The sequence below is a fragment of the Nicrophorus vespilloides genome, unplaced genomic scaffold (genome assembly GCF_001412225.1).
Source record: "Nicrophorus vespilloides isolate i.1.1-1 unplaced genomic scaffold, Nicve_v1.0, whole genome shotgun sequence".
NCBI lineage: Eukaryota > Metazoa > Arthropoda > Insecta > Coleoptera > Silphidae > Nicrophorus > Nicrophorus vespilloides.
Window position 1 is genome coordinate 80,806 of NW_017099949.1, and position 63,740 is coordinate 144,545.

General features: G+C 31.3%; 6 protein-coding genes across 12 annotated transcripts; 3 read left to right on the forward strand and 3 right to left on the reverse strand.

Annotated features, from left to right (window-relative positions):
* The first annotated feature begins 14,984 nt into the window (after window positions 1-14,984).
* On the forward strand, window positions 14,985-30,796 carry LOC108566269 (putative mediator of RNA polymerase II transcription subunit 12). Its single transcript, XM_017926072.1, has 3 exons — window positions 14,985-15,154; window positions 29,165-29,848; window positions 29,904-30,796. Exons 1-3 carry the CDS (start codon window positions 15,137-15,139, stop codon window positions 30,744-30,746), a joined length of 1,545 nt encoding a protein of 514 aa, XP_017781561.1. The 5' UTR covers window positions 14,985-15,136; the 3' UTR covers window positions 30,747-30,796.
* Window positions 30,797-33,652: 2,856 nt separating this feature from the next.
* On the reverse strand, window positions 33,653-34,279 carry LOC108566278 (protamine-like). The gene is made up of 2 exons (XM_017926086.1): window positions 34,184-34,279; window positions 33,653-34,125 (listed from the first exon to the last, which is right to left on the reverse strand). Exon 2 carries the CDS (start codon window positions 34,094-34,096, stop codon window positions 33,785-33,787), a length of 312 nt encoding a protein of 103 aa, XP_017781575.1. The 5' UTR covers window positions 34,097-34,125; window positions 34,184-34,279; the 3' UTR covers window positions 33,653-33,784.
* Window positions 34,280-34,520: 241 nt separating this feature from the next.
* Window positions 34,521-38,194, forward strand: LOC108566277 (sialin-like). Its single transcript, XM_017926085.1, has 10 exons — window positions 34,521-34,790; window positions 34,863-35,095; window positions 35,148-35,372; window positions 35,425-35,509; window positions 36,422-36,588; window positions 36,652-36,804; window positions 37,353-37,485; window positions 37,549-37,704; window positions 37,777-37,862; window positions 37,923-38,194. The coding sequence occupies exons 1-10, from the start codon at window positions 34,718-34,720 to the stop codon at window positions 38,097-38,099; spliced, it is 1,488 nt and encodes a 495-aa protein (XP_017781574.1). The 5' UTR covers window positions 34,521-34,717; the 3' UTR covers window positions 38,100-38,194.
* Window positions 38,195-38,537: 343 nt separating this feature from the next.
* On the reverse strand, window positions 38,538-40,908 carry LOC108566276. The gene is made up of 2 exons (XM_017926084.1): window positions 40,733-40,908; window positions 38,538-40,396 (listed from the first exon to the last, which is right to left on the reverse strand). The coding sequence occupies exons 1-2, from the start codon at window positions 40,754-40,756 to the stop codon at window positions 38,759-38,761; spliced, it is 1,662 nt and encodes a 553-aa protein (XP_017781573.1). The 5' UTR covers window positions 40,757-40,908; the 3' UTR covers window positions 38,538-38,758.
* Window positions 40,909-50,737: 9,829 nt separating this feature from the next.
* LOC108566273 (microsomal triglyceride transfer protein large subunit) lies at window positions 50,738-56,250 on the forward strand. Of its 7 annotated transcripts, XM_017926079.1 has the most exons (9): window positions 50,738-50,886; window positions 50,957-51,040; window positions 52,332-52,717; window positions 53,163-53,333; window positions 53,400-53,998; window positions 54,051-54,975; window positions 55,089-55,289; window positions 55,352-55,506; window positions 55,845-56,250. In XM_017926079.1, exons 3-9 carry the CDS (start codon window positions 52,460-52,462, stop codon window positions 56,152-56,154), a joined length of 2,619 nt encoding a protein of 872 aa, XP_017781568.1. In that variant the 5' UTR covers window positions 50,738-50,886; window positions 50,957-51,040; window positions 52,332-52,459; the 3' UTR covers window positions 56,155-56,250. The 7 variants fall into 7 exon arrangements, with proteins under 7 accessions (XP_017781568.1, XP_017781565.1, XP_017781566.1 ...); XM_017926076.1 differs by having other exon boundaries at window positions 50,738-51,040; XM_017926077.1 differs by having other exon boundaries at window positions 50,738-51,040; window positions 52,358-52,717.
* A 2,659-nt stretch (window positions 56,251-58,909) lies between these two features.
* Window positions 58,910-59,692, reverse strand: LOC108566268 (putative protein TPRXL). Its single transcript, XM_017926071.1, has one exon. It carries the CDS (start codon window positions 59,690-59,692, stop codon window positions 58,910-58,912), a length of 783 nt encoding a protein of 260 aa, XP_017781560.1.
* Between the last annotated feature and the right edge of the window lie 4,048 nt (window positions 59,693-63,740).

A 63,740-nucleotide genomic window follows, 5' to 3' on the forward strand; every position in this document is an offset into this window, starting at 1 on the left:
TTCATTCACTTGTGCCAAATACCTCTTAGGAAATCGCATAACTTACTCGGTTTCCCTAATTTATGGAAATAAATATTAAGATGCACAATTTTTTTGCAATTACCTTAACAAATACCATATGGTTTGCAAGTTATTTTTTTATTATATATGTGTTTTTAACATTACATACTAGTTTCACTCTTTTAGAGAGGAAATTACAGTAACATCAATCACATCATATTTATGTTAAAACTATTGATTATTATCATCCCTTATTTAGTGCATTCATAAACATGCGTTTATATTGCGGCAATAATATAGCTTTTATAGCAATAGTAATCTTTATTGTCATCCACTTCGATTCAAAAGTCTGTCGAACCTTATACATGTGTTATTACCCAATAAAATGTTCGATTCTAACCCTCAAACAAAGACTTACATACAATTTATCATAGTTTACAATAATTTATTAAATAAAAATAATATTAATTGAAATAATATGTAAATTGAAAATAATTTAATTTTTTAACATAGATAAAAGATATATAATTTTAGGAATGATAGATATTAAAAATGTAATTAAAAACAGTAATTAACCGGTTCAAATAAAGTATTTTATTAATTAAGAAACTTATTATATATTAACGCTTAATATTTTATGTAATTATAAATACTATTACAAGGTGATACGTTAATACTTTTAAACCATCCTGCAGTATAGAAATGTTGCGGTGTATCTCGTATTTATTTATTGACTACTAAAAACATCATCTTATTAAATATTGTTACTATCATTTTGACATTGATGCTAGTGCCATAAACTGATTTATAAAGTTAGAGAATGAATATAAGTAGTATTTATTTTTGTCTGAAATACGCAACTGTCCGGTCCGTAACTTAAACAGGTTGCTGGCTTTAAGTACGTTTTTTTCTTCCTCTTAGGATTTTTCCAAGTGTAACGATGATTTCATCAGATTGTGGTAAAATGCAGTGTGACGGTTGAGCATGATACTATGGTGAAAGTTACATGCGTAGATTTCAATGTGTTATCTCTAATTTTTAATAAATATATCAAAATTAGAATGTGCATTACCCTTAGAACTTAGTATATAATGATTTTTTGTTTCTTGAAAACTTTCCAGGGAATTCATGAAAAGGAATGTTGTAAGTTGTAAATTCGTATAATCAGCCAAAATTACCAGAATAATAAGTATAGTAAAAAATCCGAAATTAAATTAAAAATACATAAATCACTTTTAGAAAACAAAATTTATTGACCTGATATATATATAGCATACACCTATGTTAATTAAATTTATTTAAATATCTATATTAACACAAATATTTTTTGCATAAAAATACTGAATATAAATATATGTAGGATATGAAATATTACTTTATAAATGTTCATTTACGATTTCGAAATATTCCAAGGACCAAAGTTGAGAAATTAAAATAATAAAATTAAACGTGTGGCAATTCTTTATTTTAATTAATTAATTAATTAGGAGTATATTTTTTTCTAAATGATGAAAATATTTATTAACACAAAGTAATGTAAAAAAATGACTTTTATGGAACATTAACATGTAAATTACAATTAAAGTATTGTAATTAAAAAAAATAATACTTTGTTTAATTGTCAAACGATTCTGAATTTTATAGATAATAAAGTTCTGCTTAATTTTAACTTAACAAAACAATATTTAAATTTTAAGAGATTATATCAATAATTAATTTATTAATATCTAGTCATCTCTATATTTACAAGCATAAAACTATGCATGAATATTGTAAGAACGTTCGAAGGAAAATGAATTAATTTATTGCGCAGTGCTTTAATTGCGTGTTCTTTAACATAATTTCTTTAGGAGTTACAAATACATGTCTATGAACAAAATATTATAATATGTAACATCTAGTGTAATAATAATGTTTACTAGTTAAGAAACATAATATATTATAACTTACCTTATGTGTATGTTGACAATCGTTACTTTATATCAGAAGTATAAATCCATTTAACTTTTTTTTTTTAAAGAAAAACTAATTTTTATTTGGACAGTTATATTTTTTATTAACCTTGTAATAAGTTAGAGCTTTTAGAATTTTGTTCGTAAGTCCGGGAGTTCTTAAGTCGGGGAATACCTGTATTAGTAAATTTTTTTATGTTTTAAGAATAGTTTCATACTAAATATTTCAATATTTTCCTATTTGCTGATCAGCCACAATCTATTTTTTAATACATAAATGATCTTTTTTTTACTTTCTAAATCGCGTTATTTTCTTGCAGTTTTAAAGTCATCGATTAGTCCGGTTTGAAACAATCCGGGATATTAATGGAAACAATTGTGGGAGTTTTTATTGTACATAATTATTAATTTGTTTTATTTATTAGATCAACATATATAGAATTTTACGTAATTTCATATGAAACTACATATAGAAATTTAATTTATAATTTATGCACAATCAAAAATTACCATCACAAACCTTCCAAAAGATTATCCAATTGATTATTTACTTAACAAAAAGGAAATTGTTTGAACGTTGAATCATGGTTTGAGTAATTATGGTAATAATTGGGTTTAATTATACTTTTAGTTATATCTAAAAAAAAATAAATGAAATATGCGTAATGAAATAGACTTTCAAAGTGGTCTTAAATCTGGGAGTAAAAGTACTCCGAGCGATAAACTATGGATGGAGGTAGCTCAAGGCAATTGAAGCAACTTCGATTTATATCATCAGTTGTAATTTAATTAACTGATAATCATTTAATTGCTCAAAGAAAATACCGAAATAATATGATGTAACCTCGAAACTATAAGCAAAAGTTTTGCAAATATTTTCTCACACTTATGCAAATGAAAGAAATATTTTGAAATTATAGCGAGATTTCCAAATTGAAATGTAATATAAAATTTATATACTAAAAAAACTCCATAAATTCAACTTTGTATTTCAAAGACCGGGATATGAACTTCCCGTTGTTAACATTGACATTTGCACGACAGAAAGCTAAATTAATTTAAAGGAAGTTTAGTTTCACAATTCGTTAATATGCATTCCGTGTACAGTTTGTAATAATAGGATCATATTAAAGTTTCATTCAGCCTTCAAACGGTTATTCATAAGAATAATGACTTTTCTTTTCTACGGTAAGATTATTAATGTTTCAAAGATGTATATTTTTATATAATTCCGAGATATAATAAGCTTAATATTGTGTGCAATTTGTGGAGGTACTTATATATTTCAATTCAAATAGGAATAGTTCGACCTTGCTGGATATTCATTTTTTGCACCACATTCCCTAACATAAAGAGTGCTAACATTTATTGTTATACATAGGCATTATATGTAAATTTAATATGCATGCATCGGTTAACCCAAATAAATAAATATAGCCTTTTGATAATAACAGAATTTAAAATTTACTTTCATTGATCTTATATCTTCCACTGCATCTATAATAATTAATAACATATCTATGTGATGATAATTATAGAAAAGTAGTAAAGTAACAAAGAAAGGGCGAATCGATTTGAAGAACATTGTACAGATTTACTCAAACCTGTTTCAAACATGAGTATTTTGGATGAGATACAACAATTAATTAATAATTATTACATGCCCAAAAAAGTCATTTTACTTTTGATCATTATAATAAATTCCATTCAAATAATACGATATTTTCCCTGTCAATGAAATATTAAATTGTTTATAGTTAAACCAACGAAGTAACATCAGCTTGCTGCTTGTGATGTCAAAAGTGTTTGAGCAGTTGTTGCTCCAGAGCTTACGTCCTTTTTGAATTCCGTCGAAATTATTCTACCATTGAACAATCCATCGAGTGACTAGCAAAATAAGACAATCTCTTGAAGAGATGTTTCTGGATATAACTCAGATATTCGACAAAGTTTGCTGTATACAATTCAATGCACGTTTTCTCACATATCTTATAATATATATAAGTATTATTTATACGATAGATACTAAAGATAGAAAACGAGGTAACACGAGGTAATTGAATCAGGTGTACCTCAGGGAAGTATACTGGGACTAATACTATATATATGCATCTATACATCTGATCTACTAACATCCATGGAAACCACAGTTGCCACTTATGTTGATAACATCATCCAATGTAGATCTGGTGTTGCGGCACAATAACTGCAAACCAACTTGAATTAATTTCAGAAGTAGTTAAAGAAATGGCAAATTAAAACAAATGAAAATGAGTCTAGTCATGTCACATTCACCCTAAAAAAGGAATCTGCTCACCAGTCAATTTAAACAATAGAATGATTCCAGAAGCTGATGATGCTAAATAGTTAGATACGTTTTCGGCGTTCTAAAAACGTACCTAAATATTCATATTGAAAAAAAAACTATCAATTCGCATAATTATACTTTGCTTGGGAAAAAATCGTAGTTATGGCTGGTAAATAAAGTATTAATATATAATGCAGTATTGAAACCGGTGTGGACCTACGGCATCCAGCTTTGGAGAATAGCCAGCAAGTCAAACATTGACATTCTTTAACGTTTTCAATAGAAGTATCTAGTGCATGCTGCCAAACGACATTATACAAAATAACCTCCAAATGAACACATGTAAATGTGAATTCTTAACATATATAGTACCCAATAAAAAAACATATTGGAAAATTACCCCAATGTTCTTGCTATAAACTTTGCCCATTTATATTCTAAAACAAAATATTTTTTAGTTAATTATTATTATGGTTAAAGTTAATATTTATTTATATTATATTTTGTTATTTGGAAGGGTTCCATTTCCAATAGAAAATTATTCCGATCATTGTTAATAATAATAATGTATTGACCAAACATCAATACATACATTCTATATATAAATAAATTCTAACATAAAATAAAAAAAAAATATTAATAGGCTGGCCAAAGGGTTAACGATCGAGGTCTTTCCGCCCTTCATTGTTATTTTTCTGTTCGTTGCCAAAACTATTTACTTACTAAATAAACCAGTCTATGGTAGATTGTAAATAATAAATTTAATTAAAAAAATATTTGCATACTATTGTTAATTAGTTTCCAAACAATATTTAACAATATACTTTAAGTCCGTAGCAAATAAGTATGTATTTTAAATTAGAGGAGTAGATGCACTAAATTTAATTCTAATAAAATTTGAAATTTTGATTTAAAATCTCTTTATATAATATGTTCGTTTGTTTTGAGCATTGTCCAATCTATTTCAAAATTATATAACAGTTTGAGGCAATAAAATTTGATTATTAGAAACAGATTAATAATAAAACAAAGCCCACATATTTAATGTGGGCGTGGGAAATATCAATACGACTATAAAAAAATGTCTTCATCGAACATATTAACAATTCTTATTGTTTAACACTGTGTGGTCCTGGATTAAATAATGGAGTTTGGGAAAGGTGACGAATAATTTTTGCGGAGAAATCCGTGCCTCAATTGCATTTCAAATTGATTTCTATCGAGGAATTCTTCAGGCACATTCGTATTATTTCTATTTTTTTTTGTTAGGAACTAAAAGAAAGTGGTCGAACGCTCACGTTCAATTTCACCGAAACTTCACCGCTCCAAATATACAAATTTTATACATACATGCACATAAGTAATATGAATTAAATTACGTTTAAATATTGCGAAATGCGACGACGTTGCGTAAGGCGCGCATGAGATCACAAGTAGGAAAGAAATTATGGACAAATATTACCACGTTAGGAATGATCTCGATGAAACTTCTTAACGCATGCCGTGCGTGTAAAAATAGAAATGAGAGATTCGGTTATGCAAGGCGTTAAGCATTTTTCAAATATTTTGATCTCTTTTTCATATTTTGCTATTTCCGACATGTTCATTTATTTATATTTTCTGTTTTCTGCAATAATTTACGTACAAGTCCGTTTGGTAAATAGTACGTGACAAATTGGATGGAATTACGGAAATAATTCAATTACTAGGAATGCGATAAAATGATGAATAATACGAAGTTAAAAACTATTTCTTTGGAAAAAATCTCAGTAAAAATACAAAAGCTTACATAATTTAATAGATATTAGTTTATTTTAAGAACTTTACTACCGGTTCCAACATTCACTATCTCGCCTCCTTTCAATAAACGCCAAAATTTATAAATTCCTTTTAATAAATAAAAAGATAAAATATTTTAATGAGGAATGGCTTATTCAAAATTAATTTTGGTATTTGTTAGTAGCACCTAGGATAAATGCTATAAGCAATGCTTTGGAGGCTTTTAATAAATATATAAAGGACAAAGGACATTTAGACAGAAATATTGACCGATATTTCTTTTGGCAACGAGATGAAGAAAGAAAAAAAATATTAACAAAAAATATGATGAAGATTAAAAAAAACTAAATGCTTTTTTACATTATATAAGAAAAAAATGACGCACAAAATATGGTATATCAAATATATCGGGAAAGGTGATAAGATAATGGTATAAAAATTTCTCTTTCTTTACACCGTTCTCCCGATTCTAAGAATGATCCGTTTGTTTTAAATATACCATTTTTTTTGAATTACTATATCCTGAAGAACAAGATATAATAATTCTATTGTCAAAAAATCAAATATAGTACAGATCGATTCAACATATAAAGTAATTTGACAAGGATATCCATTAACACGGCGAAAAACCAGTTTGCCTGCTGCTAGAACATTTTCGTGAACGTCTATTGACTGAGTGAAAAGTAAAATATCTTACAATTATAAACTGTTGTTATACATTTTTGAATAATTTTTAAAGAGTTCCATAAATTATGTCACAATATCACGTATTATTCTAAATTGCTTCAAGAATTATTTAAATATGTATAAGAAATGTTTTGACGTTTAAACTTAGTAATTGATATAAGATATTTCAGTCAAAATCAGTAGCGTACATAGCGACAAAACTATTATATATAATTTATGATCCATGATGATTCCATGATGCAAATATATAAACATGACGGAACATTTATGAATTCGGGAAATTTGTTTTTAGAAAGATGTGCTAAGGTAGACAATGGCCAAATTTACTGATTATTTTTTGACATGGTACGAAGGAATCGCTATCGGCTATCCTAAAACAAATAATGCGCTAGAAGCAGCAAATTCCGTTATAAAAAGGGAACATATGTTACGGGAAAGGTGAAAACCTTTCCCTTGACCTATTCTTGGCTAATTTTTAAATAATGTATTAGATTTAATAATCGAATGTTCTAAAAATAGGGATCACCAAATTGCAAAGAATTTTATACATATCCGTTAACATTGTTGAAACAATGACAAGATAATAATAATTGATTAATGTACCCGATGAAGCAAAACTGATACCATTAGGATAAAAACGCAAGCATGTGCAGCAAAAAAGCTGCTATTAGAATTGTTCCTTCTTAAGTTATTTGTTTATTTTTATTTATAAATGAAAGGGTTCCAGAAAATATATCAAACCACATAAAAACAAGACAAATGCACTCAACATCAAAATCTCGGTGAGAGATATTCAGGAATACAATGAACAAATATAATTTGAATAATATGAACAATAAAAAAGAAGTGAATTTGGAAATATTTTTCATTATTTATAAATATAAATACTATCATTAGTGTATGATTCACAGACCGCTATTCACAAACGCTTTTGATATGCAAACTTCATAATTTCTTTAGATTAGCTTTTTAATTCAATCATATATTTTTTTCTATCAATGGATATTTGCTGGTTTATAATGATACTAAAAAGTGTTTTAATTTATAAATTATATATAATTATTTTGCAGAACATTTCCTGCGAGCAGATTATTATGACTATTTTTTAACGAAATAAACGTATTATGGCATGGTAAATGTGAAATAGTTACAAGAAATAGAAATAAAATGCATAATTGTAAATAATAGTGCATTCGTGCAGATTGTATCAATGCGTCTGGTGAATGTCATGGAACTATCAAAAACGACTGCAAGGTCTTTGATAATTGGTACATTTCATGTTCGAGAACAATTGCTCTGCTTAGGTATTCGTATATGAAGGCGTTTCGAATATGCGATTTGGCATGCACAAAACGCAAGAGTGAAAATGAAAATAAAACAAGATTTATTCAAGCTTATTGAAAATAATTTATATTACATGATCACAATAGAATTGTACTACATAATTTTTAAATATATGGATCTTTATATTAAAATTTACATTTCTGTTACTCTCTCAATAATTAATTGAACAAAAACTTTAACAAATTGATTTATTAATTATTGATTATAGCGAACCAAGTGATTTAAATACATTTAAAAATTATGTAATACAAAAAAAATATTTGTAAGAGATTTGGGGAAAGTTAAAATGTCTATAATAATTGACCTAAAAATAAAGGCTCAATTAAAAATGTATATGCGAAGAAACGTAATCGAAGATGAACTTTAAAAATAAACAAGTTTGGATGTAGACCATCTTCAAAATTTACATAACACAATGTAAACCGGTTAACCGAACGACGAAAAAACTGCAAACAAAAAATTTGTCGTTAGAACTACCCATTGTTTGTATCAATTAAGCGCCACTCCAGCTGTAAGTGAATAACTCCATAATCTAGATTATGGTAGCGCTTACAATGCATAATAATTGGAGAATGTACTTCCTTATCGACGTAGATTTTATTTTAGTAGCCAATTTGGTTGCTGGAAATAGAACATCAGTCATTCAAAAACCTACAACATGTATTGCCCAAATGATCTAGAAAAATCATACACAAGGATGAAAGCAGAAGTTTTGAAAATCCGACAAAGCACAGATTACATTTGAAATAAGGCTATTGCAAGGTTCTGGACAAGGAAACACTGAGTGACCACAAATACATAATCTGAAGCAGTGATTCTTAAAGTGAATAATATTTGGGGGTCGCAAACAAATTGATAACAGATCAATCCGGGATGTTTTTCTACACATACCATTTTTTCATTCCAAAAGGGGGTTGCGAACTAAAAAGTTTGAGAAACGCTGATCTAAAGTAGAAAAGGCAATACCAAGAAGTCATATAAGAAAACTTTAAAAACAAACTACATAAATTTCCTCGCCGATACACTTGTAGAAAGACCAACAGCGGTAGAGCTCATGGAGTCGATAAAAGAACGTAGCAATGCTATGAAAAAAAAACGAACGACCACAATTCAACACAGGTCTACTGGGGAGCAAATGAGATAGCCGAGTTAAGGAAACACTGCCACTCTGCTAGAAGACAACACTAAACTACCAATCAACGGCCGAAGCAAACTTTCGTAGCAAACTGCTGATGTATAAAACCATTATCAGATCGGCACTGCTGTATGCTTTCCCTGCACATCAACCAGGTTCAAATAACATAAAACAAACTTCTGTTTAATGCGGAGAATTTTTTGCTGCAGAAAAAACCATGTAAACCCGTTCGGCCTTCTAAGACCACCGTTGCAGAAGGCTCTCTTATGGATTACATTAATAATAATCCAAGCCATCTGGCTGAATGAAACCATTCGCTCACATCAATGGTGCGAATGATATGTTGGAGGATTGATGAAAGTTTCCAAATCTATAAAAACATGAATGATAATTACAAAAAATACGACATAAAGAAAACTTAAAATTCATCTAGATCAAGATTGAAAATTTAAAAAAATATTGGAAGAGTGTCATCGGCCAGCCAGCCAAGGATGAATGAATCCAGCTGACGTGCCCGAAAAATGTGTTAACTTCAACGGAATCACTCGGCTAACTCCACCCGACCTTCAGCAACAGAACCACCGACACAGAACACTCCATCTCCTGAACATACGCAGAACACTTCGATAGATGTAAGCAAGCTTACAGCGGAAAAACTCCCTTATCTCTGCTTCATGTTGAAATCCAGCCTGGAAGCTAGATTAAGACCTCAATCATCTAAGATTTATTTAAATTCGGAGTTGTCTTTTAAACTATTAAGTCAATTCATAGGAAAGAAAATGCCAAAATGAGGGTCTATGCAAATTTATAAATAAAATATTCTAACAAAAAGATAAATAATATTGTTTTTGAAATCTTAGTATATTGTCAAATTTATTACACACAAAAACATAATTGGCACGACATTGTTTCTAGTTATATTATTGTACATTTTAGTGTGTTCGCATTAATGCTTATGGTTTTACGTTTATTATATTGTGAAATGTGTATTATATTCTAAAAAAAATGATGGTAATTAATATAAATTGTAGAAATCTGTATGTAGTCATATAATTATTATTTGCTATCCGTTATGAAAAAAAAAATATAAAAATGAAGAAAAGCAAATGAAATTCATTCTCTATGGATAAAAGTCGAGATAGCCAAGAAGATAATTGCATGCGATTTCTTTAATTAAAAAAGTGATACGAAAATAATGTATGTAGAATTGCAATAATGAAATCTGAATGAAATTTCTCCTCGGCAGCGGCACTAAATTGTCGGTTGAAAAGTGGAGAGAAACAGTAATAGGTTTCGTGATGCAGTCAATTAGAAACGTTTTGTGCATTTATTTTGTAGACAAATCTGTCTGCGCCGCGAAATTGCCACACGAGTATATCCTTCTCCTTCATTTGTATATTATTATTCATAAATAAACAATGCATGAGAGATGTTCAACAATTTACTCTATGCAAAAAAAAAAGAAGAGAAATACATATATTTTGTGGAAAAGTCTTTGCTTGCAGCACAATGGCCTTCTTTCCCTCTTTCTTCCTCCAACAAGGATCGAATGCAGATTGTCGAGTGAGATACTATAAGGCAGCAATTACGACGTACAAACGCCTCTCTCGTTCCTTTTAATATTACTTTTTTTCTTCTTCTTCTACTGGACAACAATATGTGGGACTTTTTTTTCATAATTTCGTTTACGAATCCCGGTATGAAATCATATCGGCTCGAATGGATGGCCCAACACCTATGTTGTATGTGCTTCGGGTCTCAAGAGTTTTGCAACGAACAGAAAACAGTTTTATTTTTATATTTCTTCGGTTCGTGTAAATCATACGCAAATATCCTTGATCGCTCTCTTGCCGTATAAATAAACCAAGTTTTCGTGTAATTGCTTCGTGCACAACTAAATCGTTTCGATTGCGCAATCGGTTTTTAGCTGGGTGGAAAGGTTTCGGGGAATAATGCGTGCATGACCTTGTCAGCCTTTCAACATTGGAATACAGATTAATGTATGCTTTTTGTTTAGAATAAATCAAGTTGAGAGTTCCACTTTCTTTTGTAACACACTCCAAGCTGATCAATGTTTCTATTCTTTAATTAACTTCACATTCTAAATTACTTGACCGAAAAAATAGAAATTCGAATTAATTTGCTTTATTGAAATGTATGCAACGCCGTTCGGGTTTTATAAACCATTGTATAAATTCGATTGACGTAATTTATTCACGGCATAAAAGGGAAATTTCGATCGGATTTTGAATGACTTTTCAATGAACTACTTCACATACTCGATACTTAAAAGTAAACAAAAAAAAAGTCAAAATAAAATATTCAAAATATTGCATCTGAATCTTAAACAGGCTGTGTTCTATTTTTTTAATAACTTGAAAAATGAAGCCTAGTTTTTAAAAAATAATTGCTACATTTTTTCCATTTATAATAACAATTAGCTGGAAACCTATAGAAATATATGTTTTAATTTAATTGATAAAACAACAGCTGCAGATAATTGATTAGAAAAATGAGGATTTTTAATAATATTCTGAAAAAATATCTAGATATCTTGATATGATTTTTGTTTTTATATTTTGTCATTAAATTAATAAAACTTCATAAAAACTGTTTACAATTAGATCTATGTACATTTTATAAGAAACTTTGTCATCAGTAATAGTAATATTTCTTATCACCATAATTTAAAACATGTAACTTTCTAGCCTGAATTGCACATCACATCAGTAACTTATAGAAATAGTTTAGGCATTGCCAGTTTTATTTCATTCGTTATTTCCATATATAAAATTTCCTAATAAAAAATTCAAATATTTGGTATTAATATTTTGAATTTAAATTTATTTTTCATACAATATTTTTATTCCTTTTATAAAATTTAACGGAATTTATCTATAGAAATATTTATCTCTTAAACATTAAAAAAAATAGTTATTTTTAGTTACAATAAAAACTAATGAAATTTAACGCATTTCAATTTACTAGTAATTATACCTAATTATCATAATGATAAAAATGTAGATGTAATTATTCTAATTGGAAAATACGTCTTTAACTGTTTCAAACAACGTGAAATGCATTTTGAAACCAAACTAGCATTAAAACATAATTCATTCTCCCAGTTTTCACGGTTAATTAGTTACGAAAATACGTTGCATAAATTAAAACCGATCTGAGAAATACGAACTATTTATGCAAAGCGGAATTCGATTTCGAAACACAAACGAGAATGCCATTCTTGCTTTCTGCATTTCAATATTCATTCGTATAAATAATTTATTCGCAACTTGTTTAACATCAATTATTTTTTTTAGTTGACTTCAATTATTATGTACAACAGATCTACTTTCCGTATACAATTATTTGCAATTTGTTACAATTTACTATTTTTTTCTCTGAAATTGCTGACTAGAAATTAATTCAATTATATTATTACTGCGAAATTTACTTTCATTTTTCACTTTGATGTATGTAATTGAACCTTTTTTATAATATCCAATGATTTTTTCTTATTTAAAAACTAATTCTATTAAATATTTGTAAAGCTTAAAATACTTTTTTTCACAATTTATGATTCTATTGAAAATCGTTTAAACAATTTATTATTTGAAGGGAAACGAATTGACAATACCAAAAAAAAATATTATTTTTTTTGATAAAAGTTTATTTTCTTACTTTCAGAAATAATTTGTAATATAATAATATAGAAAGTTTATTCATCATATCAATTATTCAAATATTTTGTTGTACTTATTATTGTCTTGTCTAATGATTAATCGGACTGCTTTAGAAATGATTTAAATAGAATTTATGTATTTACCCTCAATTGAGAAATTTGAGTAAAATCCGATTTCAAATTTTCAATTATATTTTGAATATTGAAAATTTTAAAACGTTTATTGTATAACTTAAAAAATGTTTTATTAATTCAAATATATTTAAGTTTTTTTTATTAATGTTCAAAAAATAACAATTTTGAAGTAACATAAAAAATATTTCATTTCATTCAAATAATTTGTTCAAGTGTAATTTACTTTATGTTTTTCATTGCATAAAAGAAAGTATGAAAAGAATGTGTTACATATTATATTTATTTGAAAAAAACGTTGAAATAGCGGAACATTTCATATTGATATAATCTTGCATATTTCAACTAGGTGTTTGTACTTTTGCTCTCTATAACAGACGGCTTTAGAAAATGAAAGTTCTGAATGGCATTTCGCTAACATTATGATTTCGATGAACCAAATGGGGAGGAAGCAATAATATTAGCCAGTTCCGGTAAGCGAATCAAGGAAGCATTAATATTCTTCTAAGCAAAGTTTCTATCATTAAATCTTTTGTATTAATTAAGAAAAATCTATATTTTATAAAAGAAATAATTTCCATATTCAGTGAAAAAAAAGTCACTTATCTTTATAACTAGTATCTTATTAGTAATAATTTGTATATTAATATAATATTCATAATTTTTGTTTCTTTTATCTAAGCTTTTTTATCTGAAGTATTGATATAAAATATACCATAATCTATAGCCTATAATATATATAATAAAGCCTTCTTTTACAAATTTAGAAAAAATCCAACGACTTCCAATAATTTCAGAATAATATTAAGGAAGTAGAAGCAGGAAACACCTAAATTTATTATTAGGATTTAAAAATCAGTATTAGTATTTAATAACTAAGAAACTATATTGTATTGAATAAATATATTATTAGAATTGTAGAAATTAAATAATGTTCTTTTTACGAGAAAAACATTGCAATTATTTACTGAATCAATTTAGTACCGACTATAAAAAATCAACGGTTTTTTTTCATAACATAACTCTTGTAATTAATCACATAAAAGACTGTTGAAACAAAAAAATATTGATGCAATTTAGATTATTAATTCTTTATAATTTATTGAAAAAACAACATATCATGAGATTATTATTATATGAAAATAAAACTGAGTTCAGTTAAATAAATCGATGTGAAGGTTGATTATTGGACTAATTCTTCAACACAAGGTCTAGGTAATTATTATTTTAAATAAAGATTTATATATTGTCCAATTTTTTTAGTATTTTTAGTGAATATTTAAATATAATACATTGTAATTTTAATTATATAAATAAATAATATGCAGGTAATTCTTTAACCGGAAAAGGAAGCAACCTAAGCTTCAATTAATCTCCTGAATAATTAGAATGTATTACGTAATAAAATGAGTCAGGGAATCTGTAGCACCTTCGAAAACAATATCGCAAAATGAGGTAGTTAATATAAAAAAACTTGCATCCTGTTAGCATTTTCACTCCAAAAAATGTGAACCATTTATAAATTATGTTTTTCGTGGCAGTAATATGCAAATCTCTTTTTATTGCAATAATTTATGTTGTTCTTTCTGCTGATCTTGTATGTTATTGTATTGTTGCGTTGATGCAATCGCTGAAAAGTTAAATTGCTTAATCGAATGAAATCGCCGTTCGAATTAGGCGCTGCGATATGATCGAAAGACAATGGGATTCTGGGCCAGATTGGCAAACTTTTCGAATTGATATTCAATGCCGGGTCGAATCCGTTTTACAACTCCAAATATATAAATATGTGTGTGCGTGTATGAGTATGGATATGATTGTGTGCGTGTATATATACACACATATTGTTTGGTGAGGTACGCCAGAAGTGAATTCATATAGGGCCCCACTCTGCAGTGTCGACAGGAGTTTGGAAAGTTATAAATGCAGGTGCTCGACTAACTCTGCAGACATTCACGTTAACACGACTGAAGACCCCTCGACGCCGGTTGTCCACATACAAAACAATAAGAACAAATATAAGAGAACGAGAACAGAAACTGAGACTAATCGAGTTCATTTACCAAAAAAAATAAACAAAATAGTGTGGCTTTTGTTTCCTCTTATTGGATAACTTCAAGATGCGTCTTCAAAATTCGGTAAGAATTTTTATATTTACTTCATCAATGTTAATTTTTAGTTATTTTTTTTGAAATGCTGTAATACGATTTTCAAAGTTAATATTTTATATAAAAATAATGCAACTATCAAACATTATAAAATATTTTAAATCAATAATTACATTCTATTAATATTTTTGATAACATTTGTTTATATTTGCATATTTTCATTGATTTTTGTTTCTTATATTTATTCAATATTAGATTAATAATTAATAATTTGGTTATTTATATGATGTATATAGTTTTGTCATTAGATTTGAATATTCATATTTTAATTAGAATATTACATAAGCAGAGAAAAAGGTTATATATTTTTTTAATTAAATATAATATGATGAAAACAGAATGAAATTTGTTCCCCAATAAACAATCTAAGAACATATGACTATTTAAATTAATTATCTTAAGAACACAATAATATAGAAACTGACACAGTATTCAAATATATTTAAAAAAAAAACACAATTTACACATATTAGCACTAATTATTTAGTGAAAGTAATTTATATTATAAATATTATTTCATATAAAATTTAAAAAAATAAATTTTTGAATTATAGTTTTACAAGAGAATTTTTTAATCTACTTGATAGAAAATATCTTGATGAAATCTTAATTTAAAAACAACAGTGATAATTAAAATAATATTAAAAATATTTTTATTTTAATCTGTTATGTTGATAAAAGTATTAAGAGATTTAAAGGATTGTATTTGTCTTATTAATGATGGTTTACTGCCTCGTGATATGTCAACTACTTCAGCAGATACGTTTATGGAAAGCACAATTACCAACAAATACATATAACTTGTCTGAGAATTTTCTAAATATAATTTCTTTATTAATTCATACATTACATTAAATTAATAAAAAATATGCAAAGTAGATTTTATAATTATAATTTCATTATTTATTTATTTATTCCATAAGAAAAAAATATAAATATAATAGTAATTGGTCAAAAATAAATTGAAAAAAACTAAGTACAAATAAGTAATTTATTAAAGCTGTTAAATTAAATTAATTTGAAACCATAAAGTTACAAAATAAAATATTTTAATTATTTGTTCAAGAACATTTTAATTTTATGTATGGTTTGTCGAAACTTAATTACAAAATGAAATTAACCTGAATATGTCTACGTTCGAAAAAAAAATCATTAACATGGAGTGGCATGAACGGATATTTGAGAGCTGACGAAAGTAACTAGCAGTAAATTCAAATAGTGAAGTAATATATTAGTTAATAACAGAATCATAGATTTCAATATATTCTAACTAATGTAATTAGAAAGTAAGATGTAAGTAAAATTGTATCAAATAAAGTCACGTTTCGCGATGATCTTATCAGAAGATTTGTCAAGGGCATTTAGAAAGTAAAAATCAGTAAGTCTGTCAAACGCGGACGCGGAAAATCATTAAAATTTTTGCAATTCCCAACGCGAAAAAATGAATCTTAATTAAATTTTCGAACGGCGTCAGACTCAGATGCAATGAAAAGGATAATCGGTGCGCGCCACTTTCACATCTATTTATTTCTCGCAAAGACCTATTTTCCGTTTTCTGCATTTCCTATATAAAGCAAAAATGCCATTGAGGACCGTTGCGCAACGGCAAATAATCGAGTCTTAGAGATGGAGACGGAAGAAAAAAAAATCGAATGCAGCAATTGTTGCTGATTTATAACGTGTTTCATATTCCATAATATTTGTTATATGTTTATTTGCTATTGATTTTACTGGAACGGGAACGAGATCGTAGCCTTCGGGTAAGTCGTGCTCCTCGAAATTCGGTGCGAAACGAGTTGCGGAAATCGCCCGTTGATAAATCGAATTTACGATTGATCTATGCATAACAATGATTGTACATAATTATAGTAATTCGACCTTAAATCTGTGACTTTTTTTTCTGAGCACTCGTTGAGTAACAATTACGCCGTGTCGGCCCATTTTTTGTCGTTGTTGTTGTTAATGCTGCCGTTGATTCACTCTTGTTTTCTTTGTGATTCATTTAATGATCTATTGTATTTGATGTAAGATTTAATTTCTTTCTACTCTTTTTCTTTCACAAATGCTACTACATCATAATGCAATAATTATCTAACTTACAACTGTTATAATTCCTATTCAACAGTAAATATATAGTATAAAAATTCAAATCTCTATAATCTATAAATATTTCAAGAAAATAATCTCATTTTACTGTATTAATCATAGATAAAATCATAATAAAAACTTATATAATAACCAGCTATATTATGTCAGGCCAAACCAAAGAATATATTGTAAATACAAAATTGAATTAGATTAAACGAAAGTTGTGCAAGAGCATGTATTAACCTTAATTATAGTTACAGATATGCAACAAATTGTAACACCATTGTAAATATATGACTATACTTGCAATATTTTTTTTTGCAATTCATGGAACAAATTGCCGCTTCTGTCTGTAAACGTGAACATTATACTATTACTTTTTTTCTATTTACATAATAATAGACATTTGTTGTTGTTGTATTTTTCTCCGCTTCTCGCTCTCTTTCGCTCTCAAATAATTAAATACATGTAAATAAAATAAGAACTTACTTCATAAGCTCTTACAAAAGACCTTTGTGTAAAGGTCACTAAGGTAATTTTAAATAAAAATTATGTCCAATTTGTTTATCTAATTGGATGCCTACATTAAAAAGGCAAAACAACGCAATTGATTACGTTTCATTAATTCACATAATAGTATGCTTTTAGCAATTTAGTAAATATTCAACTAATACATTTTTACTACAATAAATGGGTGACCAGGTTATCGACCTAAAATTGTGTCTTTCTAAAAACTTTTTTACGTTACCTCACTTAAAAGTTCGGCGTCAATTTAAATGTACTTTAAATAATTTTGCAATCACCTCATGTAGATAGTAGGTTAGATTATAGAACACACGTTCAATATTCTCGGTTCAAATGCAATGATAAAAATACTAGCAAATGACTTTCCAATTCCTACAGTTACAAATGAAAACAGCGTTGAAAATGTTATGTATATATTTAAGTTACTTCGTATAAAAGTTAAGTACTTTGCAATAATTCAAAATAAATGTGTATATCCTATATACATGTTATTGTAATAATAATAATAATTTTTATATATTATGTTTATAATGATTAAAAACAAACATCTGAAACAAATTAGTTCCATGAATTATAATAGTGTTATATTGTTAAAATGTAAAAGAAATTTTTAATTAAAAACTTGACATTAAGTCACCCATTGAGGGTACGGTAAATGAACCTCCTCGGTCTATTCATGAGTTAGTGTAAATCATCGAATAATCAAAATAGGCCTAAGTTTTATTCAATTGCAGACTATTGTTTAAATAATTGTTATTGCATACAATTTCGCGATAATCTTGCCTATGGCAAACGATTTACATTGTTTCATTTAATTCGTTGAAAGGCTATTAATAAATGATAGAAACCTTAGAAGTTTTGATTGAAATTGAATGAACTTTTTTCACCTAAATAGAAAGCAAGAGTAAATTAGGTAACCGTTATGATATAGTATTGAAAGACCATTAATTATTTTTAATAGACAATTTTAAAGGACTTAATTTATTGAATCAATAAGAATATGAAGCAAAAACAACATTTGACGCTTTAATTGTATGTGTTATATTTCATACGCATCTCACAGACTTTCATTTAGTTGAAACCAATCCCATAGTGAAACATATATGTGTCACTGCAACATATTCCATTTTCTCATAAAATAATTACTAAATGAATAGCAGAGGCCTCTTATATAATCAATATTTTCACTTTCATCTGATTTTCGAATTTACGAGTTTACCTATGATGCAAGTGATGTGATATGTTGCTGATATCAATATACGCTTTTTTCTTTAAGCCTATTATAAATTGTATTAACTATTACTATCATGATTGCTTGGATTGGTTACGATCCACTGATTCTGCACAATAGTAATTAACATCATCATAATAAATTGCGTTTAATATAAGTAGTAAGTTGATGAATGAAAAAGTGCAAATAATAATGATTAACGAAAGTGAAATGGATATTGATCTATATAACTGTTCTTCCGGGAAACACACTCTTTCACTCTACAGAACACATATCGCTCTAATTAGAAATATTTGAATTAATCATATGCACAGCTTTTACCACATATTGCATATGTGCATTTCACCTGTCTTTTTTTACTTATAAATATATAATTATTTAATTGAGGATAATGCAACATTCTATTTTTATACAATTATTAATAATAATGGCAATAATTGGCGGTAATGTTTAGTGACCCTTGGATAACCAGTTTTCACATGTTGTCACCTTTCGAAACCGGGACACGGCCTTTCCCGTCTAGTCTAAAAGGGAGGTTAAAGAGTTCTTGACTTGTCAAAATAATATCATTTTCATTGAAAATACAATTTGGAAACTACATTTTATATTTTTTATTTATTTCAAAACAATCACTGAATTTATATTATTAAATTCATTTACAGTAATTATTGTTGTACAACATGATATATGAATAAATCTATAAATATTTGATAATTGGAATCAAATTTAAACATAGATATTAAAAACACACTAATAAATTAAGTTTAATCTATTTGATAATTTAAGAAGAATCTAACAACAATTCTCACAAACATCTTTGAATAAAAATATAAATTTTACACCTTTATATAACTTCAAAAATAACAATAAATTAACTAATTATAGATCATCATATTTATAAATTTATCCACTAAGACTTAATTACTTAATTTTCAATTGATAAGTTTGACCGGAAATATTGTTCTCCTAGCGGTTTTGTAATTACGAAATAAAGTGAATAGAACATATGGTAAATGACCTAAAGCAATTCGAAATGCAGTTATTCGTTAACAAATTACTTCCACTAAATTACATATTTCTTATTTATTTTCTCTAAATCGAATATAAACAACTGTAGTATTTTTTTAATTAATTATTTTTCCTTATAATTAAAAATAAGATGTTGTTTAAAAGTACAGGTCACTACAAATAAACTTGAAATAAACAATAAAACATTTTAGATAGATTTAATTATATTTATTTTGTAATTTTTCATTTAATTATTATTTTCTATATTAATCAAGTATTTATATTTAATGTACTTCTTAGCAAATACGAGAATATGATTTTTTTTTTTAATTTTAAGAATATACTTATGTAATTAAGAAAATCGTAATTATAGAATAGATAAGTGATATGAAATAGCAATTAATAATGAAATATGTTACAAATATGTCGCAATGTTGGACGTGCCAGTGCATATATCAAAAATACAACGACCCTATCGGTATACAATTTTGGTTGTGGAGAAAGTAAAAATTGCGCACGATCATTAGATTTTCTTTTGCTAATAGGCGACTCGCTTTTTATTGTTTCCATTGCGTTCGTTCACTTTCCTCTTCTTGTTAGCAGACAACGAATTCGTTTTAGTAATCCGAAGAAATTGTTGTTCCACTTTTCATTTCCATACGATTTGAATATGTAAACGCTTTGCAGGATCTGATTTACCATTGAAACCGATCAACCATGTCGCGCCATCATAAATTTAAAATTATTTACTTTCCAACATCATGTTTCTCACGTAAACATACATATTGCAAATATTTATATTGTTTAATGAATAACTAAATCTTAGAATTTGTAATCTTATAAAGTGATATTAATAATTATAATTATGAATGTTAATAAAATTATTAATTAATCTAAAACAAAATATTTTTATTTTCAATATAACAAAAATTCACACATTCTTGAAAGTAATTTACTATTATAGTTGATTTTAAATGGAAAAATGCTTTTCTAGTAGTTAGTGTTTTGCAATAATTGCATCTGAAGATGCAACTAACAACATATTTGCTAAATTGAACATGACAAAATTTAATAAACACAGACACCATTACGGAAAATTTCAAAGCGTGTGTAGAGACTTTCTAGAATTGGAAATATATTGTCGCTCTCGTTGCAATCTCCATCCATTTTAAGAACTCATTTTGTACGAAATTCTGAAAGCTACGAGTTTGCTTGTATACATTTAGTTTTGTAGCACGAAAAAAAACGCCTTTTATTTTGTTGTCCGACATTTATTACTATTCTCGTATACGTTCTCTATATGCTGTTTTTCATTAAGTAATACACCTGAATATAATTTATCAAATCATATCAAGCATAATGATAATAATTGGATTAAAATTGAAATTAAGTTTTTTTTCAAATCGTATTATAGTGCATTATTATTGAACATAGATTATAAATAAAAATAGTTATAATAGCAAAATATTATAATAATAATAAAAAAAATAAAATTATTAATAGTCAAATAACACTCAAAAATAACTAATTAATGAATACATTATTTTTTAATTAAACAATGAATCTGCAATAACTGTAAATTGATTACACAATGCAGCTGCAATTTATTGCGTTTAAATTAAGAACATAATTTAATAAACATTTCCACTTTCACATTGTTGAATGACTGCATGTTTACAATGCACATAAAAATGTTGAAATGAAAATGAGCAATTGTGTAGGTAAAATCACGAGCTCAGTCGATACATTTTAATTTGCGCTTGTTATATTTTCCACTCAATTAAATGTCCGTTAAAATAGAAATACAACAAGAAAATAAAAATGCAATAACAAAAATTGAAAATCATATACACCAAGAACCAATGCTGCATTTTCTAATTTAATTAATGCATTTATGATGATTAAGTCAAGTACGTTCGTGTCGATGGCCTTGTCGATTATTTTGCATCAGATGAAATTGCACGTTCGAGATATTAATAGTTCCTTATCGTGCTGCAATTAGCTTATAAATATAAATTATTGTACGCAGGGTGCTTAGTTTTTTGAAATTCATTATTCAAGTTTCTCTTGATTTGTAATAGTTAATATGATTTATTATACACCATATAATTTATCTATTTAATTTGTATCTCCAGTGAATATTTCAATGCAAATATATTAAATATTGGAAAAATGAATATGAAAAATTTAGCAGTGAATTAAGTATGCATCATTTAAAGGATAATTAAACTAAAATCAGTTTATTACGATAATATATAATATATAAAAACGTAATTAATCCCAAGTGCGAAATAATAAAGAATGAGTCATTGAATTTAATGCAAATAAATTCTCCAATTCAGCGTCATGTCAAGCAGTATCCGCACAATTGCTGAGTTTCCTACTTATTAACGTTTTCTTATTCGATTTTCTGCAACTTTTTCCACGTACGTTAATGAAGTCTATTCTTGGCCTAGTTCCTTACCACTCACAAAGGAGCATTTTATGCACAGCAATTTAACGCATTTCAGAGAATGGGCAGAGAAAATTCATTACAATTTCGCTTGAAACTAAAAAAAAAAAGAGAATTATCGTATTTAGAATCAGTTTCCCTACATTTTTAACCATTGTTTTAATTTAGAAATTGCTTGAAAATGGCGACTATATTTACTGACAATAGAAAACGTTCATGACTGCTTAAGTTTACAAATATTCCAATTAATTAAACGACATGCTGCTATGTTCTTACTTTGAGCCAATTATGTTACGTAACACATATTATATTACGAAATCTCGCACGCGACAAGATTCAGTCAACGATAGCTAATAATAGAAATTAGACAAGAAACTTATTACAAATTGTATTTAACAATTAACAATTTGTGTAAACGATAATTTTGTTAAATTTATTTCTGTTTTATTGATAAAAATATCTAGTTTCACGTCCTTTTATACGGGCATTTTTTAATACATTTACTTAAATATAAAAATAAATTCTGAGTGAAATATAGTTATCGCTGATATTTTTAAAAATAACTATATATGCAGTCGAATTAAATTATTTTTTTACAAAACAAAAATATATATATTTCATAGTGAAAATACGTGTATCAATAAATATTTAGTTTCCATTATAGAAATCCGCTAGAAAATATTAATATCTAACTCATTATTTAAAACAGCAGATGTTTCGTGAAGTTATTATAGAATGTAATTGGTCATTGTTGAATATTTAAACACTTCATAGGATTGTATAATTATATTTAATTTTCTAATCAAACACAATCTTCATAATTATCGCCTTTCTACCAAATAGCGTTTTCTTATTTCAACTTTCAGTACTTCCTTCAAACAAGGAAAACATTATTATAGCATGTAATTGATAAATTACATCTTAATAATAATAATTTATAAAGAATCACAAAAAATATATAATAAATAATAATTCTAAATTATAAATTTATTAAGTTTATTAACTTTACAGTTTATTGAAAATAAAAAACTTAATTCAAATTATTTCAGAAAAATGTTAATATTAATTGATGTTCTATGCAACACACATACTAATGAGATAATATATTATGCTGCAATAATCAATAAATATTGATAATTCATGCAATAAATCACATTATCTATTACAAAAGGGAAATGTAATAATTACTATGTATTTTCGCTTTATAAAGATCATCAACCTGCGCTTCCTTATGAATAATCATAATAAATCTAGCGAGAATTGCGATACACAGAAGCAGATACATCATGTAAAATTGTAAAAAGTTGTATTGGTTAATTATTAAAGGTCAACGATTAATTGATTATCAGCTTTGTAACACATTTGTGTAACATTTTAATTACCACGCAAAATCTGATTAACATGTAGTTAATAATAATTCTATTATCTAAGCATTTCCAAAAAATAAACAAGTATGTAGTAAGAAACAACATTTTCTTAAATATAAACACAAAAAATAAATATAATCGATCAGTTGTTTCTATAAATTAAATAATTCTAATGTTGAAATTATTTACTTTCATTTTTCTAAAGTGATTATAGTTAATAATTATTGTGGGTGAAATATTTCAAAAGCTTTGTTGAAACATTATTAATATTGAACATATGCTCAGCTGTCCGAAAAAGGCAATGTACCAGATATATTTTGTCGAATGTTTTAGCTTGCATTACTCTTATGGTATTTTACGATTAAAACCTTGTCTTCGTGATTGAATTATTGATGTAAATATTGATCCAGAACTGCAATAGTCTGAACCGATTTGGCACAGATCTGAAAAATTTATTAATGCAATCGCAGTACCATAAGTTGGTTCCATCTAGAAATGATTGCATTTTTTGGAAGACGAATTAAACTTGATTTTTAATCATCAAAAATAATTTCAATAAAAAAAATACTTACAAATTTTTTGTTATTTTAAATATTCTTCCTATATTTGCATGCAAAACTGACAAGTTACGAAGACGGAAACGTTTTTCTTCACGCCATTGTCTTTGTTTTGCGATAATTTCGATGATAATAAATATATAATAAATGAGAAAACCAGCTAGTGTATCATTAAATATAATAAAGAAAAGTTCTCGTCTTTCTCTTGTTTGCTATAAAACAGTCAATCATAGTGTAGTGCTGTTAATTATTGAAATCTCCATAATGTGAATGGAAGGATCATATAATAGTTTGGTTATTACTAATTACTAAATAAATTGACTTCTTAGAAATTGTGAAAATCAGATGTAAATTTATAATATTTTTTTAAAATTAAAATATTAGGAACACAAAGTTATTAATGTTAGTTACAAATCCGTACTATGTTATGTTTATCAGATGTTCTTCAAAGTTTTATAAATTATTGATGCGGTTGAAATACAATCAATAACAAATCTATGAAAAAATGTAAAAACTAGAAGTAAATATTATGCGTGTGTATATTGAATCGAAAACCTTTGACATATTTATTATGGATTTCGTTCTGGGAAAGATCAACATTTCCAAGTATTCTTTGCCGCCTAAGTATGCTAATGTCCAAATGGAATGAACAACTGATTCGCCTATCCATTTTGCGTAAATCTCGTTCAGATTTGAATGGCAGACGCCCGCACGTGCACCATGTATGTGTGCATACACATATATATATATATCTGTATGTATGTATATGGATCTCTGTAGTGTGTATTTTCGTATTGCGGAATATCCGTGCGGCGGCAGAGCGTGGAATCGTGAGAACATGTGCCATTAGTCGGTGTGCTCTGGGTATTGTGTGCGCTCGTGCACCCGGGAATCGAACTACTGACCTTTCAGTTGCGCAACCGAATCAAATGCGGACTATTTACGTTATGCAACGCGTCCACACACAACGGAGCTGCGACTTTACTACTACTACAACTACTCCTTTGCTCCATTATCCTGAAGTCGTGTAATGTTACATTTTCGGCGCACATAGCATCCAAATTTAATGGATCGGGTCAATGTTGAGGGAATTTAGGTGGAAGCCAAGGCCTCCGCCGTCCGTCGGACGTGTGCCAAAGAGCCCATCGAGCAATCGGAGATTGTGACCACACCAGATGCGAGCAAGGTCACAATCAACAACAGTTGGGTATATCGGATTTCAAGAACAGGATCCGCTGCGCTCCTCCGCAACCTTGACGCAATCTCTAAAGTCGCAATTCTTTCTACCATTCCGAACTGCGTTTCTTCATAACGTCTCTTGATAATCAATGCTTCCGTGTGAGAGAGGCCCCAGTAATTACCCTTTTGTTGGCACCTCGAAAACGTTGCGTAACAACTCTTATATATTTTTTTCTTCTTTCATTCTTTTCTGCAACAATCCTCGCCCACCCGAGTGTTCTGGGAACCCGGGCGAGTTATGAAATTCATATTCCGAGCGAATTCGGTGCAGAATTTCACCTAGGAAGGAAACCGAAATCGATTTCGCTTTTGCCATACTCGATTTGCATATTTCTTTGTACAGGTATGCAAGTATCTAAAACACCGACCGACGAGGCGAACGCAATCCAATGAAGTAATAACGAGCATAAACACTTTCATTCTCCGCCGCAAGGTTACACAAACACACACATACGTACCAATTAACTGTGCTAACTGTAAATTAAGAGAAACAGATTTTCCAAAGCTATTAATAAACCTCATTTATTCAATCACCATCGATTTTCCATCATCTGCACCACAAAAAAAGCAAATCTCTCTCTCAATTCAAAAAGCTTTCCATTACCTCTGTGTGCATGCATTCTATTAATATTTTTTTTTCATTGTCTAATCCTTTTCATAAAACTAACCTCGGGCCACACCTTTCTAACCAATGCGAGGTACATATGACCTCTCTACGACCCACAGCAGCCCAATTCAATTTAATAACGAGCAGGAAAGATTACAACCAACAATGACTCAATTCCCTTCAAGGAAACGCAATTGTGACTAAGCTCGGTTTAATCGGAATTAAAATAAAGACAATTAGACGAGTGAAACGTTCGTACTTGATCGCACGCGCTCTGATCCTGACCTGAACGTATCGATATTAGCATTTGAAAATTGCTGGAGATATATTGAAAGCGGTTTCGCGCTCAGCGTGATTTTCATCTCATTCAATTTGAAATAATTGAAAAAACACGAGCTTATTACAATTTTAGAACGTATTTGCGATTTAATTCGTAATTATCAGCGTAAAGCTCTGGTCAATTGAGACATTCTCTGATTAAAATTAATTAAAACCGGTTAATTGCTGTATTTTTTCTTCTTTTGTATTTAATGATTTCAAAGTGTATAATCAATAAAATGATGTACACTTAATATCTAGTTGAATTTATTTATGCTACTCAAGTAAATGTTTTTTTACTTAACTAAATATTTTCTATATCTTATAGTTTTTTATTTAAAAATGATAATGTATTTTAAAAAGAGAAACGTGTATTTCTTACCATTTCAGATCTAGTGTGTACACACCTTTAGAATGCCGATTGATCGATTTAGTTTTAAACATAAGGATACAGGAGAATTGCATTCTAGTTACGCATATTATTAGATAGTAAGGTGATCGAAATAATAATTATATATTAAATTATTTTTAAATATTATAAAATTAATCTTTCCAATAATATCACCAAAAAAAATGTAGAATGGAGAAAATATATATAAAACGCACAATCAAAATGTGTTTTACTGTATACTATACATTATACAATATAGATTAAATAAGCCTGAAATAGTTTATCGTTTATCAATTTATAACTTCCTTTTTTTAAATTTTATTTTAAATAGGAAAGTGCTACATTTTTTTAACTCATAACAGATTATTGAAACCGTTTATAAAAAAAAACTATGTTCCACATGATGTAACAATGGGAATTTCCATTATATAAATTTGAATAGTAGATTTATTAGAGATTTCCAAGCATTATGTTCAATAACTATCGAATAATCTAGTTTACATAAGCATACAGTTACATAATATATAAAATGAACGAAGTGCGCTGATGAGACTTGATATGAAGTATATTATATAGTCATTTATTTAATTCATTTTCTTAATCATACTTTTCGAATATTATTTTTTGTCATTCGCTACAATATGCAGCTTGCAGAAATTCTCTTCAGTGCAGAGATAACAGTTTTTGATTTCCTTCTACTATAATTTATTTACGTAAAGAATCGTTCGAATGACTACGTAGAATGTACTGTTTACGTAACAGATTGTTATTTGTGCGCATGAAAAGATTCTTACTGGATCGCCTACAGATCATTAAATTGCTGTTATTTTAATTAAAATGCACTGCATTCCGATACGTTAATACACCTAAAAGGAATTTTCTCGGTATTTTCCTCTATTGAAAGACAGCATATATCAAATTTCTCTTCTACAATAGGTACAGTGATTCAGTACCTGTAATTAATCCTGTTTCAGTTTAACTATAATAGTAAGTGTGTTTATTTACAGAGTATTTTAGTTATTTAAATAATCATTTCCTTGAATACTTTTACAGCAAATATATCAAAAAGTAGTTTCTAGAATGAGTAACATCAAAAGCATGTTATTACAATTTGAATTAATTCTTGAGTAAATAGTAGTATGATTGACTTTGTCATCTTTAGCTTATGTAATAAAAAATAAATAATTCATTAAATTGTTTAGAATAAATATACGTTTTGAATAAAAATATTTTTATATTCATAAAATTAATCATCAACTTGAATTGAACTGAATTCAACTGTGGTAATTTAGATGTATACTTATAAATTTTATGCATTTCCGGAAAATTTGACGCAGCTAGTAATGTAAATTGCGAACGAATTCCACGCCGCAATTATCATAAAAGTTTCATTTGTTTATTAGAAAGCGTCGGCCAGGAAATAATACATGTTCACTATATGTATCTGTCGATTATTGCAGACCATTGCATAATTACTTTCCTTTTTTCCCCAATCCGCTCAGTCGCTTTTCATCTCGTGGAAAATCCTGCACACTCGTTTTTTTCTTCGCGCTCTCAAAAACCGAGTTACCATAAAATGAAATAATCTTAAAAACTCAAGTATAATCAAGCATAATTAATAATAATTGTATTCGAATGTGCAACACGCTGTCCACCTGTGATAGCGATTAATTGTTACATTATGATCGTTTTATATACACTGACAATTAACATTTTCATTTCTTCCAATATATAGAATATCTCACGAGATCAATTAGTGTCGCAATGATAAAGAAAATTGACGACGACATTGAAGGAAACGGAGGTAGGCCGTTCTGCAGCATTTCACATAAATTCCTGTCATTGCATCTGAAACACTGATTGCGCTAAGCTCACGAACGTCCGCAGTAGAACGAAATTATGCACCGTTTTTTTCCATTTTGTTTATGTCTATTTTGTAGTTGCAGCAGTCTTTCGCAATTAATTAATAAACGAAATTAGCGGAGAAAACGCAAAAGCGCCTTGACACGTAGTGTTAAATATGGTAGATTTTAATCTCTTGTCATTTAATAACTTTATTGTTAATACATAAGCAGGTAGAGATTTTTTTTTGTGAGAAGAGGAACCGGTTACGTAAAATTCTGGAGCGTGAATTGTTTCGCATGCGTTAAACTTTCTGCTCTGAATATTAACAACAAATATGTTATCTCTGTTCTAGTGGTTTGGCTTATTGCTGTTTGGTGCTGTTTGTCTGGTCGGCATTGAGAGTAGAAGAGTACGCGTGAGGCCCCAGGAGCAAGAGGAAGATTCCTACTATGCAGATCAGCAAGAAGATGAGAGGGTAGTCTACATTTCATCGGCGGATCAATATAATGGACTCTATGGACAGCAAGCCGCTTCCAGAAGTTCTCAGGACAACTACATTCCTAGACAATCACCAACTTCCAAGCCTCAAGCTCAATCTGTGAGGAATAAGGAACCAGCCAAGCAAGCTCCAGTACAAACAATTCGGAACTACAACAAAGTAAACGACGATGGATCTTTCACCTTCGGTTACGAGGCCGCTGATGGCAGTTTCAAGGAGGAAACTAGGGGCACCGATTGTGTAGTCAGAGGAAAATATGGATATGTAGATCCTGATGGCAACAAAAGGGAATTCACTTACGTATCCGGAAACCCTTGCGATCCCAACGCTCCAAAAGAAGAGGAAGATAGGCCCGAATCTGATAGACAAGAAGCAGACAGTGGTCCAGCCAACTACCCAACCAGACCAATCAGACCGATTGCTAGACCCGTTACTACCGCAGCACCTAAACCAGTCACTGTTTTCCAGAATCAATACGACCAAGAGGAAGATGAACAACCGGAACCAGAACAAGTTCTCAGACCACAGCCGGTACCAGTGAGTGATTATATTGAAATATTAAGATCTGTTTCTAAATTATTTTTATTTGCAGCAAGCGAGACCTCGTCCAGTTTACATTACACGTCCGCAATATGAACAGGAAGAGGAACGTCCAGTCTACCAGCAACGACCAAGGATTGTCTCAATCCCATCAACGACTCCAGCTTCTGTTATTTACAAGCAAAGCATTAGCCCGATCAATATTACGCCCCGACCGACCCAGAGAGCTCAACCAGCGACCACTTATCGACCACAATTGCTTCAAGTAGCGGTTACCCCACGCCCGGCACTTCTCTATACCAAACAAATAGCTTCAGCTGCTCGTCCAACTTCCCCAACTCCGTCGTCCACTCGCGGTGGAAATGGTGGCAACATTGACTTCGACGCTGAATTCCAAAAGTTCCAACAGGAAAACAACATCGTTGCCCCAACGCCCGCCGTACTTCAAAAAACCACTAAGCCTAAAGCACCATCTCCTACGAACCAAGTTTACTCCTCCGAATTAGTCTACGACCCAAGTTCAGGTCAATATAACACCCAGCTGTATCAAAGTTTGCCACAAACTGAGGGCGATTTCACCTTGAACCACCGCATCCAACCGTACGTGCATCAACCTGGTTCTCAATTGGTGAATGTTCAACAATTGCAATCTCAAAGCCCGTTGTACAGAAGTCGCCCAAGCAATAATCAGGCTCTATACCAACAGCAACAAGCCGAACTCCAATTCCAAAACTCCGCTCAACTCTACGCTCAACAACAAAAAGTCCGCAACCAAAATTCCCAGACTTCCCCCCAACAGTTCTACTACATCCAACCAAGCCTTCAGCAACCGCAAGGTTTCCACCAGGGTAGCCAAATTGACGCCTTCCTACGTGGACACAACATCCAATTTTAAAGACTTTAACTAAGTGAGCATTCAACCCATAAAATTGATGTATATAAATATGTTTTTTTGTATTATTATTTTAACTATGTTTCTAGTATTATTATTTACTTTTATTATTATTACCATTTTTTATACGATATTTATCGATCGATTTCCGTGTGTTTGTATATAATTTAATGAATGTATTAAATAAAATAAGCGAAGAAAGATAAGTACGCACTTCAATGGCCACAGAAAAAAATGGCTTGTTTCCTGTTTCCAATGCGTTATTATAATTAACGACAGCGAAATTTCTCTTTGTTGTTTATTGTTACACGAAAGTGAAATTGTACCAATCAATTTCTCTCTCCACTACAAATGGAAAACTTCTATTAACAATGTTCTCTGTTGGAGCATAATTTATTCATTGATTTTGTTATGTAAAGTTGAAGGAAAAAAAAACATACAAAACCATATTATAATTCTCACGATTAATATAACTAAATATATTATAGACGATATACTTATTAATTATCAAATAACTCACAATCTTTGATCTGAATACACACAATTATGGGAAATTAACTAAAATGATTTCGCCGAATTAATATATGCAATTAAAGACAGAGCGAGCGCGCTTAATAATCTATTATTATAGTTTGAAAACATGTCATTGAAACTGGTGAAAGTTGCAAATTAATGTGTAGCTGCAACTTTTAGCTGAAATTTATGTCAACACGCAATGGGATTAACACGAAGGAATTTCGTGGTTACATAAAGTCGTGGATTAAATAATTCTCAGTAGTACAGACATTATAATGTTGAGATCTAAGTGGCGTGAACAGATTTATTGTAACAAAACGGGTTTTTAAATATGTACGTTTTCCGCTTCCATTTCGCTCTTTTCGGATGGTGTAACAGGAAATGATCTGCAATGCGGACTAGAATAAATTGTTCACTTCTTGTTTACAGTATAATCATTATATAATTGTTCTGATGAGAGTAAAGAGGATAGACTACACAATTCCAAAATAAAAAAATATTTTTTGACATTTACCGATAATAGCGCTAATTACCAAATGTGTAATTTCAAATATTTAAGAAACCATTTGTCTGGTATACAAATGCTGGTGACGAAAAACGTTGACAGTTTAATTAAATATTTATAAAGAAATAAAGAGAAAACTAATTAACAACTTAGTAAACCGAAATGGTACATTATTAATGTATTAGGAAATTAGCATAATCTCTATATTAAATTTAATTTCCCCTGGTACGTGACGAATGACACAATACACAACGACCTAGACATGAACACTGTTAAAAGTGAAATCCCCATATTCAGTGTCCGTTATCAAAACAGACTGGAAAACCACCCCAACAGTCTCGCGTTATCCCTCCTAGACAATAGTGACACCCCCCACAGACTAAAGAGACACAACACTCTCGACCTCCCCTTTAGAAATTAAAAATTATTTTTATTGTTTAGATTTTCATAGTGCAGTCAAAATCAATTTTTATTTGCGTTATTATTGTCATCGAGTTATTCTTTTTTAGTTAAATTTATATTTGTTTATAGGAAGATTTCCGACGGGAAATCGTTCCGCTCCATGTTTTTATTTTGTTTTTTTCTGTTTTTATTTTCTTTTTTTTTCTGTCTGACAAAAGCATTCAACTTATAGCCCGAGATGTTGGCAGGTTGTGAATGAACAATAAAAGCTAAAAAAAAAGTTAATTTGTAGAGGTAAAAATGTATTTTTAAATGTTATATTTATAACTAAGATTCGTTCAATTCAAAAGAAAATCAATGTGCAAAATCCTTCTACGATTCAGGAATCCATGAGCCGGAACTATACCACGATCCATACACGTTATTGACAACATCAACCCTAGATTCTTTGTCAAAATTACACATCATTCGGCACTTTTAACTATTGACGTTTAAAATAAAATTGTTAAAATGCCGAAAGGGCGGTTGCTTGCAATGGTATGCTAAAATATAACATAATATAATATAATTTTAATATATAATATAATCTGCTTTATAAAATTATTTCTTTTTATTTCTTTTTACTTGTTCTACACTTAGCCTGTACAAATTCACAGGTTCTAAAAAACATAGTACAGACAATTCAAGCCGAGGTTCCAGTGGCTTTTAAAATTTAAATTAATTTGTTTCTGCAATATATGCAACCAAACACACCTGAATGTAACAATAAGCGTAGACTGAGCAACAGAGAAAATTAGTACTAGTACTAAACGTGAAGGATCGCGGTAGTACAACCAATTCCATGGATTCTAAACTCTACGAGGGGCCAGAAATTTCTAGACTCAACAAAGTTTTAAACAACTGAATCAGGCAACTTTGTCAACTGAATTAACATCGGATGGTATGGACTATAAAAATATATATGCTTGTAACATATCAACCAAATTAAAGGATAATTCCTTTTTCCTGGACATTTTCTAGAAAATTATAATAATGTCTCACTAGGCATGTTCAAAAGGTGGTACATTGTGTGTACGCACAAAAAAAACATAATTATGAAGAGTCGATGAAAGTGATGTTTGGCGAGAGAGCATGGTTGGTGTTAGAGTCTCTATTCCCAGAGGAATCTTTCCGTTACTGCTGCAATATAAGTATGTGAGGCAAACAAAGACTGCAGTCTATAAAGCAGTTTAAAATAGAATAGAGGTCTGAACAATCAAGAACAGCTTCCCCTTACAAAAACGGGATAGTACATGCATGTATTTAAATAACTTTTTTGTATTTTATTATTCCCACAATTTGTTAGGTAAAGTATATATATATGCATTCGAAAGTCTTTTTCTAGATTGATGAAACGTTTAAAAGGATTTATATATCAACTTCAAATAAAATAATTGTTTTCTTTTGATTAAATAAATAAAATACTAAATAAGTTTGAACAGACATGTTTTTACAAATATTTATTAAAATCAATTTAAACTTTCTCAATTAATCATATCCGCATAAATTTTGACAATCAACTAATTTCACATGCACACGTCAGATTTTAGGGGTCTTCTTCTCACTATACAGATCAAATTTACCGCCTGGACCTGCGACGTCGTCGCCTTCTGCTTCTACTACGACCATGTCTCCTCCTTCTTCGACCATGCCTCCGACCAACCTTGCTCGCCATGATCTTGTACTTGCTTTTCTCGGACTCATCCATCTTCCGCCAAAGTTTACCGCCCTCGATTGCTATATCCACTACTTTTTTGTTACCATTACTGAGACGGTACTCTCTCAAAAAATTCAAGAATGGATTCCGTGTGACTGGACCTGAGTGGTAGGTAGTAGATCCATCTTTTCTCGAGCTTGCATCGTCGTTGTCAGCCCCATCATTGTCCCCCATTATAAAAAAAATCTAACGGACCGAAAGTGCTAGCGAAAAAAATACGATTTACGAAAAAAATAAATTTTGACGTCTGACATTCGTTACCTTAGTTTCTAAACACTAGATTTTGTAGATCCGAAAATATTATTGTAAGCCAACTATTTCATGTGACATTCTTTAGACATTGAAAATTATATACAATCTCTGCAAAGTAACAAAAATATTAAATATTTTTCATAATATATAAATAACAGAAACATAACAAGATTTACACAATAAGAAAAAAATGTTTATTTGTAGTAACAAGTTTTTATTATCATAATTAATATAAATAACTGTAGTCAGTCTAAACCAGGGATTGTTTAAATTTCTTTATTTCCCAATAAGTTGTTTAATATAGTCAAAAACCTACATAATTAATATTTTTACATTATGAGCAAAGACTATTGTAGTCACCATATATTAATTCAAAATTAGTGGTATTTGTGAGCGTGTCGAGTGAGTTTGGCTATACGCGCATAGAGGAAGTCCAAGCCACTAAAGTAATTTAAGTCCAATTTAGCAATTTAGTAAGATCTCGTCCGTTGCACCGGTTGACCGCTTTCGTTTGTTTTTGTTATTTGGGCACACACGACGATCATGTCACCTGGTTTGCCAAGCGTGAGACAAGGTAGCAGCATCCAAGTACCGAAACCTGCCAAAATCTCGAACGGTAGTAAACGATTAGAATCGCAGCAGTCGTTTCAAACAGTAACACCCAGTAATAACAATATGTAAATTGCAGGACAGATTGGGTCGCGCCAATTGCTAGTCGCCTTCGTGATCACCGGATTTGTTCTTTGCGGCGTCATCGAGCAATCAGCATCGGTGACCTTAAGGGCGAACATCACATCCACTTACTCCGCTGCCGAATTTGCAGAGTATGTCGAGAACACCAGCTATATCACCAGGTATTGCCAACCACCGGATACCAATCGAAGCCAGGTGCATGCAGTCAGATCGATACCGCATATCGAGGTAAATTTTCATTCAATTCAATACTCTGAAATTATATTAATTGTTATTAAAGATTCCAATGACCAGGACAGACAAAACAGAGTCGGTATTAAGAGAAGCCTATATGTGGGGTACTTTGATATCTCCTTTGGCTGCGAGTAGGATTGCTGCAAGGGTCGGAGCGGAACGATTATTCGGGGCCGGCGTTTTGGGTGCAGGCGTCTCCGCGTTGATGGTACCTGCTGCTTGGTTAACACCATGCCATGTATTCATTAGGATTCTGCAAGGAGTTTTCATGGTGAAGGAAAATATACCTGTAAAAATATGCAATGTTATTTTTGTGCTTAAAGGGTGCCACTTGGCCTGCTGCTCATACATTAGCCGTCACATGGTTCAAGCCCAAGCAATTAAGTGCATTTGTTTCTACATATACAGGTAATAAAAAAAAGTTAATATTAATAAGATTTCTCTGTTTAATTATCAACATTTCATGAATCAAAACTTTATTTAATTCTTCATAAAAAGTAATTTGCTTCCGCACACCCACATCAGAATAATTTTCTTAATATAATTTGCATGGACATAATAGCGTGGGATATAATTTCTCACCGTCGGCCATTGCACTAAATAAAGCAGTACTGCTTATTGATCTTCGTGATGGTTGCAAAACAACAATAAAATAATAACTGTGTAAATGTGAAAACCGTCCCATTCTTAAACTGATGATTGGGTATATTCGCGTGACTTAACTAATATTATTTACCTTAATGGGCGCAATGGGCATCATTGAAAAAATCTAAGTATTTACGTAAAAAATCTAATATGTGACATAATTATTGCGAAAATCGAATATTTTAATTTATTAAAACAAAAACTTTGAAACATCTCATACTATTTGTTTTATTGCACGTTCTAAAAATATTATAACTTGAAAACTAAATATTAAAAAGTTTGGATTTTTAAATAATATTTTTTGGAAAAACAGAAAACCCAATGATTTGTAAAGTACAATTCCTAACGTAGAGACAAATATTATTAAGGTTACGATAATAATATTTTTTTAATAAATTAAACTACACTGTAATATTTATATATATTTTTTTTTATCTTTAATTAGAAATAGAATATATCTATGGTTTTGAACGTACTATGAATATTCCATGAAATATGATCCTAATAAATTTTATTCGAACAATATTTTAATAATTGAAATTCGTAAAATCATAAATAAATTCTTAACTTAACTACTTAACTTAATAGATAATGGAGATGTTTTAATTGACTTTTATTAAGTAATTTATTTTTTCAAAAATTTTACTGCAAACATTTATTCGTATGAATTTTTAGCCGTAAATTTAGGTTACGCTGTTGTTGGATTACTGGGAACTGCACTAGTGAGATCTCTTGGTCGCGATTGGTTAAGTTATGCAATAGCGTTTTTCGCAGTCATTTGGTACTTCCTTTGGTGGCGATTCGTAGAAGAACGTTTGAATCCAAATAGACCAATCCGTGACGTAAGCAACAAATTTAAATCATATTTATACACGATAATCAATTATTTTACCACTATTCTTCAGGAACACCGATGTCTTCCTTGGCGTAATCTTTTGTTATCGAAACCCGCCTGGTCTTGCGGAATTGCTGTTGTCGGAAGTCAATGGGCAGATGCTACATTGATGCTTGGCGTTACTAAATACTTGAAATTGGTGTATGGATTCTCTATTGCATACGTAAGTATTACTATTTGTGAAACATAATATTTTTTAAATTTCTATAAGTAAATAATATTGAACGAGAGAACAATATATATTTACACTGTTTTCTTTTCACACTGAAATATTTAGATATATTATTTCTTTTATTATTATAATAATAATATAAACTTACATTTATAATTATTTTGAAATAAAATTCTAATAAAAACAGTAATAGTTTTGAAAGTAATATTTGCCATTTATTTATAATTAAACGTTAAATGTTTTACCATTTGAATGTGAAATGTAAATGCAAAAGCAATTAATTTGTAGATATTACTTGAGCATAAAAATGTTTAGTGTCGATTTTCCGTGGTTCTCCTCAGTAAAAGAGAAAATTCAGTTGTGCAACTCATCGTCATTTCACAGAATTCAGTTTGAAGAAAGAAAAGAAATGCACGCACTCCCGGAAATTAAATACGCTTGATTATTACAGTAGACTGTCGAATGATTACTTCTTTACTCGTCGTAAAATTATACACTAATAGGAATAAAATATGCCTGACTCGTATTTTTTTTTGTAGGAAGATGTTTTGGCGTCTCTACCGCATATCGGCCACTTTTTCGCTGCAATTACTTTCGGAATCGTGGTGGATCACGTGCGAGGATCTGGACTTGTCTCTACAACTACCGCCCGGAAGTTCTTCGTTTACATTTGTATGACTCGCTGTTTCCTCCTTTAAGTAAAACTTTCTTTGATAATAATTAATTTCGTTGAAGCTCACTTCCTGCCTGCCGCCCTTATGTTTGTTTTGGGATACACCGGTTGCGATCCAGCAGCACCTGCCGCTTTATACACGGCCGCCCTGGCGTTGACTGGAGCCACTCCTGCAGGAGCTTTTGCGAGTGCAGCAGATATAGCTCCAAATTTTGCAGGTAAATAATAATACCGAATAAATAATAATAATAATATCTAAATAATAAACGTTAATATTCATAATAATTTAGGAACTGTCTTTGGTTTGTGCCAAACGATCGGAGCTGCTGGATTGTTAGCAGCCAACTACGCAGTTTCCGAAGGGCTTCATGGATCTGTAATACCACCCACTGCTTATTTATTGACAGAATATTGATAATACAAAGTTTTTTTTTAGTTTGCAGGTTGGTGGCGATTAGTATTTGGGGTATCCTCGGCTGTGCTACTCACAACAGCCACCTTCTTCATGGCTTGGGGAAGTGGTTCAGTTCAAGATTGGGACACCTCTTGCGAATTCGAGCCCGAGAAAGAGCTTGTCGAAGAGGCATCGCGCCTCGACTCCGTTCTGGAGTAATTCTCACGCCGATTAGAATAAAAAAAAATGTTACACTATATGCAACAATTTAGTTCCCATGGCATGAATATAGACGAGAAGATTTAAGCAAAAAAAAACATACAAACATACAAACAAATCTTTGGGAAAATGTGTATATCTGTGTATTATTATTATTTTTTTTTTGCGAAAAGCGTTTACTTCATACATTTACGCAACTTTTCACATTCCTTTACATAACAATTAGAGAAACGAGAACTCCTGAAGCCGAGTTATAATACAATGACATTTTTCGTCATTCATAAAATAATCGCGCCAGATCTGTTCTCACGGATGCAACTAAATCATAAAGTTGTTGCATATTATTTACGAACATTTTGAACAGGATGAAATAGAAAAAGGATTCAATAATTGTATAAAGTTTTATAAAAATTATATGTTTAATTAATTAAAAATATCTACAAAATGTTTCTTTCGTAACACTTTTCTAAAAGCTTTGGTGATGTTATAAAAAAATAAATTATATATGTTTATATAAGATTTTTGTTTAGGGAGTGGTAGGTTTTTAGGATTTTGTATTTACATAAAACCGCTTTGGCAAATTTACTTTACACTTTGGCTTGTACTTTAAATAATATTAATTTTCATTCGGTTTTTCGAAGTAAATTTGGGTTTGTAAATTAATCGAAGTAATCGAGTTCGATCTCTTTGTACCTTTTAGTTCTGCTTGGCCGCTTATGTTCCTCTTCTTCGCCCAGAATTTCGACGTTTCGAATGGCGTCTTTCCTTGGGATCGGTGTTGTAGCGGACTCAATGTTATCGGAAGATTCTAGCGGTAATGCAGGATTGATGGCAAGCTGAAGCATTCTCAATAGAAGCATTTCTCTTACTGGAGCCGGGAGGTATTCTTCTTCTTGGGCGGTCATCCTTTTGGTCGGGTGGTAATTTTGAGGCGGCGACGGTGTATAATACTGAGGACGTGGAACGAATTGGACGGGTCCGGTGTTTTCATAGTACATCTGCTGTGGTCGCGTTTGAGTTAAGGTGCTTATTTTTTCTAAATTGGTTTGACGCAGAATGAGCTGCTCCAAGAGCTTCTGGAAATCACGCGTGCTGACTGGAGGCTTAATTTGATCAACCTCATTAATTATATCCGATTGTGTAACGAATGGCCTCTGATGGACTTCTCTGATAAATCCATTCTCGTCCACGTGAACTGGGATTGGCTTAAACTTAGTAGGCATCCTCCTCACATAATACGGTTCCTCGATTCTTCTATGTTGAACTGGTACTAAAATTGCACCTCGGTGGAATGGATGTCTCAATTCTACGTATGGAGCCACTCTTTGTGGTTCATCTTCATTCGCTGGAATTTGAACAATCGGTGGACTTGGTGTAACGGCAACTTCACTTGCACTTTCTTGAGGATAATCCGTAGTAGGTTTGTGATAAATTTGAGGATATCTTATTGTTGGTCGATGAATTACTGGAGCTGGTGTGGTCGGGACTATTCTGGGTCTTATAGTAGTGAATAGAGGATGTGGAGAACCTGTTGTAACTGAAGGACTGTAAATGTCAAGTGAATCGTGACCAGACGCTTGTTGAGCATTGAGTGCATGCTGGCGTGGATCAAACATCTTATCTTGAGGTAATTGTCTCCTCAACAGGTTTCCTCGGAGTTCTGTCTCCTCAGTTACTGGTTTATCTTCATCTAGCAGCGTTGGTTTCGGTGGTATTCTTCTATATAAAGGAATTTCAGTGGGTTTTATAGTTACCTCAGGTCGGGACAATTGACCTTCTTTGGGATTCGGTGTTGACCTTAACATTGGTTTAGCTTGGGCTAGTATTCTAGCCGGAGTTGAATTCTCGTATAAATCTGTGGTAGTAGCTCTGGTAGTTGTGCTTTCTACTTTTCTCCGTGGTACAACTTGAATTACGTTAGTTGTCGTAATTGGTGGACCAGGAGTAGTATTTGTATATTTAGTTCTGTTCATTTTCGCTGGAATTCTTTGAACAACTGACGCAGGTTCACTAGTAGGTGGTAATATTTCACTACTATTGCTAGTACTGTACGATACCCGTTTAATTTCCCCATTATCATCAATGTAACCATAGGTGCCTTTGATATTTCCCAAAACGTCTCGACTTTCGATCTTGAATGACCCATCGTCCGCCTCGTAGCCAATAGTATAGGAACCATCATCGTTGACTTTCTTGATCTGCTTAATAATTTCCAATTTTCCATTTGCCTCAGCCGGCTCCAAGTCCTCTTTAACGACGTCGGATTCAACAGTAGAAAGCAGGAAGAGAACCATAATCTAAACAAACAATCATTGCGTCGTCTTAAATGAAGATACAGAAGAAACAATAACTTCATTATGCAATTATTGTTTAATAAACTACCAAGTAAATTGGAATCAATGTAAGATGGGGGAACGAGACGCACGGAGACAAACAATGACGCTTGGTACTTGATGAGCAATTAAACAAAAATAAAGGAGACGAAGAGAAATTTGCACGGTCCCCCGGTTAACTTGCGCAAAGGAAGTAGTTAATAAACATGCATCATGGTGAATTGATTAAATTCATTCACGTTCTGTTTGTTTAAGGGTTTACTAATGGAACTAGTTTTTAACTTTAACCACTTGACATACCTGAATTAATGTATTGTTTCCCATCTCGTCTGAGCAGCGACGCGTACGTCACTAGATTTTTTGCACAAACTGTCGTCGGTGTCAGCTACAGCTCCTTATAAAATCTCGAACCGCCGAAGAAGTAGAAGGATGGACCCGGTGGGGCGGCTGCCGCTTTGACCTTGGCTTTTTCTACACCAGCAACCACATGCTTTGCGAGAGAAAGTAAATAGATTATTAAAGCAAACAAACTAACTGACTTTAATGTTTTCTGTTTCATTTTTTCCCTATCCCATTATTTCTTTCATTAATGAATGGAATTTTTGATTGTTCAATTTAGCAACGGTCGTGTATAATTTCATTGTGAATTTTAATTAATTGGGATTTCAACTGTTTTCAACACCCGTTTATTAGCGTGCCTTGATTTACATGGTCCATTTGCAATACCTGTACAATCGATGTGAGGATTACGCACCACCATAAATTAGAAATACAGTGGATACTGATAATTCACACCTACGAATTATAATTTGTACAAGTAAATAGAATTAAGTTCATTAGATAAGTGAAATAATACTATATTACGGTAAGATGCAGATAGTATTATTAATTTTAATAAAACTACAATGCTGTTAGTAACTGTTTAGAGATTTGAGAGAAACTTTAATTTATAACATTCAAAGTGATTTTCAAGCTAGAAATTTTAACTATTTAAAATTTATTTAACTATTATTCGTATAGAAAACAAACATAATGAAATATAATATATCTAAATATAAGAAAATCTAATAAATCAATTTATTAATCTATACATTAATGTCAATGATTATGTAATTTTCAGTCCTTCACTAAATATCAGAATTGCACTTAAAAATTATATTCCAAGATGAAGTATAAATACTTAACTTGCAGCCAAAACTGTTATCAATTGTCAGAAGCAAAAAATATTTTTTTTAACTTAAAAATAGTTAATAGTTAAAATAGTTTTGATACTATTTTTAGTATCACAACTAAAATAATATGCGATTTTATAAGAATGACTATCTTTTAAATATAATCTAAAAAATGCAATAAGTGTATAACTTTTTATTTTTATCGACCAATAATTATGAAACAGAATTTACGAAGAAATAATTAATTTAAATATATGTCATTGCATATTAATTATAATGTTTAACTCTACTTAAAACAATTGATGAAATATTTACGAATATAACAAAAAAATCATCTATTAGATAATCAAGATAATAATAAATAAATATATGTTACTATTATGATAAAGGTACGTAGTTATGTAAATGTACACATTTACCAGTTTAACTTACATTTACCAATAGCTAATAAATGGATATAAGCATAAGACAATTTGGAAAATGATGCAGTTAAAATACAAAAAAAAACTAAAATTCCTTCTTACCGTTAAAATACCGATAGCAGATGTTGAAAAAGGTCAAACAGATTCCAGAAATTTACTATGTGTACTATTGACTGTCTATGAGAATAAACAATATTATCAAATATGTTTTAACTATTCGTGATGGCCCTAATGTTGAAATATCAGTAAGGAAAGTTATTGCGAAGGAATCTCTAACTGGAGGACAGGGATTTAAGAATGCAACTACAAAACAAAATATATAAGTATATAATATTTATGTTTATTATTTTTAATTTTAACCTACATACGTTAGTAAATGTGTACAATTACCGTAATATTACCACCATTATATATATACATCATCAGAGTCTGAAAATAATATTGCGAACCATTGGACATAAAAAACGTGTCCCAGAATTTTTTGAAATATATTTTAGAATTTCTGTTTAATTAAAAATAATAATTGATTGGACTAATTCCATATACTCGGATTTTCTTGGCGAAAGTAAGTAAAGGTACTAAAGTCTTGTTTACAAATATTTTTATTTGTAAATAAGTAAGACATGTAATGAAACAAATTCGTTATTATGGAACAATGGAATTTGCAGGATAAGAAATATATTAAAGGTTATCCATTTACATCAAACCCTGGTATCAACAATTTCATTTAGTGAAAGAATACTAGAGTAATATTAAACGTATTTGTGTTCTATTTCCGCACGATAGAAAAAAATGCCTTATAAACTTATGTTTTATTTTATTTCATGAGGTTAAAAATAATAATAAATAATTTATTATGCCCTTATTACAAGTATAATCATTATTATTTAAAAAAATGAACATTTCTTGACAATAAATAAGGACAAAGCAATATTTGTATGGATTGATATGTACATATAAAGCTTTTTAATCCATATCGCGGTAGAGCAAGATAATCTCTTCCAGTATCTGGGTTCCTGTTAGAAAGTCGCGTCATAAAGCGACCTGGACGCAACTCCCGCAGGGATTGATTGTGTCCCTCCCTCCCTATTGCCATCTCTCAAAATCTCTCGCTCACTCTTGCACAACTCACTTGTCACTGAGATATGGAATGGACATTTTTTTTCGCTTCTTCCAAATTCTGTTATCCTAATCGGATGTTGCGTCATAACTCGGTCGAATCGTGTAAAAATAAAATCACATCATCCCCTATAGCGCTCTCGGATAATTATCACCTTTGGAACACTCGCATTTTTGCAAGTCCTGTTTTCCTGTTTCCAAGTCTCGGCGTAAAGAGAACTGCGTATACAAACTACTAACTCTCTCTATCCTTACAATATATGCTCTCATGCCACTTCAATTTACGTTGGAATATATCCTACAGGAAGGAAGTTTATACTTCAGGCAAGTATGATGTCCTGTGAGAAAGTGGCGCTTTAAATCGCCCTGGCCTCGTCTGGTGTCATGTCCACTCTGACGACGCGCACCCCCTTTCAAATCCTACTTCCCTGATACAGGTTTCAGTTATAAAGAGACCTGTACGTTTCCCGTCGTATCCCATGGGATCATTTTTATATATTCCTGCATTTTCCCTCCAATTCATTCCTTCGACTCAATTACCCAACTACATTCACATATCGCTGTTCTCCTGTTGACTTGGCCGCAGTTAAAGTGACCTAAACGCATCCCCGAATCCAGTCCCTCTTTATCTATCTTTCTTCTTCGGCAAAACGCGCGTATGATCTACTCTTCAATATGCTGGTTTCCTGATAGCATCTCGCGTTAGTACGCGAATCCGTTACTTAAGAGTATCGCGATATTTAAATTTCAACTATTTACAACCATAAAAATATGTAAAAAATCCTACTTCACTTTTAATGTATAAAGGTAGAAAATAAAAGATATGTATTATTTATTACATTCATGAATTAATAAAGATACTTAATTTTATACATAACAATTAAACTCATAAGTTCATAATAATGTAAGTGGTGGACAAGTATGTATATATTTTCTTATTTATGTATATTTTATATATAGTATAACTATATCAAAGCGTATAACTAAATAGAAACAAAAAAAATCTATAAAAAGGCAAAATATCTCTCCTTTCTAAAATATTTTTTTTAAACAAATAATACATATAATTTTTATTATTTGGGCGGAAGCACATCAATATATTTGAAGTAAACAATATATTTTGATATTCATTTTACTTGTAGGTTGATTTTGTTTTTAATAATTTTCAACCTAAATGTAACAGTTAAAGATTAATTTAAAATTTTCGGGTTTTGTTTATAATTAATTATAATAGAAGGTACAATATTTCCTGTATTCAATTAAATTTCTCTTTCTTAATTGTGTAGCTATTTCTAGTAAATTTTAAAAAAATCAAGTAAAAATTAATATTAAGAAATATACAAAACAAACAAAAAATAGTATTATTATATAATATATCTTAATTTTAAAGTAATTATTAAGATCTCGCGAGTTATACCGTTTGCATTTGCTAAAATCCTGTTCGAAACTTTCGACACTTCGAATTCTATTAATCTACAATTATTAATAATAAATACTATCTTCTTTTCACCTATACTCTCCTGATAGATATTTGCGGCATAAGAAAGTGAAACTTAATTGATTTAATAATATTTAATATAATTTGTATTAAATAAAATGTTTGCTACATTTTAAAATGTTAAATAGATTAAAAATACATCTGTTTATTACAAATCAAACTACGAAAACATAAACTGCATGCAAAAACTGTTCGTTTAATCGATCTTAAGGCATATTAATAATTATTGAATAACAAACAATAATTATAGAAGTTTAATCCTGTATAGGCATGTAATTTATATAAAAAAATAATCGATTTCGTTTCCGCAGTTCTGCTATCCTGATTGCAACTGTATTCTCAACGGTTTGCATTCTCATTGAAATCCATATATAGATGTACTTATTAAATTAAGTATTATTTTTATTTGCATCAAAAATATAAATAAAATATTCGCACAAACTACCTATTCTACCCTATCATTGAACAGAGAAAAATACTGAATTGTCAGAAGAGCTGCCTTCTTATGGATAGCGAGCATATTACTATGTATATTTGATTAAAATTATTATTTTGATGAACATATATAATTATCAATTAAGTTTCAGTTAAGTACAACTGGTACTCCTATACCAGTATCATTTGTTTTCTTTTCTTACTCCGTAGTTTCTTGATTTATATATCGGCTTATAAATTATTAACTCACAACAACAATGTAAAGTCTAAGAAATGTAATATATAACAATTAATAAATGAAATTTTAAAGTAATAAGAACATAAGTTGATTATTAATAATTTACTAAACATGTTAATTAGATTAATGGTCAATACAAGATACTTTCGTTGAATTAAACTATTTAAAGTTTATGGATTTACATATAATTAATTGATAAAAGATATCCATTTGTTATTCATTTATAAATAAGTTTATACATTCCAAATAGGTAGTTCTTAGAAATAATTGATTATATAAGAATAAAAGCGCAATTATATTTCTTTTTTTTTATAATTTCAACTTTAACCAGAAATAGATTTTTTCACAATAAATTATATATATTTAAATAAAAAAAAGAATGGAATAAATTTAGGTCATACAACAGGAAAAGTTATCTTTAATGTTATGGATAAAGTTATACAAGAGAACAAAATTAAATGGAATAGGTGTGTTGGAATAAGCACAGATAGATCAAAAAGTATAATCATATCCACACATTATTGCATTACACAGAGAGGCTTTGACAACACGTAAGATGTTCGCTGATTTACAGAAAGTTATTTGAATGTGTGAAGAAATGGGAAGTAGTCATACTCAGATTTGTTTTATACCCATGTTTGTTGGTTATCTCGAGGGAAAATTCTAAACCGATTATTTGAACTTGATACGAATTTCAAGTTTTTCTTAATGATATATTTGAGCTGAGAAACTGTTTAAATGACTAGAAATGGCTCTGTAAATTGGCATAAGAAATATCATTGTTTCATGTTCAAGATAAAGTAAACGCTACAATGTTAAAATTAAATCTGTGGCAAAAGAGAGTTTGTAATAGAGAAGTGGACTCGTTTCCCTTTCTTCGTGAGTTTATAACAAGTTTGGCTTGTAAAATTTATACTGACACTCTGAAATGTATACACAGCATTTAGAGGATTTACAAGAGGACCTGAAAAACTATTATACTTCAACATTAATAAAACATACACGCCAGAAGGTTTATGCCATGCGAGTTGTCGGAATCAAAATCAGACTGATTCTTGAAAAATAAACATAAACAGTGTACTTGAACATGATTCTGGTTGCAAATGCAACATGTGTATCCAGTTTTAACAAAGAGAATCCTAAAATGCATCTTACCTGCCAAAAGGTTAAATAAAACTTGTTAAATGATGAAAATAATCTAAAGAAAAAAGTAATTGTAGTAAGTTTAAAGGTCATTTATTTAATAATTGTGTGAATTTTACGTTTCAATTCTTATGAAATAATCGTATTAACTAAGTTTCCCCAGATGTAGTGCGCGGCTGGTCTTTTTTTTTTTCGTTCCTTTTTTGTTAGCATTTAGACAACAAAGTTATAAAATATGGCGTGCGAATTAGGACTATAGGTTGCGTCAGGCTTTTAAAAAAATATTAACAAAGCGTTGTACAATGTACAACATTTTATCTTTGTATATCAAAGGTTATTTGCAAAACAACAAGTCAATGTTTCTTGAGTTGAATATTAATTTACATCTATCTATTATTATGAGTTACTTCTTTTTTTAATGTTGCTGCTTTAATTTATAATACAATAATTAAATGTTTAAATTGTAACATTACGTTACCTTCTGCTCTTTCTATATATTTAATTTGGTACGGACATGACGTAATAAGAATATTGATCTTAGGGTTACTATTAATAAAAGCAAATTAAATTACTGGAATAATAATGTTTTGAATCAATAAAATTAAGTTAAAAATTACTTTAAATAATAAAGTGTTATAATTGATATGTGAATTACGTTTATTGCATATATTATATCAGGATATTATTCCATTTTATATTTATATTTAAAATGAAATAATAATAATCAACAATATTTATCATAAAATCCGATACGAAAGTTGAATTTCAACAACATCAATCATTCCGGGGGGCAAATAAATACCGCAAAAGTGGTAGAAATAGACAAAAAAAATCAATATTCTTTTGCTTTATATATATAATCTTTCAGCATATTAATATTTTACAGTTTGTCGTTAATAAGAGAAAAAATTGGGTTAAGATTGACGATGGAGAATTTTTCGTGTTTTGCATAACATTCCCATGTTAGTGTGTATTATTGCGTGTATTATTGTACTGTATTGTTCATTGTATTCCTTTAAGATTAATAAAATGAAAACTATTATTCTTGTTTCTTTTCGTTATATGTTGTCCGTGCCACTCATTTGTATCACTGAGAAAAATATTTATTAATTTACCGCGGTTCATCGGTATTATAAACTTATTTTTTTATAATTAAATAACCAAATTCATATCTTTTAGTGATATTTGGAATGCTATTCTGTATATTAGGGTTTCCCAAACTGTAAAAATGAAATGAAATAATTATTTATAACAAATTATTAATGGTTTTTTTTTTTATTTTTACCCTCGAAAATAAATAAGATGTTCAGAATTTGTGAAGTGTTCCGTTTCAGGAGAAATTTTGGAAATCCTGGACTAGTTGATGCTATCGGCCAAGATCTGGAAGAGAGTAGATACTACTCAGCTGTATTCCTTCGAAATTTTTTGGTATACAGATTAGCTTTACAAATGAAGTCTTGAAATTCTGCCTAAAGCATAGAAAAGAAGGAAGCAAAACTACGAAGAGTCCCATCAATTCGGGTGTTCCACACAGGAGTGTCCTGATCCCAATTGTATGTCTATATAGATCAGATGTTTCATTCCAGGTTTTCACGGAACACTAGTTTATTAACTTGTTCTATCGTACTGTGTTCTCTACGAAATCCAAACTGATGATCCTCTATAATTCCATTTTAATGGATTATGGGTTTTAAGAAAAGTTTTTTCTCTTCAGTCTTCGGATTATCACATAAGCGCACGAGACTTCTCAAATCATGAGAGCACCACGATTTGAACGTACAGACCCTGAAGAAAATTAGAATTTACATTTATTACTTGGGATGTCACATCTCTCAGCTTTTACATTTTTTTTCTCGGGACGCCAGCACTTCAAAAACCGATACATTTTTTAACTAAAAAAATATTTCAATTGGAAATATTTATTAGAGAACTTCATAATTAAATTGCGCCTCTCAAGTGCTTAATCCGTCAATGTTCTTCTTTGTGTTTTCCTCGTTTTGGAATCATTATTATTTGTGTGACTTTCCATTGTCCATGCAACATTTCAGGTTTCCATTTCTTTAAGAAATTTTCTACGAATTAGATCATATTCGGGTTATTTATTTAGTTAATATGGTGGATTATATATGTTACAATTTTCTACCAAGAATAATTTAGATTTGCTTATTTAAAATATTATTCATATAATTCATATAATTTCTGTAATATATTTCAATTGACGAGCTAATACAGTTTGTTCAATAATTTGAACATTGTATTGTATTATATGCAACCAATTGTACACTAGGAAAATATGAACGCCTTTAAATATATCTACGTTACTTTTTACTAGCATCATGTTCGAAATAAACGGTTGTTTTTAACTGTTAGTGATCGACCAAAACTAAATTATCGACTGATATTTATTATGTTTATTGTTTTATATATTATTCTGAATAATTCAAACCAAAAATTTCAATAGGCCCTAACATTTTGTACATGGTAAAACACAAATATCGCCAATAATCAAGTAGTCACATATTTGTTTAAATTTTTTATTTTAGAAAATTCGTTTCTACTATTGCAATAATAATCGAATTATTTCATCCTAAAAAAACTAACTACATGTAGTTTTTTCTGTGAATGATCATAATGGTTAAATAAAGGGTCAAAATCGAGTAAAAATACAGTAAAAATAATATGAAATAATTTTATTGCATCCACATAAAAGTGAATTGTTTTTATATTAAATTAGTTGAATTAATATTCAATAATTATATTTATGTAAGAAATATATTAAAAAATGTTCGTGAAAGACTTTAGAAGAATAATTTATTGCCGCGAGAGATTGTAGATGTGCACCGAAAATTTAAAAATAAAGAAAAACATATTTGAGCGCAAAGAAGTTATTAGAATTGATGCAGATCATTAGTGTAATAACGAAAATAAATTAGATGTACCCGTCCCGTTCATACATAATTATAGGAAAATAGATTTAATAATATTATACATTATAACTCATTTATGGATGCGTCCACACCAGCTACGTTTACAATATACTTTTTCCTAATTCCCAGTGTCAAATGTGTATTGAATGTACATACAATTGATATAATGACAACTTACCGGAAGCACATATACCATCAGAAAACATGTGCAGCTGTCACTCGACTTATACTTATTCTATGTTGTTATTATATTATACAGCACCACGACCAGAACTCTTAATGAGAAATTGAAAATATTATATTAAAATTACTTTGATTTTCATAACTTAAAGTATTGCATTTGTTCCACAGTTAAATTTAATTATTAATCTGAATTTATTTTTGTGACATTTTTTGCACAAATTAAAAATAGTGTGAATTTTGTATAATAAGGTTGCCAAGAATCATACAAAATCTAGGACAAACTAGGATAATGACATTTAAAACAAAAAGTAAAAACTATTATTTATTACTTTTATAAAAATTGTCTGAAATAATAAAAATTATTTTAAAAATCCCGGATGACATAAAACTACTAATTTTGTATATTTATGTTGGAATTCAACTTCTGCTGTTTGGCCCTTACTCAAGCATGATCTTCTTGTTCTCAGTTTAATTGTCTACTAACAGTGGGCGATTCATAAATATTAACTAGATGGGCCTTTCCGCATTACAGACCCTTGGCATTCAGTCTTTGAACATTTTATAGGTTTTGTGAAACAGAGGACATAACTAATTTAGCCGAGGCTACAGCGACTCTGGTGACTGGAATCTCGGCCAGGAAGTTAGTATGCAACCGGATTTACTTTCATGTACAAAATTTCATCGAAATCGCTTAAAACATTCAAAAGAAACAATTAATTTTGAGGAGAATATTAACTCTCCAATTTCTGTTACATTTAACGGATTAAAAAAACATTATAAATTAAATCATTCTCTAAGTATTTTACGCACCAAAATTGTTGAAATCAATGATCTACTATCTAAGCATTTTTATAATCCAGAGAGATTTAAATTGTTTGTTTGTGCTATAGGAAAGTTAGCTTATTGGAAATAACCAACAAAGTTTTATTAAAATTGCACATTGCATTCAAGAGATGCAATTAAAAAACATCTAGTTAATATTTCTGAATCGGCAAATTACTGGGTGGCCTTGACCGTGCATTGTTTTACCGAATGCAATCACCATGGAAACCGTAAAATGCTTCTTCAAACGATGTTCTCTGGAGGATTCTGAGAGGATCTTAAACGAAATAGGAGTGCGAAGTAGGAAGTTAGAGAAAAGAATGAAACGTAAGGAACTTGCGTCCCGTTCAAACAGATAGAATCAGTTGTTTTCAGTCGACGTCGGTTCCACGAACAGACCGAACAGCGGTTCCTCCTAACGGGATACACGAAGAAGACTATTTCTTCAGTCGTGTACTGGAACGAACGGAATGATGAATCAATTGTGTCGCCGTGGTTGGTTTTTAATTTATTATTTGAATGCAAATTGAAGTAACGGTGTGGTATGTCTGCACGCTTTTAACAGTTTTCGTACGACCGGGGTTGTCTCGTTGTGGACAAGTGTAACAGTTCTTCGGGTGGAAATATTTTTAAATATAACAAACAAAAGGTGAGAACACGAACGATTTTTAATGTTTTTTCTCTTGGATCCACGTGGATCTTATCGTGTTTTATTCTGCTGCCTCCTACGGAACACACAATTGCCAATTAAAGTCATCGAAGCAAGCGGGAAAAGCCCAATTAACATTAATAATGGACCGGTCCAGTTTGAGCGAACCAATAACAACGCCTTCATAATTCTTTTGTTCGTGCTTATGTCAATCGTTGATAACAAAAGAACTACTGTTATTAAATGTAACTTATTCGTTAATTATTTTACTTTAATTACATCAATGATTATTTAATATCTATTGGAAGTTTTTCTGAGAAAATTTGTGTCGTATCCCGGGATGGAAATTGTACAGTGTAAATATGTGTTCAGTTACTGACAGGTCTTGGGTCGTCTTTCTAAGACTTTCTTATTTATAGTAAGGGAGATAGTATTTTTCTGAAGAATGTATTTGAACGATTGTACTTAACTTTCCTAATCATATTGTGTTTAAGCGGATGTACATATTTTGTATTAAGTCATTAAGAACTACATACACATATATGAATAAGATAATATAATAATTTATATAATATAAATAATACCGGTTATACATTTACAAAACTAGGTATTTCAAAAAATATAATTACATCCACTTATTGGTTATTTACTAGTGATTAATTACTATCTTCAATATTTAAAATTAAATTAAAGATTTTCAAGAAAAACTCTAAGTACACTTATTTTACAAATATTAACTTATATATTTATTTCAGAATTATTGACATTTTCAAAATGTTTTTATTTAATTTCTTTAGTTGTGAAACAGAAAACTTGCAATTTATGCTTTTAAAAATAATCAAATTATTTGCAATTTTCAAGGTTACCTACAACTTATTGACAAATCCGTAATTAAATATAATTTATTCTTGTTTAACTTTGTTTATAACTAAAGTGTGTACATAAAATTACATTTTAAATTTACATTTTAATTTAAAAAAATCTAGTCAGTGAAATATTTGTAGACTTTATTTACTGCGCTATTCAATCGTAATTACGTGAAGCAGCATTAATTCTTATCTGGTTAATTTTGAAATAATGAGCACGGAGATAACGAACGATGTTCAAACATCGAAAACGACAATCAAAGTCGCCCTTGTTGACGGTCGCCTTTTGTTCTCTATTTCCGTATTTTTATTTCATTTGTTGTTGTTTGCCGAAAGCCATGTTGTTGCATGAGACGCGTGCATCGTCAGTTCGGCCTATTCGGATTCGTTCAACTTTTATTTATTTTTGCTTTATATCTCTTTAGTTACATTCGCCTGTTATCTGCAACAGCAGGCGTTATCATCGAAGACCCCAGCAACCTCGAGACACATACGATCATCATCATCATCGAGATCATCAACAGCAGCATCGTTGTCCCAGTGATCGGCAGTTATGGGTAGCAGGATCGATGCGATGAAGTTGTGCATATTATCCTGCTGGGTCTTTAGTTTGACCTGTGGGTTTGTCCTACTGAGTTCCGCGGAGGAGACGGAGGTTTTCCATCCAGGAAAAGCGTGGAGTTATGGATACAGATCGACTTTGGCTCTGGTAGAAAAAGGGGGCACAGAGGCCGTCGGATTCAACGTTGAAGGACATGTCACCATCGAGTCGAAATGGGCGAAAGACGAAGAGAGATTGCTCAGAATTAAGGTAAGACACTAAAAAAATTACCATATGTTTCTTCAATTAGTCGTATTTCAAGTTACTAGTTTAAATGTTAAATTAACAATATTTATATTTTTTATTTGGAATTTTATGAATAATAAAAAAAGTAAACTTGTTAAAACGAATTTATATAAGTATATTTTATTCATTATAGATTTAGCTTTAATTTTCATATTAATTTATTAAAATTGATTAAGTAGTTTTCAAGATATTTTTGATAAACTAAAAGCATGCAAGAAAATTAATATCAATTTACAAAATACCATTTTTTTTACAATTAAAAATTGTGAAGTACTTTTCGAGATATTTTTAATAAACTAATAAACAAACAATTGCTTTTTTAAGTTGTTGTTACCTAACCTATTTGAATATATTCTAAGAGTAAGATTAGTCATGTAACAAAAATGAATTGTGATTTTTTTAATTTCAGCTAGAAGAGCCGAAACTTCATAGGAAAGGCGTGATTTCCGCTCTCGAATTCCTGACGAATCATCCGTTCTACGTGGTATGGAAAAGCGGACAAATAAACAAACTTTTGGTTTCGAAGGAAGAGCCTACTTCGCTTGTGAATCTCAAAAAGGGGATTGCCTCTTTGCTGCAGGTAAATTCATTTCTATCAAAAAAATTCAATATTTTGGATACTTAACATTATTATTGTTTGTTTTAGTTTCAAATTTTGGATATGGAAACCAAAGAGGTGGACTCGTCGGGTAATTGCGAAGTTAAATACACATCGGACGGCCCGAACAGAATCGTAAAAAACAAATGGTCTTGTCAAAACTCAGATTTGGAAAGATCGAAGAACCCGGATCCTCTTCTCGGCGCCAACGTCGATTCCAAAAGGGTGATCAGCTACGAATTCAGCGTGGACAGGATCGAAAACGTCATCGGCGAGGAGGAACACGAGATGTCGCTGTCGGCTAGAGAACAAGTTGGAAATAAGCTGATATCGAGACAGGAGTTGCAATTCGAAAGGTTTGAAATTGTTGAAACTGTCAACGCTAAAAATTATTTGGAGGCCTTCTACGAGCTGGAGTCGACCTCATACGACGAGCACAGTCTTGTTTCGGAATTGGAGCATTTTGCTTACGATGATGGCAAAACTTTCGCGCAGATTGTAGGGAATCTGCGAAATAATTTGATCACGAGTAAGATGGGAAGTATAACTTCGGCGAAGAGCTTCTTGAAGTTGGTGGATAAAGCGCGTCACAGCATTAGAGACGATATTTCCAAAGCATTGACGTCCAAGAAGAATAACAAAATAATGTTAGTTTTAAATTATTTTATTGATTTTTTTATTAAATAATTATGATTTTAGGCATCAATTGGTGGACATTTTGGGGTACGTGCAGACTTCGAATTCGCACGATGCGATCAATAAGTTGTTCCATTACGACGATGCCGCCCACGAGGAATATCTGGAGAGGTACTTATGGGCTCTGCAGACGTCTTCGAAACCTAACCCTGAGATTATTCTGGATTTAGTCAATAAGTTTAAGAAGACACAAAATATTAAGGAAAATGTTAAAGAAACTATGGTTATGGCTATAGCTTCCATGGCTCATCATTTGATTAAGGTAGAGCCGACGAAAGAGAATTTGAAAGTTCATAGGGATGTCGAAGAACTAATCGTTAATTACATGGACGCAACCGGCGATCTTTATTATTTGAGAGCGCTGAGAAATCTGCGCTCTCCTACCACCGTTCATGCTCTCCTCAAAATAATTTCAGAGGGAAATTTGAAGCAGGAGATTTTAGCATGGAAAGCGCTAAAAGCTATGGACGGCAAGGCTTTAACACCTGATGTATTCAGAGCTGCGGAGAAGACTTTCTACCAGTTGGACAAGGTGCACGATTCTAGCGCTCGAACATTGGCATTGGACGTGATCTTGGAGAGCGAGATCGTCGGTGATAAATTGGAAGGCTTGGTGCATTTCCTCATCGGAAACGATAAGGCCTTTGAGATCAAACAGTACGCCATCCAAAGATTCAGAATGCTGTCGGAAAGTTGCCCGGTGTTTAGAGGAAAATTGATGGAGATCATCTCCGGAAATCCGAAACTGTTGAGCTACTCCACTTGGGGCCAGAAGGGCCTTAGTGTTGCCCTAGTGAGGCCCTTCCTCGTCGGCGGCTCAAGCAACGGAAGCCTTCTCACCGTGCAGGAGATGAACACAGGGATAGTCAAACGTGGAAGGGTCAACGTCGTCATGGACAAGGATTCCGTCAGCCAGGAGATGTTCAGCGTAAGATCACACCACAAACTTATTTAAATTATTTCACTTTCAATTTATTCTAAATATTTTCAACTTTCATTTTTAAAATAATCTCAACTAATTCTACTATTTTGCTGCTTCAGTTGGGAGTCTTCAGCGGAGGATTGAGTAGCTTCATCTCTTCGGATAGCGAGGAAACGGGCGACGATGAACCTGCGACCGCCGGAATGGAACTGTCGATTCTCGGTAACCAGCTGAGACCGTTCACCTTCTTCAGTGGACAGGGAGAGCTTATGGGACATGTTTTCTCCGGGACGGCTTCGGAGCGCACCACAGCCTTCCAGGTATGCCAATTTCTTTCATCAAATCATTAAATCATAAAATATTTTTTTTAATTTTTGTCAAGGCTTTGGCTATGCTTCATGACCAAAAAGAATTCATCAGATTGGGATCCGGATTCGTGGCGGAACTGGAATTAGCAGGCGCCGCCTCCTTGGATCTTGCCGGACAAATACAATTCTCGTTGTGGAACAAAAATGCCGAATCTCTGGTTGAAAAATCGTGAGTAAAACACCTGGATAATTTAATGAAATTTCAACTTCTATCAGTAATTTTACGAATGAATCAATAGTTTATCATAAATCTTAAAAAACATATTTTGATGTTAAGTTACACGATAACCGTAAATGTTGCTTTCATATAAATACACCTACATTATTCTCTAAAATTTTAACTTTAATTATCATATTTAATATCAAGATGGATTTCGAGTAATTTTATAAAATTGCAAGAAAACCATTTTGGATTACTTATTATAATCTCTACAGTTTTAGCTTTAATTTAAGTATTCATAATCAGTATTATCAAAATGTCTGTTAATGTTAAATGTTTGATTGCAGATCTGCTATTTTGGTTGTCGGAACGATGAGGGTAGACAACAGCTTGGTGCGTTCGGAAATTGAATTCGTCGTTTCTATAGAGCCGAAGCTGAACCTGCAAACGGACATCGACTTCTACAATGACATAATGCTTTGCATGCGATTGACCCAACCGGAAACCATCCTCAGGCACGGCGTCTACAAGATTGAGCGTATCCCCGGAAGCAAACATCGCGTCCGCAAATCCAGGACGGTTTCGCTTCACGTTTCTGGTCGCACTTACGCCCTCAACAGGAAGAACTCGGAGATGTGTTCTAAACTTTTCAAGTGATTCCCATCTCTCAATCTCTATGTTTCTCTCTCTCATCCTTTGCCAAAGAACGATTTTGTTGTTATTGTAAATAATAAACTTTGAAATTTTGTACATGTAATAAAAAAAATTTGCTTAAACGAACACGAAATGTAGAGTCGAGTGGTTATGATTGTGATTCGATGATGTGTTCCAAAATATGGTGAAGAAATTAGGTATTTTATACTCTCGAGTGGACGACGATGATTGTCATCATAAGAATCTGGCGTTCGCGATGTTCGTGGCTTCCGTCGTGGACATCATCCTCTGCCACAAGATCATCTTTTGGGGCTACGACGGAAGGGCCGAAGATCAAGCAGCATGTTCCCAAATTTATTCTAATATTTACCATCAGAGCAGAAACGGCCACGAAGGTCCCGACGTCGTGCAAAGTTTTCTCCTTGTCTGTCCAGCTGTTCTGCAGACTTCGGAGGAACTGTCCATGAAGAGGCTTTGATACGACTTTCTCGAGTCTTTCCTGTAAGATAGCTGATCTTAGTCTTCCTTTGCTGTTTTGGCGACTTATGGACTCAGGCTCGAAATATTTGATCTTTATTTCGTTTGCTTGCTTCGTGAGCGAAGGCACTTTCGCCTTGGTCTCGTCGTGTCTCTTAACCGAGAGAGTATATCGATCTTTGACCTCGCTGATGTAGTCGGAGAGGCCCACAATTGTGCGGTAGTATGCAATCTCAAGCTCGATGAGACTACGGCCGCCAATACTTCTGGGCACATAAAGACGATCCACATCAGCTTTCGGGTGATGGCATCCATGGACTGTGAGCAGTTTCCTGGTCTTCCTGTCCATCTGCTATAGCTCAGAGCACAACCAATTAATAATTCCAAAACTGTACAGGAACTGCCAAGGTGTTGATGGCCTGGATCTTGTTTTTGGAATTTAATTCCGTACCGAGGACGAGTCTGATCCGGCGATCTCTTTGCGCAGTTTCTCCTTCATCTCCCTGGTAAACCTCGTCCTGGTTGAGTTCACGTATTTCGGAATCAAGGTTTGCTCTTGGACTGGGCTCCAATTTACCCTTTTTTATTAGGACTCTAGACTCTAGATGAGACCATTTGTCCAGTTCAAACTCCATCGAGATATCATCGCTGAAATGTTTGACTATTCCGATCTCCTGGTCTAGCTGTTTCTTGTCCCTTGCGTATAACTTAAGGTCATCCATGTAAATCTTCTAGCGTACTCTGTGACCATCCTATCAACTAGTAGTTGGTCCTTACAGCCTTGTGATCTTCGCCTACATCCTTTCTGTCGGCTAGTAAGGACGTCATCACCTTGTTCATGGTCGGAAGGCAAGTAATTGGACGGTAGTTCTTCTGGTCTTGTGAGTCCTTGCCTTTTGGTAGAAGGAATGTTAATCCCGCAGCGCACCTGGATCTTGAGCAGCTCTACTTAGAGCCTTTGCTAGGTGGAGGTGCAAAGAATCCAAGTTTTTTTTATCCAAAAGTTGTACACCTTGTCTGGTCCAGGTGCTTTCCAGTTGGCGAGCATTTTTACGTTGCTCAGCCAACGTAAAATCATTTCAACCACTGGTCGTTACTGCCTTACATGATTCCGCTTCACGTTGGATCCAAGGGGCGTGAGTGTTGTGCGACCTACCATCCTCTAGGATACCTCGCCAGAACCGGTCCACTTTCTCCCTGGAAGGAGGCTCAGTTACAGGGCTTTGTTTTTGATTTAGGCTCCTGTAGAACATCTTAGCATCCGTGTGGAACAGCTTGTTCTGGTAGAACTGATCTGATCGCTTGGTATACCTCCTCAGCCGCTGAGAGATCAGAGCCGCTCAATTTGCGGAGGATCTTCTTGCTGGTGTGTGGATCTGATCTCCGCAAGAATAGCATCAGTCTCTGCTCTCGTGAACGTTCTCTCAATCACTCGCCGCTGGGTTGCCAGTTTGTTAGGGTCGATGCCCGGAAGGAGGAGAGGGTTTCTTCTTCTCCAGACCTCGAATGTCCCCTTTGTTTTTGGCGCAGATACTTCCCTATTTTGTGCTGGGGTCCAAGAATGTTTCGTTGTTTTGGACCTGGACGATGTTGTGCTCTGAGGGCCAGGTTGAGAAGACTAGGTCTGGTAACTCTCAGAGCTGTCTAGCGTTGCCGAATCGATAGCTTGAACTGCAATCCCGGCTTGTTTGACAGCTTAGGTCATTAGCCTCTATCACAGTCGCAAAGGACTCATAAAGAGCTCTAGAGAGCTCTACTAATATTATAACGTTGATAGAATTTTTAAATCGCACTCCGTTCAAGAAATTATTTTTATTTTTTGAACGAGTTGAGCGATTTGGATGAAACTTATTATACGCATTTTAGCGAGCGCTACTAATATTATAACGTTGATAGAATTTTTAAATCGCACTCCGTTAAAGAAATAATTTTATTTTTTGAACGCGTCAAGCGAGTTGATTTGGATGAAACTTATTATAGTCATTTTAGAGAGCGCTGCTAATATTATAACGCTGTTAGAATTTTCAAATCGCACTCCTTGCAAGAAATTATTTTGTTGAGCGATTTGGATGAAACTTATTATAGTCATTTTAGAGAGCGCTGCTAATATTATAACGCTGTTAAATAACTATGATCTTAATACTATTCACCACGATTAAAACTTTTTTTAACCATGTAAAATACTTACTAAAAAATAAATTCTTAATATATTAAAACTTAATTTTGAATATAATTAAATATTCACTGGTGTTTGAGTTTGAGTGTTAAAGGTATTAAATGATTAATAAATATCTTCAAGCATCTGCTGAATCTCGTAATAGTTGATTTCGTCTGAGTAGGTCTGCTCTTCGCTGGAAGTGTTGTTATAACCTGGATTTACTTCGTTCAATGTTGTGTACTGCTCGGTGCATTCTTCGTTATTGTAAATTGGGGTTATAAACTGTGGTGAGACGATATCGTTGAATTGGTTTGCAGACGGATTCAGCGGCGGCGAATTCGATGGTGAAATTGCTTTAACTGCAGATTGATCCATCGGTGAAGGAGTACAGGATGACGATGGTCCTAGTAAATTGATGTTCTGATAGGGAATTTGTTGTTCCGGAGAATTTGATGTTGAAGATTGTATAACGTTGCTTGGGTATCCAAGATTTTGATCCATCGTCGGCGAAGAGTTTGAGTGGTACGAAGAAGCTGATGGCATTTGCATAAAGTTGTTTTGGTATCCGAGACTTTGATCCAAAATGGACGGCGAATTTGAATGGTAAGACGATGGAGAGTTTGATTTACCAGCAGATTGATCAGTCGGTGAAGAAGTATAGAATGACGATGGTCCTAGCAAATTTATGTACTGATTTCTAATTGATTGTTCTGGAAAATTGAAAGATGTTGACGATTGTAAAACGTTGCTTTGGTATATAAGATTTTGATTCATCATCGTCGAAGTTTTCGGGTTGTAAGATGAAGCTGATGGCATTTGCAGGACGTAGCTTTGATCCAACATCGGCTGAGATTTCATGGTCGTTGCCATACTCGTAGCAACTCTAATATTTTCCTTCTCCTTCATTCTGCGATTTTTAAACCAAATATTTATCTGCTTCTCCTGCAGATTCATCTCCAATGAAGTTGTACCTCACCGTCCTGGAGATGACGTGCATCTTCTTGAACGTCTCCTCCAGTTTGTTCAGCTGGAAAGACGTAAACGAGGTGCGAACTCTCCTCGGTCTTGCTACTCTTCGAGCGTTTTCACTAGCTTGCTCTTGTGACATCTAATTATAAGGAAATCAGAAAAAAACAAATTAGTTAGCAAAATACCTCCATATTGTTAAAGTAAACTTGATTCTGCATATTGATATTGTTCTGAACGGAAGACACTCGGTTTTTGAATGATGGCCTCAAGCTCTCGTCGGTACTTATGTACTGAGTCGGGGTTCTAACCCTGCGGCGGGGATAAATCCTAACCAATCACAAGGCACAAAATGTTTTCCTTTAACCTGTAGTCATGGTTCCCTCTTTCTATTAACATAAACAAAATGAAATCAAAAATATTCAATTGTTTCAATGTTTCAATGTTTCATACAATTCATTCTCTAAACTCAAACAAAACTAAGAAATGTTTACATTCACTTCATATTTCAATTAATTTAACAAAGGTAACGTAAATTTTACTTTGATTACAACAACAACAAAAATAATTTACAATAATTAAATACGAGATTTATTATAAAGTTTATAAAAATATTTACAGTTTCAATACAAAAATTACAATTTTTTGTCGTTAAAACGTACAAAGTATTTTATAAAATGGACTTTTTCATTATTTCATTAAATTTAAAGAAATTTTACAAACTTTACTTTAAAAACAACAAAAATCAACGTTGATTAAGAACAAAATTCCATAAGTTTTCGAATTTTCTTTCACAATAATTCACTTTTTTTGTGTTATTAAGTTATAATTTGTTCATCAACCAGATGAGATTATATGATTTTTTTTCTTGAATTTCAATTACCAAAAATACGTGAATTAAGAATATTTGTACAGTGGAACCTCGCTTAACGAGTTTAATCCGTTGCAAAATTTCCGGATTTCTACTCGTATAGTAAAACATATTCAAAAATACACATAAAAGGCGCACAATCCAGGACTTCTCTTCTCATCGTCACTCGTTAAGCAAAACATTTTTCTTACAATTCATTTTGATATTATTGAATTTTGTTCAAAAATCAAAGTTAATTAAAAAAATTATAAATATTTTCAAAACTCACAAAAAACGGTTACTTAAGAAACATTTTATTATTATAATTATTGATTTCATGAATAATATTTTCTGAGCGACAACAGAAATAGTGGGAAAAATTATAGACTTCTAGATATAAGATTTTTCTCCAACTATAGTAATTAAAATCGCAATTAGCAAGGGAACCCGAGCTTACCCAATCCCTCCAAATCCCAACTCATCACATTCCACCACCCCAGAATCCGCTCTTCCCAACCCCTCGCCATCACCCTGTGGGATTCCCGAATCCTCAAATCCAAAGCAGCTACGTACCTCGGAATCCAGCTATCGCAAACCCTAAATACTCAGCATGCTCTCGGTCCCCTCTTTAAAAAAGCAAATCAGCGATTAAATCTTATTTCCTGCCTCCGCTTCAAACGGGGTGGTTGCTCCGCTGAAACACTTCTCCCTACCTACAAAGTTTTCATCCACCCTATCCTCACTTACCCCATAACATACTACACCATTGCTCCACCCAGACAACTAAAAAGAATCCTTCAGTTTGAACGCAAATGCATCCGCAAAATCCTTCGCCTTCACTACCGACACACCTCTTCACCTCACCTGGTCACCTTCCCAAACATCCTCGAATACATAAAACAACTCCAAGGCCGACTCGCTTCACGCATAGCCCTTCAAGATCACCCCACCCTCTCACTCTTCAAACCCCCTTTAGGTGCAACATTCTGCAAAGTGCCAAAGGAAAAAATCCCTCACCCCCCTGCCGTTCTGGCGTCCTACGCTAACTCCAACGACCCCACATTAATACAACTTCTCCAAGACTTTAAAAAACACTCCCCCTCAGTGATGTAAAATATTCGTTTTTTCGTGCAGTGAAGTGATTTGTTTAAGTGCATTTATATTTGTGTCCTGTTACTAATATTTATTTGTGTTCTTCTATCTCGGTTTATTTTCTTATTATTATTGTTGATGTTTTTTTTTGTTTTGTTTTGTAAACCCTAATCACAGAAGGCTGAAAGAGGCTAAAGCCCATAACAGTCTACATTTTTATATCACACCCTTTGTTAGAGCAGTACATATATCTAAATAAAAAATTTAAAATTGAAAAAAAAAAAAAAACCCGAGCTTTACAAAGTAGTTAATTGATTTAATTCTTCTAATTCGCATTTTCTTTTGGCCATATCAACATAATTATGTAATAAACATTAAAACGTATGCATTTGTACAACCGTTTTTTTCTTCTTCTAAAAAAGGCAGCAGTTTTTTTTTCTATTTCACAGCGGTAATAAAAACATGTTTTTCATGTAAACCTGTTTCAATAACAGTTTATTTGCGTTGTTTCAGTTACAAACGTTGTTTTTGACGGAGTCAGGTAGAAAATGTAAGGGTTTCGAAGCGATAACGTTTGTAAACTTCGTAGCTATATATCTTATTGCTAATATTTCTTTACAAAAGGGAAAGTTCGATTTATTCTATTCATAATATTGACAACAAAAACAAAAACAAAATAAACAACAGTCTCTAAGATTTTCGTATTATATTTTAATAATAACATTATTGTCTTACAAACAAAAACAAGAAATTTGGAGAATTTGATATTTCTTTATGTGGTTTTTAATGCAGTTATATAACAAGGAAGAAGTGTAGATTAATGCAAGGAAAAGAAAATTGAGCGAATTATTTTACAATTTTGATATATTTTGTGATTATTTTTCAAGTTTTCACTCGTGTATGTGAAAGTAAGTAAAAATCAATAAAATATAATAGTTTAACATTCAACTTTCTTACGAGAAACGAAGATTTAGATAAGGTATTAATCTCTAAAACTGGCGGTAATTAAAATGAACATTGTTAGTGAGAAAACGAGAATTTCGATGTAGTAAACTCTACGATTTTCATAGAATTTCTTTTGGTAAGCTATCCGCTTCAATAACTAATAACTCGAGTGATTTCTCTAAATGAAGAACAATATTTTCATTCATTAGAAATAACGATGTTAACGAAAAAATTGCACGAAATTTTTTTTTTCTAGAAAGAGCCAAAGACCAGGTGATAAAACCTGTTATAAAAGTTACTTTTGCTCTTGCTACTGTGCATTTTTCTGAGAACAATAAAGTAAATTTCAGCAGCTTTCAGACTTCTGAAGCCAAAATTTATTGGGAATCATCACTGTAAAATCAAGAATTCTATGCCTTCAATAAAATCGGTTTGCGACGTACTTTTCCAGAACATTCTTCAGGCATGCTTTTTCTTCTTTCTCAAAAGGAATTTATCTGCAAGATTATCACCAATAAAACTTCTTTAGAGTTTTTTCATTATTTCCTTTATTTTTGCATTCAAATTTGTTAATACTTCTTTTGACGATTTAACAAAGTTGAAAATGTAAGAGAAGAAGCACTTGACTACTTGAATCGTTATTGCTATGCTTTTTCCACTTGACTCTCTGCATGATGCACCATTATGATTGCTAATTTATTTTTGAATTTACTTTGAAAAAAAACCAAAACTGAATCTTTATTAAAATAGTGAATTTATCCGCAAATTTAACTCATTTTTGCTTCAATTGTATACATTTGAATATAATTCTGAAACTTTCCGAATTCAAATGCTCTTTTACAGGCACTTTTTCATGCTCTTTATTATATCAAATTCTTAGATTTGTAATCATTTCAGAATATTTCATTCTATAGACAAAAATAAGTTTTATAACAAATTGTGCATATGTAAAAAAATAAATAAACATTTAGATTCAAAGTTTGTTTAAAGTAAAGTCACAATAATTGTAATGATGTATCAGGTAGAGAATCAAGTGGAAAGGCATAGAAACAACCATTGAAAATAGTCAAGTGATTCTTTTCTTCATTATAACTCGTATAG

What these genes read in the sequence shown, in the direction of transcription:
- LOC108566277 (XM_017926085.1), top strand. Translation starts at nt 34,718, where the DNA reads ATGTCACCTGGTTTGCCAAGCGTGAGACAAGGTAGCAGCATCCAAGTA. An exon ending in ACCTGCCAAAATCTCGAACG is followed by an intron (nt 34,791 to 34,862) that starts GTAGTAAACGAT and finishes TGTAAATTGCAG; the next exon opens with GACAGATTGGGTCGCGCCAA. An exon ending in ATGGATTCTCTATTGCATAC is followed by an intron (nt 36,805 to 37,352) that starts GTAAGTATTACT and finishes TTTTTTTTGTAG; the next exon opens with GAAGATGTTTTGGCGTCTCT.
- LOC108566268 (XM_017926071.1), bottom strand. Translation starts at nt 59,692, where the DNA reads ATGAAGGAGAAGGAAAATATTAGAGTTGCTACGAGTATGGCAACGACC.
- LOC108566276 (XM_017926084.1), bottom strand. Translation starts at nt 40,756, where the DNA reads ATGGGAAACAATACATTAATTCAG. An exon ending in GAAACAATACATTAATTCAG is followed by an intron (nt 40,397 to 40,732) that starts GTATGTCAAGTG and finishes TTGTTTGTTTAG; the next exon opens with ATTATGGTTCTCTTCCTGCT.
- LOC108566269 (XM_017926072.1), top strand. An exon ending in TCAGACCACAGCCGGTACCA is followed by an intron (nt 29,849 to 29,903) that starts GTGAGTGATTAT and finishes TTTTATTTGCAG; the next exon opens with CAAGCGAGACCTCGTCCAGT.
- LOC108566273 (XM_017926076.1), top strand. Translation starts at nt 52,460, where the DNA reads ATGGGTAGCAGGATCGATGCGATGAAGTTGTGCATATTATCCTGCTGG. An exon ending in AAGAAGAATAACAAAATAAT is followed by an intron (nt 53,999 to 54,050) that starts GTTAGTTTTAAA and finishes TTATGATTTTAG; the next exon opens with GCATCAATTGGTGGACATTT. An exon ending in AGCGCACCACAGCCTTCCAG is followed by an intron (nt 55,290 to 55,351) that starts GTATGCCAATTT and finishes ATTTTTGTCAAG; the next exon opens with GCTTTGGCTATGCTTCATGA.
- LOC108566278 (XM_017926086.1), bottom strand. Translation starts at nt 34,096, where the DNA reads ATGGGGGACAATGATGGGGCTGACAACGACGATGCAAGCTCGAGAAAA.